Here is a 51,487-nt window from a genome sequence, read left to right as displayed (position 1 = left end):
GTAATTGCTCTTCCTGATGGGTGTCTTCCTTTTGTTATGTTACCAACTTGGGTTTAGATCTGGGTGCATACAGTTGAGTTTTTTCTTCTAGCTCAGCATTAGCTCTGCATGTTGGTCCACACCACCTCATCCCTACATTTTAGAGAGAAGACTGAACTGTCTTTCTCTGCTTTTTAAAACATTTGTTGATATTCTTGCTTCTGATTTATCTTTTCTCTCAAGTGTTTTGTATCTTCACTTAACCCTTTAAAGAAACAGAGTCTAACTGTGCAGGTTTAAATCATCCCTCTCAACCCTTTTCCTGAGGTAAGTTCTCCACAGAGTTGCCATGGGGCAGATGTGCACTAAGAAAGCTTTGCAAGGCTAATGAAATAGCTCTGGGCTTTTGCAAGTGTAACTTATTTCACCTCCACTCTCCTCCCCCTGCTTCCCTGAAAGAGAAGAAAATGCTCCTGCTGGGAGCAGGGTTTTCCCCGGTGTATTTGTACCTCCACTGCTGTCAGCCAGGGCCATGCCTGCCCTGCTCCCTTGCTCCTTCTGACACAGGGACTTGAGCCTGACACCACCACCTTCCCCTCTCAGCACCTCACTTTTTCATCTACTTGAATTGGTTTCTGGTTTGTCATCACCTCTGACCATGGCAGCACCTCTTGCCAACTTACCTTGCTGGGTGACGACTGTACAGAAGTAGAGGACTCGCCTGCTTCTATGCAATCTAAAGCTGGACAAGTGTCAACTTCTATATTTGCAACACAAAATAAAGACACACTCATGGTGGCTGTTTCCCTCTCTGCTAAGTGCTCTTTGCACACAGGTAAGGGGACACACTCTTGCTAGTACAGAGAGAGGGACTGCTGCTTCCCTGCTGCCACACCAAAACTGCCCCACAGCAGAGCAGAGCTCCCAGTCTGCCAAGTGCCTCTTGTTGTGATACACTGTGGGCTGGGAACTGAGTCAAAGGAGGCTGTCAGGCTCTAAAGCAAACGTACCTCATGGGGTTTGGAACAGAGCTCCACTGTTAGCTTCTAGGAGATACCTTCCAATGGTTTTGTCGTAGGAAGTAGATGCTATAAGGCTAAAAGCACAAGAAACATTGAAATAAATTGGTTTTGACCTTTCCCTAAGGCAATTACTGTAGAAAATATATCACTGGCCCGTGACCAAAGCACAGTGCATGTCTTTTTGTTCCTTCAGTCTCATTTATTTAGTAGCATAACACAATTCAGAGTAACAAACACTCAACCAATACAGTCAATGTCAAAAGTGACCATGGTCAGCATTGCATTGTAGTGTTCAGAACGGATGCATGTGGACAACACAGGCCATTTGATCTCAGTACCTTAAGAATAACAAATAATAACAGCAATAAAAAAAATCCCTCTATAGCAAGAGCCCTCAGAGATAGTTAAGGTTTGGTCCAACTCCCTTTGACATCTTTCCCTATAATAGGAACTGGATCAGATGCTCAGTGAATTTCCTCCCCTTTGTAAAATAAAGAGGGATTTCATTTTGACCACTTTGGTTACATTTCAGCCAAATTTCTACCCTTGCAGGGCCCCAACACCCATCATCTTTGAAGTTAGCTGATGTATCTCTTTGTGCATTCCTTTCCATATTGCACCTTCCTCCACAGAATCTCCCAGCATCTTGCAAGCAGTAATGGACAGCCTCACACCGTTCCTGTGAGGTAAGCAGGTACTACTCCCACCTGTAATCTGGGAACAAACCTGAGGCCTAGGATAGTTATCCAAGGCCAAAAACATCCAAGTCACCGACAAAGCTGAGGGAGAGGAGTCTTACTGCTAACAAACTCCCACAGGAATGCAGCAGCTGACATTGCTGCATGGAGCTAGTGAGACGAAAGAGCCAAGTCAGAGGTGAGCTGCTTGGCACCAGCACACCTTACTGTGCTGCTGGCTCCAGAGGCCCCCTCTCAGCAGAGGTGCTACAGAACCCCTGCCTGCACTCTTACCTCAACAAGTACCTTGGGTATCGTGCACCAGCTCTTCTGTGCAAAGGCATTGTGTTGATCCTCTGGTAAATATAAGCTTAGTCAAGGCAACTTACTCCATAGTGCGAGGTGGCTGTGCTGCTTCCTCACACAGGCAGGTGTGTGTACAGGGATGGGCACTCCAGGCCTTCTGACCTGAATCGAGGTCCCCAGCATACCCGGGGTAGTTGTTCATGAGCTCGTAGCCTCCAGCCCCTGAGAGCTGCAGTGCTCAGGTGCACTCCTACCCCTGCAGTTTGCTCAAGCTGCCTCTCCTCTCCTTTCCCACAACAGCAACAGACTGCAGCTGCTTCTCTTCCGATCCCTCTGCAAGGTCATTTCAAAACTAACTTGCTAGAACTATTTCTCATCCAGAATGAGTTTCCAGACCAGCATCTGCTAGAGCAGAGACATTTTCTGGTTTTCCCCTGCCCTTTTCAACTGCTGGAGCTGAACAGTTCCCTCTCCATGTTCTCCCCCACTCTGAGCCAGGCAGGTGCCAGCAGCACGTGGGCTTTTTTGAAGTTTCTTTCTACATCTCCTCTAGAACTGGACAGTTCTAAAAGTTTGTCTCAAATTCTCAGCTGACATTTGAGCATCAGTTTTTACCCTCTGAAGCACTTCTCTAAAGAAGTTACACCGGTGCAAGAGTCACAGATGGGGTGATGGAAGAGAGAAATGTAACTTTGAACATCAACTAGGCAAACCACTAATGAATTCTCTTACCTTAATGGTCTCATTTCTAACTTTTCTCTTCTTTTTCAATTATGGTAGGACTACTTGTCATTGCAGCCTTATAGCAGAGGTACTGTTATTACAATCCTCCCCTAGGAGAGCTAGTTGCTTCCTATTCTCCTTAGGCACTGCTAACCACTGGCTCACCTCTTGGCTGCAGGAAAGGAGGAAGACTTCTCTTTTATTTTGGAAGAAACTGTATGAAATTCACCACTGTCTATCTCATCAGCTCACAGCAGTTCAGAAGTCAGCAGGCATCTGGAATGATCTCACCTCTGCTCTTTGCTGAAGGCTCCCTGTCACTTTAAAAGAAGAAAAGAAGGTGTAAAGCCTCTGAACCATCTAAGTGGCAAACTCATGAACATGCTATCATGAAAATAGAACTGAGAGAGGCTCTGGGAGGCCACAGGAGGAGCCTGAATCTGCAGTGAACTGCAGAAAACTAATTAGCAATTTGAAATACCTTGTGTTTTAGGATGGAATGTTTCCATGTGTCATTCCTTCCCGCTCGGCATCCAACAGCTAGGTCACACCTGAGCTGGGATTTCTAACACTGCTGTTTTGTTTGGAGGTGATAAAGTCATTCAGTCTGACTGATCTCTCAGTACACTAGTGTGTTATCCAAAACAACTCCTTTTAGACATCACTTTATGCTCTCCAATGCTCTCACAAATGCATTAGATTTCATTCCAGATCTGGACTCTATAGTCCCTTTTGTTTTGGCTCAAGATCCTGACTGTTACTGAAGTAGCAGTTTCCCAAAGCATGCAGTCACCTTCATCTAGCCTAAAGTTCTCAGCATCTCTCCTGAGCACAGGACACCAGCAAAGGACAGCACTTTCTGATCACTGTGCATTACTAGCTTTGCATGTTCAAAGGGGATCAACAATCAAATAGCAATATAAATCCTGCCCTCTGTAGAAACTGCATCATCACATTAGTAACGTTAAAGCTGGAATGTGAGTGGACGTGTGAATACTGATGGTATTTATACTGCAAGGATTTAGAGAACTGTTCCAGAGGCAACCAAGAGAGAAGGTATGTGAAGCCATTACAAGAAATCCCTTCAGTCTTTCTTTTCAACTTAAACACTGTGATTGTGCTGGGCATGGGCCACAGCAAAAGAATGAGCCACAGCTGTCTCTGTGATTCCAGACGGGGACCAGGGGATGTGACACACTGACATTCCTTCCCCCAACCTGCCCTGAGTTAACAGCTGATCCCTTGGGGGAAGGCTGCCTGGGAATCCTCTCACCATTAGTGTGATGCTGTGAGTGCAGAAGCGTTACCTTCCCCCTGGCTGTGCCTGTCTGTGCACCAGCATCAAATTGGGGACAGGAATATGGCCAAGAAGTCACGTGCAGCAGCAGTCAAACCACGACCCGAGGCGATCACGTTGGTTGCTGCCTACTAGTGTGTGCGTGTATGTGCACGGGGACAGGGGCTTTACCTTTAGAAACAGGCCTTGCAAAAAGCCCTCAGCTCCCTGCTCTGTGTGCAAAGGAGTCCTTACTGATTTTCAGAACTGCAGTTCAGCTGCAAGAGGCCAAACTTGCCAAGCTAGGCACTTGTCTGACAGCCCACCCAGTCTGAAAGTCAAATGATTGTGGAGACAATAGACCACTATTCTCTCCCTAGAGTATCTGTCATCTCCTGAGAGGCTACATAAAAAGCCAAGGCTGTTCTTGGATAGAAGTGAATCGAGGCTGGGGGAGGGAAGAGGAGGAATGGTCAACAGCAGTCACTGCATCCAGCCACCTCAAACTGCCATGTCCCCATGCTCCAGGTTTCTTGTGACTATCGCCCATTTCCACCTCGTGCACATGTAACGTTGGTCCAGCCTGTAGCGTGCACAGGAGCAAGGAGACTTGGAATTAGGGGGAAAAAACCCCACTCTTGCTGGTTTCAAAACTCTGCAGTTCCCTGAAAAATCAATTGTTGTTCCTACCCTGAATCCACGAGCACTTGCTCTGGTTCACAGGGGTAACGCGGAGTCCCACGTGTTTGCCAGAAATCAGAATCATTCTGGTTTACCATACAGACCTCTTGACTCATGCTGGTGTGACTCCTGAGCACAGAGACCTTTGTTCTCTGAGGGCCAGCCTGAAGTTAGGCTGGTGCAACACACACCAGTCTGCAGTTATTTAGGTTCACAGAGGGCCGATGCACAGTCATTTTGATCAGTAACTGCTGGGTTCTGGATGCAGCTCCCTCTGCACTGATGACCTCAGGAGTCTGGAGAGAATGAAATGTTTCCTTCTAACTGAGTGATCCCAGTAGAGCAGAAAGTTACAGAGAAGGCCTGTGAGTTTTGTGCCATTCCCACCTCATCTTTCAGTGATGCTTTCCAAGATGCCAATCAAATTGTCCAACCCCAGCAAGTAGCCATCCTCCCTGTTGCCTTCTTGCCAGGGGATCCTGTGATCCAGTGTTTGCCCATCAGGGAGAAGGGTGGTCTTCCCAAAATCAATCAGCCACACGTTGGCATTCCCACTGCCATCATGTACAAACAGTAGTGAACTTCCAACGACCTGGAGGACAGATGGAGATGATGTGGTTAAAAACCCGCAGCTTTAGCTCTCCCCATCACTTAACACTTCCCACTAAGAAGATGTCCTTCTCAGCTGGGACCAGACAGACTTTTGGGCCACAAACACACATTCACCATTTGCACAACCATATCAATTAGTCATGTATCAATGGGGATGTAGGGGGGAAAAGCAATTCTCCACCTCACCTGAAAAGAAAGACCATGACCCACCAACAAAAATGCCTCTAGTGACAAGAGGAAATCAAGAAGATAAAAGTCTCATCTCAAAACCTCGAGGTGTAACAAGCAGAACTCATGCTGCTAATGCTGCCTTCTCCCCAGCAAGGTGTAAAAGGGAAACAGAACTCTGCAGCATTTCAATGTAAGTCCAGAATAACTCATAAAGACCTCATTGTCAAGCTGCAACTGAGTGCTACTGTACCAAATGCCAGCTTCCACATTCCCTTGCAAAGATTCCCACTGGAACACACCAAGATTAGAGAAACCACAGGCAAATGGCATTAATAACCTTCTCCCTGAGGCAGTCCAGAGCTCTGAGTGCTGGGATGTTACAGTGGGAGGATTTATTATTCCTCAACTGGTTTCATCTTCTGTATTGCCATCAAGGCTTTGTGCTCATATTTAACATCCATTAGTTTTTTCTACTACAAGCTCCCTTCTGCTAATACATTAGGTTATTCTGAAGCACATCTGAACAACCAAACAATGCAGCAATGCACCTCCACAGCAGCACACTCACTCAGTGCTCACCTCCACAGCAGCACACTCACTCAGTGCTCACCTCCACAGCAGCACACTCACTCAGTGCTCACCTCCACAGCAGCACACTCACTCAGTGCTCACCTCCACAGCAGCACACTCACTCAGTGCTCACCTCCACAGCAGCACACTCACTCAGTGCTCACCTCCACAGCAGCACACTCACTCAGTGCTCACCTCCACAGCAGCACACTCACTCAGTGCTCACCTCCACAGCAGCACACTCACTCAGTGCTCACCTCCACAGCAGCACACTCAGTGCTCACCTCCACAGCAGCACACTCACTCAGTGCTCACCTCCACAGCAGCACACTCACTCAGTGCTCACCTCCACAGCAGCACACTCACTCAGTGCTCACCTCCACAGCAGCACACTCACTCAGTGCTCACCTCCACAGCAGCACACTCACTCAGTGCTCACCTCCACAGCAGCACACTCACTCAGTGCTCACCTCCACAGCAGCACACTCACTCAGTGCTCACCTCCACAGCAGCACACTCACTCAGTGCTCACCTCCACAGCAGCACACTCACTCAGTGCTCACCTCCACAGCAGCACACTCACTCAGTGCTCACCTCCACAGCAGCACACTCACTCAGTGCTCACCTCATGTCGCTTGAAGAAGTCTGAGGATTCAAGGATGATATGAATCTCCTGCAGACGCTTGAGGTATTTTTTCTGGAGGAAGAAGAGGAGAAAAAAAACCCCTCAGTGCATAAACGTTAAATAAGAATGAAGATGCAGTTTACAACAGTCAATATAATGAAGAGATCATGTTAATTTTAGGCAAGAGATGCTTCCAAGCAACAGGTTCATCATTCAAAAGTCCATCTGAATCACAGAATCATTATGGTTGGAAAAGACCTTTACGATCATCCAGTCCAACCAGTCACCTCACACTGCCAAGCCCATCACTAAATCATATCCTTTAGCAACTCATCTTTTGAGTATCTCCAGGGATGGTGACTCCACCACCTCCCTGGGCAGCCTGTTCCAATGCTTGATAACTCTCTCATACTTCAACAGGCTTTCCCAGGGAGTAACCAGGTTGGCTCCTCTCCTGCATGCATTGCACTAAGCATCCTTATCTGTCTTGCTCTAGATGCAGAGAGGCTTTCTACCTTTCCCTCTCTGCTTTTATTTTCTTTTTAATAGAGAGAAAAATCTTTCAGCTCTCTGCAGTGAAAAGCAAATGAAGTTGTGTAGGGAGACAAGGAGCTGTGACTGTGGGGGGCAGCATTTGAAACAAAAAAGGTTTCACAAACAGAGGCCTAATGCATAAAGTTCTAGTGTACTTTTGTAATGCTGCCCTGATGCTACCAAGCATGCTTCATCCACCTTCAGAGTGGCTTCCACACTGCACCAAAGCACTAGACATCCTTTGAAATCCCAAAGATGAGATGTGTTATGCCATCTACCACATGCCTGCTGTGCTAGCCGTGAAGCAGAGTACAGCAATTGCTCTTTGAGGCGTCTCACACCTAGGAGCACAGCCGGCCCCCTGTCTCTCTTCCTGCCTCCATGCTCTGGTTTTATCCTCTCCAGACTGAATTCCCAAATCACCAGTTTTCCTGCCAACACAATCCTTGCTAAGACATCATCACCATCTCTCTGAGGCACCCAACACCCATGGTCGAAGCTGATGGTGAGCTGCTAAGTTGGATGTTTTGCCAGCATGAGGAACTTGGGGTGAATTAACAGCAAAAGCTGACAGAACTGGTCTCAGCCAAATACTTCTCCCAGTCCACCCAAGCCCCCAACTCTACCTGCTGAGAGGGACTGGAAGTCAAAACTGTTTTCTTCCCCAATTCATTCCCTTTTCCTGCAGCAGAGGAAGCATGGCCCTGAAGCAGGTTCACTGGCTCAGAGACCCCCATGAGCTCGGACTCACCAGAATAGTTGTGTTGCCCTCAATGAATTCCACGAAAACCTGTAGAACTTGCTCCTGTGTCTTTGTAGTTTTGAAGTTTGTGTTACATGTTCCATCAGCCTTCTGCACAGAAGCACACAAAGACAGAGACCATTTACACTCCCCTCATCATATCCTCTGAGCCATCAGAGGCTAACCAGATGAAAGGGAGGAGTTGAACAGGAAAGAGAGCACATAAACCAAGCAAGAAGTGGATACAAAAAGCTGATTGGGTAACTTTAAATGGCACTTCATTTCCTGTCAAACACAGCTAAAAAAAACCCAACTGACACTGTTAGCAGCTTCAAGAGGGTTTTCTCACACATCAGTACCAGTGGTGCAAAGTTCAATGGGGCAAACCACAGTGACCTCTTTTTGGTTGTCCTCTCATCTAGCTCAGTGTAGTCAAAGCCTGGCTGTGGGTGTAAGGGGATATTTTCAAACCCCATTTTTACCTGCCCTTCATGTTTGGTGGTTGTTTTTAACTGGGGGGAACATCAAAGCATTGTGGTTAGGACTCAGTTCCCAATACACCTTTTTGCACATGGATGTGCTCCAGAAGCCACAGAAGGGAAAGGGAGTTGCAGACAGGAACAGCAGCGACACAGCAGGTGCAGGAATCCTGGCAAAGGACAGCGTGGGCACACTCATATCCAGCTGGGCCCTGGAGAAACCCTGAGCACTTCTGTGCCAGTCACACAGGCTCAGTACACAAGCATCCTGCTACTGCACATACAAGTCTTTTTGTGTGCTGGTAGTGACCAGTTTGTGCTTCTGGAGCTACAGTAAGAGAGCGGTGCATGGATCAGAGATACCTGGCACCACAGACTAGATGAACATGCATTTCTCCAAGGCCATCCCTGTTGCTTCAAGAGATACAAATATAAGCTGCAGGACTATCAAGCTGTATTCCTCCCCACTGTACAAGTCCAATGAAATCCCTCATTTCCATTTTAAGGTTAAATCAACAGGTCAACAAAACGTGTTCCCTCCAACATGTTACAAGTCACTGCATCAAAACAGGGTACATTCAGCACCAGTCTCAGCAGGGGAAACACTACCTACTCCACAGCAGAACTCAGCTTCTAGTATATACCCAGAAAAAACCCAACACTGCTAAGTTTCCAGATTTCTCATGCAAGACAATGAAGCTCCTGAATGGCAAAGCCATGCAGAACAGTCTCCCACCTACCAGACTTTCTAGCAGGGGAATAAACACAACTTTATTCTAAGCTGTGGGCCAGATCCAAGTGTGGCATGTCAGCCTGATGAGATGTGCAAGTTATGCAAGAGAAGTTCAGCAGGTAGGCAGAGAAAGCTTGGAGCCATCTGAGCTGCTGCATGGGAATACTCAACAGCACACAGGGATCTGGAGCTCAGTCTCATGCCTTGGATCTCTTCATGGGAGTAAGATGGCTTTAAGAATAATTTGTCCCCATGCCCCACATCCCAGATTTCTCCCCATGCCCCACAATAGCTGCTTCCTGTTCCTGTTTTTTGCCTGGACAGACTAGTTGCTTGTCTCCCTGCTGTTCAGAAAGGCTTTTCTCATTCTGTTAGGTTGCAGTGGTTGGCAGGAAGCCTAACTGCTCTCTGCCTTTCCCTGCTGAAAACAACACCCCAGTTCTGAACTGCACCATTCCCCCTATTCTGTCCCAGGTCCTTGCAACAGCTCTGGAGGTACCTGATCCCAAAAGGTACTTGCTTGACAGTCACAGAATCACAGAATCTCAAGGGCTGGAAGGGACCTGGAAAGCTCATCCAGTGCAACCCCCCTGCCAGAGCAGCACCACCTAGAGCAGGGCACACAGGAACTCATCCAGCTGGGGTCTGAACGACCACATCTGGAATATTGTGTCCAGTTCTGGGCCCCTCAGTGTCAGGCACCAGCTGTAAGGAAACCCAAGGGCTTGAACTAGTTTTGGTAAGAAGAGTGACAAATCCCAGAAGCGATCCTGACTACTTCAGGGACATGGAAGCAAGACAAGGAAGAGAGGGATCAACCTAAGGAGAAAAGGTACCCCACTGATGAAGGAGGAGTACATATGCTGAACCAGATCCCATTTATCAGCAGCCACTTTACAGAAGGCATGCTATGAATCCATTTTCTTTGCTTCCACTTCTTACTCAAGCAGTCACAGGGCAGGAATATTTCTGAATGACCAAACCCAACATTCCTGCCCAGCTCAGTTACCAGGGCACTGAGGGAGAACAATCCCTTCTTCCCCATCAACCACTAGCTGGCACCACTGGTCCTCACAGGCTTTCCTCTCAAAATGGGGATCCCTACAACGTGGCTTTGCTTTTCTGCAAATATACAAGAGCTGGATGCACAGTTCAGCCACAGTGAAACAGCACAGACAGTGCTGACTAGCTGTGTTGCTTGAACAACTCACTTTCTGTCATCATTTCTCCACACAAAGAAAAGAGAGAATGATCCCTACATCCCTCCTAACGGCACAGGAGGCAGAGGGAAGATAATGGACTGCAGAACTCCAAAGCATTTCCTGTGCTTCATCAAGGATTAATTGTATTTGTGTCCTGTTTTGCACAGTTACAGCACTGTCTCAACAGAGGGAAACAGCACAGTCTGTGTGCTGCACTGCTCCTGCCCATCTCTGATTACCAACAGACCACAAAGAACAAGCCAGGAGGTGTTACTGGAGCTCCCTGTGCTCCCTTACCTCTGCTACCCTCCAAGACTCAACATAAACCTGTACCTCTTCTACACTGACCAACTATCTTCCCAACAACATATGTAAAAGGTCTCGAGATCATCTGGCTTTCCAGTTCCATTACACAGAGCATCCAAAGACCTAAGTGGTACTGGAGTAAAACAGGTATCTTGGTAACATCATTAGCTAAAGGGTAAGAAGGGAAGTGTCTTGGCTGGCCTGGATCCAGATCATCTACCACCCAGACAGTTGCTGCATGAGGATGCCTGTGTCTCACAGCCAGGAGTGGGTGGCACAGTGAACAAGGGGCCAGCACAGCATGAGCTGGAAGCCCTAGTTCCTGTATCACAGCAGAAGAATCTGTGAATGAGGAAGAGAGAAGACAACACAGGGAAGCAGAGAAGACAGGGGTGTTTAAGGAGCCTCTACTCATGAGCATCACCCTCTTTCATCCTACGTGCATCCTTCTTCCTACGTGCTGGAGCTCCAAAACAGAAGCAAAACTAATCCAGATTATAATTTAAAACGCCCTAACACACCTACATGAAAAGTATATGCTCTGAGAACATCCTGAAATCACAGAGGACAACCCATGTTAACTGCTTCCTAGCTGTCCTGTTATAGGCTTCAGGTAACAAGTACTTGCCCAGGGTGGGGGTGGGTCTGGGCAGCCCTCACCACACTCTGTGCCACTGCAGGTACACCAGCATCTACCCCAAGCCAACTGGTTTCAGGCTAGCTGTGAGAGGCCTCTGCAAGCAGCAAGCACACTCCTGGATTCCAGCAAGTGTTAACATTCAAGTAACTGAGTCAAGCAGTTGATACTCAGAGAAGGTCCTAACGGGCTTCTGGTTATGTCTCTGACATTGCCATGGGGCACAGCAAATGTAAAGTATCAATGGGTAGGAATGAAGTTGCCAAGGTTCTCCCGTGGCCGTAAGGCAGCACCCTAAGAACGGTGTAAAGGCACAAACTTCCCCATCAGGAACAGCAGATGGACTTTATTGCTTGAGAAATTTTCCTCTTGGTTGGTGTGGCTCTATTCCAGCTCCATCCACCCCAGATACTGTCACGTACTTCAACGGAAAAGGGGTTTCCCTGGTCCTAAGAATATCTAGGCTGATGTTTTTAACACGTCTTGCAAATAAACAGAACTGGAACAAAACCACTTCACTGTGATTCACTTGGAATAAACATGGATAGTTAGTTCCTGGATTAAAAAAGCAGTAATTGCATGGGGAGAGAATTCATTTCTGAATTCTGCCTTACCACAGTCTCCTTTTCATCTGTTGGCACTGTTATGCCTTCTCGAGTCCTTCCTGCAACGTGTCTGTGGTTGAACCAAGTATGGCTGACGTGTACTTGATGCTGAACTTCACTGCCACTACCTCTTTGTAATTACAACAGATGCTTTAAACCCACAATACATTGAACCCTCTGGTTTCAATTAGTGCATTTTCACACCATCCTTTGGAAAGGCTGGCTACTGATGTGCACCAGCTTTCTGATTAGTCAACAAAGCAAACAACGTTGAGTCTCCAAGAACAGGCAGAAGTGAAACCCTTACCTTAATCCCTTCGATCCTGAAGCCCAGGTTGGCACTAGAGCTGATTGTTTCCCTCCACTGCATGTAGCGGGGTTTGGTGACAGCGTGCTGGGCATTCTCTTCAGCTGTGGGAGCAAGAGGATCCACTTCAATCATTTTCTTGTACATGTCCTTACGCAGCTTTGGTTTCTCACGGGCCTTGGTCAACTCTTCCTCCAGGTATGTCCTGCAAAAAACACCACATGCTGACAAAACTGTAAGCAATCCCCAGACACTTCTTTTTACAGCTTAGAAACCAGCCTCACAAAGTGTCAGCCAGGAGAGTAAGTGTTATCATTACCCCAGCTGTGCACAGGGGGAACCGAAGAAAGCAGACTAATGACAGCGCAGGTTTATGTAGTGCAACAGCCGCAGGAACTGGGAACTGTGTCCTTCACTTGTTGTTGCAACTACACCTTTACTTGCTGTTACATGGTAGTGTTACATCCTGCTTACAGAACTGAGGAAATCTGAATGATCTGAGCAGTTCCAAACCAGAAGAGGCAGCTAAGGATGGGAAGGTGAAGGGTGACAAACCTTCCACATTTTGTGTTATCACTCAACCCATTCATCTGGTAGCCATCATAAAGTACCATCCATGTCCTCTGCATTCCACTGGACTCCTAAAGCATGCACTGTGTCAGGTGCCTGGGGCATGCTTAGAACCATAGAATGGTTTCAGCTAGAAGATCATCAAATCCAGCCTTTGTCCCAGCCCTATCAACCACCAGCCCATTTCCTTAAGTGCAACATCCACCCAGCTCTTAAACACCTCCAGGGATGGTGACTTCCTTCATCACACTATAATAAGCCAGGCTGGCATTTAGGAGATGCTGTCACTCATTACCCAGAATGTCACCTAACTTTGAATAAAACATGTACTGCTGCAACTCCTTCTCTTCTTTCTTCTGGGCATACCAGTGCTACACATTCCTACTCTGATTCACCTGACGATTCATTGCAGGTTTGAGGCTTGTCTGCACTCCTGTATATTGAGTAACTCATTTATGACAATGACTCCTGAGCATGAGCTGGCACCTGAAGATCATGACAGTTCATGCCTCTCTGTACTGTGACTACAGCCTCCCAACAGATTCTTTATCTATCTGCTGAGCTTAGATAACATTTGTGAGGTTTTCCTCTTAACCACAGGCAAGAAGAGGAAAAGAAAGTGGTAATATGGACAACAAAGGGATAGCATCATGGAGATATCAGAGCAGGAAAAAATACAGGTCAGTCCTGAGTAATGGGCAACTCTTTTCTTCACAGAAAAGACCAATACCAGTGGAGACTCATTCAAGCCCTGGAAATGGGCTTTCACACTGCTCTTCAGTCATTCACATTTGGAGATGGGAATTGTACTCTTTGTGAGGTGTTTCTGAATCACTGTGTACACAAAGACTAAATCAACTGACAGTGAATGAATCATGTCTATTTTTTCCTTATGTATTATCAGGCTGCTGCAGAGAAACTTTATCTTAAATCAGCCTGGAAAATTTCTTGATGTGGACAGTTTTTGAGGCTATGGATCAGGTAGTTTCCAGAATCCATGTACAATAGGTCAAGGGGCATTGGGTACAAGCTGGAACAGAAGAGGTTCCAAAGAAACACAAGGCAAAGCTTCTTCCCTGTTGAGGTGAGGGAGCACTGGCAGGGGCTGCCCAGATGGGCTGTGGAGTCTCCTTCTCTGGAGACATTCCAACCCAGCTGGATGAGTTCCTGTGTGCCCTGGCAGGGGGTTGCACTGGATGAGCTTTCCAGGTCCCTTCCAACCCTTGAGATTCTGTGATTCTGTGAATTAGGCAACAGCAGAACATACTCTTCTTGGGTTGTCCAAGGTGGCTGCCAAACCAAAACCAGGTCATCTGAGCTGAATCCCAAGGCTCCAAGAGCGTTACCAAACTCTTCCAGACACACCATGCCCACATGCCCTCCCTCCCTCCCTTCCTTCAAACACATTTGGGCAAGAAAGCGCTTTCTCTTTCATGTATCCCACCTGATCCCCATCTTGCAGTCCATCACAGAAGGCCCTTCAAAGTCAGTCAGCAGGTCATCCAGCTGGATGTAGCTCTCCCCATCTCTCTCCACCACGCCGTGGAAGCGAGGCACGCAGGAGCGCAGAGGGTCCTTCATCAGCCGCTCAAAACACTCCTTCTCGTTCTCTGAGAAGCGCTTGAGAATCCTCCCACTATCTGCTGCCTTGAAACTCCCTGAAACAGCCAACCAAAGGCACGGCTCAGCAGGCTGACCCACAGGAAAGAACACCACCTTCCCCCACCACTGCAGCTTCATCTACCGCGGCCTCGTGAGGCCAGTTAAAAGATTTCCCTGGAACAGAAGAGATAACAGGCTCGTCATAAAGAAAACACCCAAGACAAACACAGCTGTTGGCAGCAAAAGTCTGTTTGGATACAGTCCCATGTCAGAATTTATAGCTTTAAGGAGTGCAGCTGCCTCAGGCCATCGTTTGTTGGGGTTTTTTTCTTTGTTAGGACATTAAACACTACTCTACTTACTAAAACACATGGGAAGAAGCCACGAGCCAGAACTCATTAATCCCCTGACAGGCTATTTTAAAGCTGCACAACGCTGCCAGCATTGGCTTTGTCCTTAATCCCCACGCAGAACAAACCTGCTGAGTGTGTACAGACCCGGGCAGCACGGCCAGGCAGTGATGGTGAAACAGCCACCAACAGGCCAGAAGCCAAGCACTGCCCTTCCTACACACCCCTCCTGTGCCTGTGTGCACCTCCAGGTACAGCGTCCTCACCGGGGCCCTGCTAACCTGCAGGTACAGCCTGGCAGGAATTAGAGTCTCTTGTCCAGACCCTTTCTGCCCTGCAACCTGCCCACTGAGGAAAGGAGGTACTCTGTAATCTACATGACGTAAAACAGATGCCAAAGTAGGAGCCCCGATACTCCTGGTGCTAATGCTCAACTGTTATCAGAGCAGGATCCTTCAGCCATTGCAAACTGGTTCTCCTCTGACAAACCCTAGAAGTGGCAGTGCCTCAGCACAAGGGCAAGGGTGGTAACAGCCCAGGTTTTAAAAGTCGAGTAAGAACTTGTCACATCAGAGAAGAGCTGCAAAAGGGATGGACTAAAGGCAACCAGAGAAAGTTGTGTAAAGCAAACTGGAGCAATACCCTCCTGTTCCACTCTTCTACACAAGCCTCTGGAAGGGTTATAATTACAGTATGAGTGCATCACTTTGCTCAGATCACTCCAAGCCAGTACAGGCTGTGTAGAAGAGCTGCACTACAAGGCAGTCCCACCAACACCCCTGTGCCAAATGCAGCTGCTCCCTGGGGAGGACTAAAGAAATTCCTCTCTTATCGGTGCATTAGCATATAAAGAGGTGGTTGAGGTACTGCATGGAAGCACGATGCAGCGTAGGTGCCTGCCCACATGTGTACTAATAAACCCCACACTGGCACTTTAGGAACAAGGGTTGCATAGGAATTAAATGAAGCACAAGAGAAGCAAACCTAATGACTTTTCTTTTTTGTTTCTTTTTGCCTGCCAAGGAAACAAAGCCTCCCTCAGGAGCACACTTACCAACTTCCACAGCTACACAACTAGAGCCAGCCACTGAGCTGCTCCTTGCCATGACAGACTTGTAATGCCAACACCTGGCCAGTGAGTCAAGTTTCACCAGATCTGTTTTACAGCTAAGGGCTTACATTCAGATGAGAGGTTTGGGGTTGGTGTTAGAAACTGTCCTTGCCAGGGCTGAGGCACACCAGGCACAAACCGTATTCCTTCCCACTAGGGAACTAACATATCAGCTACTCAGTCAAGACAGACAATCCCTTACCACAACCAACAGTAACAGATGGACGAGGGTTTTAACTCCCCAGTTCCTCTTATTTCCTTCTAACAGGTATTTTACATAGATCCCCTCACAAGGATGCACAGGAGCCTGGCCCTTCCCCAGTGTTCATGACATCATTCAGGTACATCACTCCCCCTTCCCTATTCCCACAACTGAAAGATGCTCTAGCTGACAGATTTCTGTGATACTGCCTGCTTACTTTTTCCATGAAGGAAGCAAACAGGAGAAACAAACACATTGAAGACACTGTCCTACCTGTATGCCCAGCCAGCTGCACCCATGAGTAGCGTTTCTTGAAGGGGCTGATGACTGGTAGGTTAACCATGGTTTTAATGGTATGCCATGCTTTTTTCTGGAATACAAAGAAAAGAAATATCAAGTCAGGCAAAAGCTGAAACCCTGACACTGCCACAAGCCTGCCACGTGGCTCCATGCACACTGAGTTGCTCCTCATTCATTTGTAAGTGCTTAAAGGTAGAACCACAAAACAGACACTATGATCATCGTTGAAAACATATGCACATGAAACCAAGAACAGACAAGTACTTAAATAAAATGCCCTACCATCCACAAGAAAGCTGTGTGCAAGAAACCAATATAGAATGCCATCCTGCACGGCACAGTCCTGCTCAGGCACACCTGACCCCCTCTGTGTCTGAGTCACTCAGCCTGCCGACAGCCAGAGGCTGAGCACACACCGAGGCACGCTCGAGTTCCCACGAGATGAGAATGGAAGCTGTTTGCCACTGTCAGCAACACTTCCTTTCCCAGGGCACCTCAGCATCACCTCATCATGAATGGCTTTCTCTGAGTCAGCAGGTGAGCCTTGCTGTGCCAGATGCACAGAAACGCAGCTCTGTCTGCACACAGAGGTCCCCCAGCATCCACTGATGCTGTACTGTACAATGTACTCCAGGTCATGGATTTCCCTGCTCCCTCCCCTCTTTCCCAATCTCGTTACTTGTTAACAAAGCTGGCCACTGTAGGCAGGCAGGGAAACACACCAGCTGCTCACTAAGGGCAGCAGAGTGCTCTGCTGCAAAGGCGTAACGGGAAACAGAGTGGAAAGTGGAAAAGCGTTGTGCTCTGGAACTGAAACACCGGTGGGAGAGAACCACAGCCCACTGGCGTCCACGTTAGACTCCGAGAGATCCCAGAGTGCTTCCCAAACAAGGACAGCAGGCCCACTGCCTCTGGAGAGCAAAACAGCTGCACAACACTTGTGCACGATAATTCAGGGCTGAGGGGTTTTTGCTGAGTTCAGGTACAGGCAGGTACGAGGCTGCATTTACAGAAGTGCTTATCAATGGCCTAACTGGGAACTACCAAAACCAGTGGGAGGCATTGATCTCACTGAGAACCAGTTTAGGTCATTGCTCAACACCTGAATAAACCACCTTCAAAACAATCAGGTCTTCTCTGTCAGGGTCATTGATCTGGCAAGTTAGCTGCTTAGGACACCTGACTGTATTCTACACTAATCCTTTCAACTTTGTGTATTTTTCACTTCTGTGAAGCTGCAGGCAACCATACAAAGGCAAAGCACAGCCCTCCAGATCACACTCTGCCCTGGCCTCCCTTCCTCAAACTCGGTCACTTACACCACGCTCCTTGTAAGGTATCCTCTGGTAACATTGCTCACTGTGTGAGGGCAGAACCCTGCAGCTATCCTGGAGCATATCAAGAGGAGATGTGAGCTCACAGACACGAGTGATGTTTATTTTAAGGATTTGTCTTCAGAAGGAAGCTTTATGCTGCAAATTAGACTAATATTAACAATGGAATCACTATATGAGCATACTTAAATAAGACCCTTCTTCGTGCTCCACTTGCTTTGGTTTTGAACACAGCTCAGGCAGAAATGAAGCCACTGTAGCTCTGATGTAAGTGCCCATGCAGCACTATTACTTTTGAAAACATACTGTAAAAAAGCATCCAAGGAAACTCCCGGGTGTTTAAGAATCATGAAGACTCACTTGCATGTACTGCAACTCCACAGCTAAACTCCCAGTTTCATAAATACCTCCTGTAGGTTTAAATGACCCTTTCATTACTTGGATGTCATATTCTATACCATAATCTGCCTTAAGTTGTTCCAAACTGCAACCTCGCAGTGCTCAAGAGCAATCTGGCTCTATCACAGGCTAGTTGCTGTTTGAGGATGAGAGACTCATGCACCACTTACAAATGTCCATAGCCATAGGAAAGTGCAATGTAAATACTGTCATTCAAGTAACAAAGAGAAATTACTTTTGCATTGTCTGTTTGCCAGATTGAACTGACAGCAGAGGCCCTTTAGTCTACTCTGCTCCAGAGGAACACTGCTTCAAGTTGAAAGTAAACATCCTGATTTAAAATGAGCCCTTTGAATGTAACTCCTGCAAAGATCTGGTTTTTGAAGACTCCTGCCCAGCCTTCAGGGTAACACTGCTTCTTCCCCATCCCTCAGTCCGAAGGCAGCATTGCTCTGTCACTCTCCCATGAAGATCTGATGCTCGTCATGATGTCCCACTCCTGACAAGCCGCATCCTCCCGGTGACTTGTCACTCTGCTATTCCCACAAGTGATGAGAAGCACAAGTTTTCAAGGAATGCACATCAGCTGTCAATGCACAGCCACACTCCACCAGCTTCCCCACCTCCTCCCTCCCACCCAGCCCTAAGACTCTGCAGCTTTTATTTGTACTGTGGGTGTGAAGGAGAGAGGACAGGGCCAAACTCAGCCCAGCTCAAGCGGACTTTGGCCGCTTAGGTTACAGCTGCCCTGGGTGAGTATGTTTAAGCTGCTCATCCAATAAGCACATGCTGCCCATTTTAATTATTACGGTGTTTAATCTTAAATCATCTCTCCACAAACCTTTTCACCCCCTCAAGACAGGGAAAGCACAAGGCTCGGGCTGGGAGGGCAGGGATTGCTTCCAGGCCCATCCCGTGGGGCACGGTGCCAGTTGCACTTTGCTGCAACTCCCTGTCTCCCAACTCACTCAACCCAGGATGCGAATTGCCAGGATGCAAACAGGGCTGCGTGCTGTTGGAGCAGTGGTGTGAGTGGGAAGATGAAAACTTTGTGTGCCTGCTGTAGGAGGAATCTTTCTCACTTCTATTTCTAAAGCAAGAGCTCTTCCTCTTTGTTAGTAATGGTATTATGTGCTTTTCAAATCACTGCTTTATGCTGCCATGGCAGAGAGGACTGCTACCACTGCCCATCCCTATTTGTAGTCTGTTACCTTCCTCAGACCCTGTTTCTCCTACACTCCTGGTTTAGTCTTCCTTGAACTTTTGCTCTGTCTGGGTTTCTCCAAGCCTTTATTTCTTGTAGATTCCCAGCCAATGTATGCTAGCCACATACACTCAGGGAAAAGTCAGTTATCTCTCTATCAGGATTGCTTCAACTGGATGCCCTTGACATCACTGATGCTGCTTTATATATCTCTTGAGATCAACATACTCAAGAGTTTTCCAATAGGAAAAAGGAAACCATTCCAAAAGGGCCAAGAGGCAAACATGAGAAGTATTAACATCCTTAGATTCAGCATCTAAGTTACTCAACCTCGACCGTAACTGTCACGCTATATGTACATATTGGTCCTGTGAGCACCTTAAACACATGTGACTGCCCTCAGGGAAGCACTGCCAAACAGGTACATACACAGCAGTTTGCAGAATTGAGTCCTAAGCAAAGCAATTCCAATGACTGAAAACACTGAGCTCATCTAAACTACTAAGTACTGGGGGGAGTGGAGGAACAAGGGAAAGTCAGACTAAAAAAATCCAGCAGCTTTGCTAATCCTAGTGTGTTACTTGGACCTCTAGTGAGCTAAAGAACAAAAGTACACTGCAAGGCAACATAAATCAATAAGGCCCTTAAGAAAGTTCATTCTTCCATCAGCAGCAAGCAAAGGAGTAGTTTCTTGCCTGAGCTGGTACATTTTGATGTAAGTTCTGCTAGACTATAGAAAACAGTGACCCCTGAAGCCTTTATCCAGCAAAGTTTCAGCAGTTTCTTTACCCAAGATCCTGTTGTCTTTTCTTTGTGCACCAGCACAAAGCCTATGCAGCCTACAGAGAGCTATTATGACAGCAAGAAACAAAAGGATACTGAGAAATGTCTTTGTATTTTTTTTCCCCCCCTAAAAGGCTTTAAGAAAGAGTACTTAATTGTCAGTCATCATCATCTAGTGTTCTCTTAAAGCCTTGACATCATTTTTTGGCTAAATTCTGCCTCTCTGGGACATGGGGGCTGCAATCTGATCTGTAAGGCTGGTTGCCACTGCCTACTCGGTGTCTCACCAACTCCCAGAGGGAACAAGGTTCCTCCTCAGGCACTTACAGGGAGTACAGAAAACTATAATTATCAAAAAGTTACTCTGTGTGTTTCAAAATCTGTCAGAGCCACGTGCCCCAAAGGCAAATGCACTGAGCAACACGTTGCCTGGCAATCGCAGCCAACGCCGTGCAGGTGCTGAGGGGTGCTGGCCTCTGGGACACAGAAACCACAACAGCCACTGGGAAAGTAACCCGTGGGAACCCATCAGCCCGTGAGCTGGAAGTGCCTGCTAGAGAGGGCCCTAAGCTAACACTAAGCATTACTAAGCTGGGTATCAGGTATGACTTACCCATACACAGCATCAGTCATTCTCTACTGGCTCACCTGCCTGCTGTGGTATCTCCCCACCTTCTACTCCTTCCTGGGTCACACACCCATGTTACTGAGTGAGGTCCATCAGATTACTCACAGAGCTGTCACAAAGGTATGACTGTGAGCAGGTGGCAGGGACTGCTCTTGCAAACAGCTCTCTATTTGTTCCTTCTAAACTCTGTGTGTTTTATAGTTTTATTATTGTTCCAGGTTTACTTTTTACAGTGTATAACATTTACTTAACTCAATAAAGTGTTTTTAAAACCCTATTAGTTAATTAATCTACAAAATCCTTGACTGTCTTATTTACCTTAAGTCTATTAAACCTGAAGTGCATCAGCTCAAAGGCTAGTTTGTTTCCTTCAGTCTTTATGCCATTTTACTCAATTATGTAATTAAATTTGGAAGACTACCACATTAACATATCCAGATTTGTTCTCCATTTTCACTAGTATCACTTTATTTGGATTGGCTTTGACCTGACACATTGGATCTGCACAGGCAAAGAACTTCAATACAAGTCCAAAGCTACTAATCATATTATTGTAATGAACTAAGCCTACCTCAAGCAAAACTTAGCTTTTGTCTCTCTCAATGTAGTTTTTGGGCTGCCATCAGCCCAAAAAGCTTCCAGAAGAAATCATTTTGAGCAGACCATAGTAAGAGAATTACTAGCCTAACTTAATTACCCTGTAATTAGATACTCTTCTCTCTCTGTGACTGATCAATAACAACAGCACTATAATTATGATTTTAAACAACAAAAAGAGACAAACACTTTAACAAGGAATCTTCACTGCTTTGTCAAAATCACAATATTCTACCAAGACAAGTTGCCATCAGCATGATTTCCCCCAAACCAGTGAGTTTTCCAAGGGTGCAGCTTCCAAGGTTATTAGGGATTTCATTTTGAGATGGTTTCACCTTGAGGAGAGACGTGGGGATGTTCTATTAATTAAAAACTAATTGAAAGACAGTGAGAGTTGCTGAGCAACGTGGTATCTTTCTGGTTACAGTCACAGAATTTGCCTGCTGAGGGATTCTGGTTTTGACTTCTCTCAGACTGAGGCTTAGTGCCTTTGCAGGTCTGAAAGAGCTGACTCGGTCAGATCGAGACCCCATACAGCAGACATTTTTATGCACAATATAAGCAAATTATCATTCTCCTTATTTTTCCTTCTAATAACATATACATAGATGCATACACATACATGCACACTTTAAAAAAATATCTGAATCAGCCAGTAAAAGCTTGGCATTGCAGCTGATCAACATTCCATGACTACTTCTTTAAATTGCCCAGACTGTAACAACTCCCAGCCTCAGGATCACTTGGTATTTGAAGAAAGTCAGAAGACCTAACAAGTCATTGCACTGCACTGGAGAAAGTGAGGCATACATGACATTTTCCCCTTATTTGTTGGGAGAAATAAATATGCACAAATGCTCTGTGTAGGGAAGCAAGGTGCTCTGCCCATGAGTAAAACAAAGACTCCCCGAGCTTGTCATAGAACGCACTTACTTCATACATTCAGCAGGCAGTTTCTGTGCTTTTGCCCCTTATTAGAGGTTTCTGGAATCCTCAGACTGAGGAGATTCTTGCTGCCAAGTCTACTACCCACTTGGCTGAATCAGACATGAATCACAAATCGAGACAAAGATCTCAATGGGTGGGAAGGGAAAGAGCAAGTCAACAAGAAGAATGCTCCCCAAGCAAGCTCCAACAAGAGTATGTGAGCAAACACACAAACCTTTAGAACTAAGTTTCTGAGCACAACGCTCGATTCGGCTCCCAAGACAAGGTGAGACTCCTACAGCAACTGACTTAGCCCCGTTATTACTATGTTTGATCTTCTTGTCCCTAGGCCAGGTTCCCAATGCACACAAACACCAGTTTGCACAGTGGTGATTGTCCCATCGTTAGACAAAAAGGCATTTAGGGCCAGAACCAAAATGTTGCTCGGTATGACTTCCATCAGTGATGGCTCAGTGGACAGCCCAGCCCAGAGCCTGGAGATTTGAGCATCGGCTTTCAAGAGTCTGTGCCCTGACCCGATACGCAACAGCATCATTCTTCAGACTGCCAGAGGTGCTGTGCCACCCAACATCAACTGATAACTGCCAAATCACGGCAACTGGCCTTCTGCCAGAGCACCTGCGCGACTTCAAACGCTGTCAGCTCTCACTCAAGCAACACAAACAGTGTAACCGTGCCCCTGATCAAGGAAAGCACTGAGCAATCTCCACGTGCCCAACGCCTCGGGAGCCTCGACCATCCCGGCATGTGCTCCAGGCCCCCGGGAGCGAACACTGGCTGCCGTGCGACACGGCCGGTGCTGCTGCACTGGGCGAGCTGCAGGGCTGACCACCAACAGCGAGGGAGAAGGAACGGCAGTCAGCGTGGCACACCAGCACCTCAGCGGGCTGCCAGGCACCCTGGCACTGCACCTTCGTCTCTCCCTCCCTCTCTCTCACCATCCAGCCTCCAAGCCTTTGAGAAGAAACGGCGCTCAGCCCTTGACGCTCTCGGGTTTGCACTCGGCCGTGGGCCACAGCTGCCCGCCTGGCGCTTGGCAGGTGTATCCTCTGACTGCAGGGCTTTCGTTTCCTGTTTGCACCACACGACGATGGGCTGGGTTAAACCTTCAGAGTCATGAGAAAGCTGCAGGCAATAAGCAGAACTGTGAGGCAGAGGCCTCGGGGTTCCCGCACTTCCTCCGCTGTCACGTCTCACCGTGCAGTGAGGCGGCTTCACTCCCCTTTGGGATACTCAGGGAGCTTGCTGGGTATTTGCTGTGTCTGGACTAAAGGAAGAAGTGAAGGAAAGACAAATGGATGGTTGGTATCAGACTGAATTACTGGGAGTACAAATTCTCACGTCCTGCTCCATGGTTGGATTCTACTTGTAATTCCAGGAGCAGTCCCTCTCCAGATCAGAGGAAAATGAAGGGTGAAGAACGGAGGTTACTGCTTGCCTTTCTGCAAACAAGCATCCAGGGCCTCAGTCTGCTGACTATTCTGCACGAATCAGCTTTGGCATTTTGTTTCTGATCATTATCAAGTGAAATATCTGCAATCTGTATGTCACTTGGCTTTGAAGCTGCACTGTTACAAGGCTTTCCTACACTTTTCTTACAGAGGTGGTGTAAAAGCCAGAAGCATTGACCAAAAGATTTTATTTCAATAAGAATCAACCACTTCTGGGATACTGAAGTGTCTACTTTGAGAGGAGGCATTCAACATAGCCATTACCTCTGCCTTTGCAGCTTATGCTCTGCTCTCAAAGGCACTGGTTCTCCAATCAGACAGAGCTCTGTCACCTGTCCCTACTGCACACAGGGAATCTGACCAAAAAGGTTCTGCCAAAACATCAGTCTTGCTGGAAACTCAAACGTTATTATCCAAGAAGTGAATGGAAAGTTCCTGTCTACAGCAAAGTTGACTCACTTTCAGCACTCAGGCATTTGAGATGTATCCAGGCTGTCCATCACTCAGAACAATTTTTGTGGTAAATCAAACATCACTTTAGCAGATGGTGTGGCAGAAGGAAAGAAATCTTTCTTAACCCCCAAAACAACTGCAGCTTAAGTCTTCAGAAACTTCCTATGCCAGAACCTGGCAATTTCAGAATTCTTTGCCCATCCTCCCCTTCTCATGGGTCACTGATTGACATGTCCAGTCATGACAAAAGGACATCTAGAAAGGCAATATTCTCGAGATGAAAAAGCGAGCCTAACATCCTATTAGGTAGGACACAGAATTACGAGTTCCAGACAGGGTGGATATTGGAAGTGCTTAAAACCTAAACACATCCACACTTCTCTATATATAGACCAATAACCAGGTTCAGGCTAAAATACAAACACAATTTGCTAAGGCACAGGCATGTCATCCGTGAACTGTGCGTGACCTCAAACCCAAATGTGCCTCAACAAGTGCCAATCCGTTTAAATCAGGTGGAGTTTCTGTAGAACATCAGGAAAGACTCTGTTCTGGCTACAGTCCTGGAAAAAACTTCCAGAAGCTAATCTCCCCTGAGTGAACTCCAGCCACTCAGGAAGGAAGATGAGCATGGGCATCATCTTATTTGCTAAGGTGATGCAGCCTGTTACCCAGACACACAGCTCTGCCCTGCCTGTCCAACAGTTCAGGGCATCCTTCACCACCTCAGTGATCCAGTGGCCACAGGGGAATCTCTCCAGTCTGAACAGATAAAGAGAAATGAAGGAAATTTTTAAAGATCCTTCATTACACTTCCCCACAAACCACTACCAGCAGCCAGAAACTGCAAAATTGTCATCCAAATCTCCTCCAATTCCCATCCCTGGCAGCTTGGGCTAGTGAACACATGTTGAAAGCTTACCATGCTTTCAACATATCCTCGTGTAAGGGCCCCAGAAGCTGTATCCCATATAGAACTCTGAGATTCTGCCTGAAAGGAATGCAATACAGACAGTGGATGACTATTGTGTTTGAATTCCTTTTTTCCTGTGGGAAAGGACAGGAAGCACAAGGATGGAGTTAAGGTTGCTGTAAGAACCTGCTGGTTACCTGTGATGACCCTGCTCCACTTTGGTCACTATTCCACAAAAGTTTTGACAAACAGGGACAAATAACAAACATTGTATTGCTAAGGCTGAAAGAAATGTGCTTGTTTATCCTGAGAGGACCAAGAATGGCAACTGCCTTCTAATACACAACAAGTTCTCACAACTCTAAGAGCAGTCAACTGTTCTCCATGTCCACTGGGAAGGACAAGAATAAATGGCCGTAACTTGCACCAAAACCAAAACATTCCATTGAGAGATGAGAAAAGGGCTTTCCAGGGGCATCAGTGAGTTTTCAAACAGGCTTGACAAAACACCTGTACAATTTTGTCTAGCTCAGTCTCAGGAGACACCTGCCACCAAGACAGAACTGAGCTGTGGCAATCAGCAGTGTCAGCAAGTTGCAGTGCTTTGAAAAGAGTCACTAAATACTTATGTCCTGCAGGACAGTGAAGAAAATTATGTGATCCCTTTCTGGGCTTTTTTCCATTTCCTAAAAAGTATTAAAACATATGTTTAAAAGATAGAGTCCCTTACACCACCAGTGCCACTCAGGACTTGTGAAGTTACTGTAGGCATGCACACATACACACGTACATGTATGTGCATGTAAAGAGGTTACTGATGGGTATTTGCTTTTAAAGTGTACTTGCAGAACTTTTTGTCTTTCCTACCATGATAATTCAGCTTCCAAAATGTCAGACACTCATTTGCAGAAGACCTGAGCAAAGTCTGTGTGGGATCTAGGTCCAGACACAAGCCCTTTCTCTGTACCAGTTCCCACACTTGCAGGCTGTAATAACTCCCCTTCAGAACACTGACAAACAACTCAAGTAATTAACACTTGTAATCTAAATTAGAGGTTCTCATACACAGCATTCAAGTACTCAAGTAAGCAGCAATATAGCCTTAAGTGAAAAGGATTATTAGTCTAAAAATATGTCATGTGAAAAACACATCAGGCATACACTGATAACAGTTTGCCATCTGCTCGTCTAATTTATCACAAGACAAGGTCCAGTCTCTCCTCTCCTCTGTCTCCTCCAAGCTCAAAGCTCCATTTTCCTCTAAAGCAGCATAAGCAGTTACTGCTTCACCTACCAAGCATGCCACTGTTCAAACAGGGCCCACCCTCTGCAATGGAACGCAAGTGTCAACACAAGATAGGCACTGATATTTAGCAGGGTGTGGTATTTACCTAGGGGAAAGCCACATCCTTCAGCAACCACTTTAAAAACTCTCCAGCTTGAACATAATAACTGTGAGATTATTCCACACCACTGTGCTGAAAGGATTTAAAAAAAAAAAACACAAAGAGAGCAAAAAAAGGCCCCAAAAAACACCCCCAACCACCAACCAAACAACCACAGTCCTATTTGGGTTACATCAGAACAAGTGAGGCCAGCGTCCCACACAGGACAGCAGCCCATACATGGGGCATGGTGATGACAGAAACCTGGAGTTCTGTCCCCTTTCTCCACAGCAGTGAGAGGGCTTTCTGCGTTACAAGGTAGTTGTTTGGGTTTTGGAACAAACCTGAGATTAGAGAAACTATTCCTGCCTCAAGTCACCACTAGGAACTATGTAAGGAATCTGGAGGAAAGATCACTTCTCCCTTGAGCAAAACTGTAGGATCAAAAGGGAATTTCAGGAAAGGAGAGCTCAACTCCTCCTCCACAGCAGAAGCAGGTAGTCCCAGTAGACAAGGGATTACTTAAGACTTTAATTTCCATAATGTAGCCTTAAGAGAGAAAGTCAAATTCAAACCTTACATAAGCAGGAGTGACTCAACGAAAGACTGAAACTGAAACAAGGCATCTGCCTTCCTGAAGAGTTGTGGGTGTTTGAACAATAGTGAGTGTGTTGTACAGAGCATGCTTCCTCTACCCTGAAGGTAAACAAACGTGTTTACATTCATGCTGCTGGAGGTGCCACCTTTTTAGATGCATAAACATCAATTTACAATTATTAGGACGCTAACACCCCTAAAAATAATCCAAACAGGGCGTAGTTTATACATAGACCATTAATCTACCAAAACTTCTATCTCATAGTAAAAGAGACCAAAAAAACCCCACAAACATTTGACAGAATTTCATACTGTTGGCTCCTAGCAACAGAACTGCAAGCCACACTCCCAAATCTGCACAACCACCTACACCAGCCTCCTGAAATATGGAGCAAGCAGCGGCTTCTGTGACAGATTGGACACAGGTAGGACCCAAGAGTGCCCAACACCCAATACACCGGGGCCCAGCAGACAAAAAGGCAAGATAGACACTTGAAATGTCACTTGCAGGTGGTTTATGGCTCGTGCTGCAGGCAGAGAACGAGCCATGCAGAGAAGTTACTTCACAAGCCAAGGCTGATTTTGATGCCCTGTCTGCAATTTTTTCTTGAAGAACACAGTTTAAAAAGACAACAAGTGACTTGGCCACGTTCACCCTACAGGCAGCCCCGGTACCAGACAGGATAGCTGCCTATACAGTCTGAGGAGTGAGAAAGCAGACTGGCAGCAAGACATACAACTATGGCAAAGGCAGAAGACATCTTTCTGGAGACAATGCAGGAAATCCCAACAGATAACCAGGAATGGACACAAATAAAAATAGATCATTAGTTTTCTGTCACTTTAGGTTTAATATTGGAATAGGGAGCCATGCTCAACACATGAACCAGTCCTACTGCTGGAGAAAGACTTGCTGTAGTCATTAACCAGCACAGGGCTTCCTCCCTCCCTGGTTTTATTGCTGAAGGCAGTCAGTCACATATTCTCTTTGGTCTTGCCATCACTTTTGGGAAAACAAATGATGAAGCTGTTACAGGAGCCTGATTGGCACCCAGACCCGTGCAGACCATTAGGCCAGAGACTCACTTCTTCCTAACGTACTTAAAATATGGCTTCACGTTTTTTTCTGCTGAGTGTCTTTGATGTCATGAGCAGCCAATACACAAAAGCACCTGGAAGTCAGAAATCTCCACTTTAAAATCCTCTCACAGGATTGTCACCAGGATCTGTCCTGAAGCGAGCCCTTTGGGATTTAATTGCCTACACCGCCTGGGTTGGCACAAAGGCAGCACCAAAAGGAACGTGACACAAACCGTGTCTGATTATCAGCCCCAAATTCTGACAGCCAGCATTTTGCACTATGAAAAGGGAAAGCTGGAGCATAGGAAGGTTCCCTAGTTCCTTGAGATGACATTCTCCTCTGAACAAAGCCGACCCTTTGCAGCACAGCCCGTGCACGGGTGGGAACGGCTGAGGAGGGAGCCCACAGCTCATCGCGATTAGAACATTCAGGTCAAGTGCACTCAGCCAACAGCCCACTCAAACCCCGCAACAGATACACAGCCAATCTGCAGGCAGGAACACTGCTCACAGATTTTTATCCTCTCTATCACTGTATCACATAAGCATACAGCAATGGAGACAAATACAGAGGTCAGGGTCTCAAACTCCAGATTTCATACGCAGCCGCTAAAGCATCAATGCACGAGAAGTCTGTCTCTGTGCCATTCTCCTCAAAGTTGCTCCAAGTTACTCACCTCAAAGAAGGGCAAAACTTGTTTGCTTCCAACTGAACAATTCCAACAGAACTTCAGCCATTTCCAAGACCAGAGATAGACACATGATGATCCCATGAAGCGACTGATAAATCCTCTGCAAAGCTCTTTGACCTTGAATTTGGAGGAAAACGCCTGAAGTTTGGCAAGCGGAGAGTTTTCAAAGCAGGAGCAGGTCACAGGGAAAGCACAAGTCAAGATGCCCAAAGCTAGCACCTGTCCACCTGTAGTAGATGCTTGTTAGTCTTTAGAAGTTACCTTGTGTGGAGATTGCTGGGCACAGCACACACAGGGATTGATGGAGCTCAGCTGTGAAGGGTGTGTTCAGCCATCCCATTCCTCAAACGCAGGAGGCGAGGCTGAGGAGGTTCAGCTGTGCATCAGGCAGCTGCCACCTGGGTCTGCCCCATACAAAAGGGCCATCTCTCCCAGGCTCCCAAGAGCCTCTCCAAATGCAGCACCCCTGTAGCATGGGCATGTTAAACTGCCCGGCCAGCTCTGGCTCGCTCTGCAGCTCTGCTTTGGAAAGGAAGGTAAGATGAACCACCATTGACATATGTCAGCACCTTCCAGTACTGGAATGTGTTCAGATGCAGAGTTATGATTGGAAACTTGCCTTAAATGCAGAACTGAGTACTCCAAAGTTAGAAGTGTTCAGAACTGAAGTTATCCCCTTTATGATAAGGCTCACCCTTTTCTGCAGAGCTTCTGGTAGAGTCTTTAATTATATAATAACATATTGTAGCTCCTATTTATTCAGGGTAAATAAACAATTTCTGACTTTACAAAAAGCAGAGGGGGGTTTATTCTGTACCATTTTTGCTTCACTTGCTGGAAACCTACTGTAAACACAGTTCCTGAGTGGTGTGTGGTGGCTTGAAGAGCCATTGCTGCAGCAGCAGAGTGCTTTCCAAATTTGTTTCCACTATCTCTGTGACACAAACTGTTTTATTCATATCTTACAGGGAAAACACTGAAGGTATTCATATGAAAAGTACCCACTAATTTTGAAAGCTCCAGCTGAGGTGTCAATTTTTGCTTTTCCTCATACTCGGTGTTACACAACACTGTAGAACAGGGTTGTGGGGCAGCTCTCGTTAACTTTGGTCACAGGCACCAATGTCTAGCACTGCTGCTACTAATACCCATACTCTCAAGTCATTAGGAGAATGGGGAAAATACAATTAGTGACCATGGTGAAAGTCAGCATAACTAACTTGCCTAGACTCTCCCAGGGACACTGGAGGGCAAGCAGTTCTCCACACCAGCAGTGTGAAATGGGGAAGCCAGTGTTTCTCTTCCTGGGATCTGCCTGACCTGCTGCATCCCTGTCTATGAAGGAACAGAGGTCCTGCAAGACACAGCATCAGTCACTGTGGAACTGCAACTTATCCTTTGAGTCTATTAGAAACATAAAGCAGCTGCTTATTAGTTGAGAGTGATGCAATTCTGTGCATCAAGCACTCTGCCTGCTCATAACTAAAGGTTATTAATATACCAGCACTGCAGTCACTTTAATTCTTTTGTTTCATAGCTTTTCAATGCTTGACTGAATGATGATTTCTTAGTACAGTTGTCTCGTGCTCACCTGATGGTTTGGGGGCTCTTTTGGGAATGTATTTTCCTTGTTCTGTAAAGCAATAGTCTGCTTGCCCATTAAGTTTTGATTTTCTCTCTAGCCTTCCCCTTTGTATTTCCAGTGACACTCTGAACCCATCCCATCACTCCTCTCCTGTTTGCCTGTACATATACTGTAGCTGTCACAACCCCCTAACCTCCCTCATCTCCAAAGCTTTGCTCTTGCCTGGCCCCCACTAGAATCACACAGCTTCCCAGTGCAATGTGTGTGCCTGCAAGACTGGTCATCTGAAAGTCTGAGAGAATCCCACTACCTGTGCCACGTGCTCAGGGGATCTTCAGAGATTTTCAGCACAGATGGTGATTTCAGAGCATCTGAACAGGTTGCAGAAGACACAGGCAACAGTCCATCCTCCCTTCATTTCCAAAGTGGGTGCTGTGGAGTGAGCTGCCTCCTCAAGCTCACCTCTGTCAGAAGAATGGGATGGCTGAGCACACCCTTTACAGCTGAGCTCCAGCAAGCCCCTGGGTGCACTACACACAGACTTGACATGAGCACCAGCACCTCAAAGGTGAGAAGTAGAAACCTACATTTGATTCAGCGCTCCACCACAGGAAGCAAAGAAAGCAGAGCACAGAAATGACAGGCTGTCCACAGTGAGAACATCACTGAGAAGAACCACTGCAGTGTTCTCTACCACATGGAGCTGCCTGATAAAATGCTAGGACACAAAGCAAGCTGTGTTCTCTGTAGCAGCTCAGAGTAGTGAAGGCAGCTACAGCTAAGACTGCATCATTTTATATCAGGATGTGGCAGAGACCAATGGATAGAATCAGTTATACTGACATGAATGAAGATTTCCTACCATCCCTGGTAGCCATTCCCTCTATGTAGAGGTCAAGGTAGTTCACCAAGAGATATTATCCTTATCATATGAAGGTTGTATGAAGACTACAGCAGTTTGCACTCTCTTCTGATCCATCACAAAGGAACTGTGCCATTGCCACAAGCTTTCTGACACAGTTCTGCAACATCCCAGCTGCCTGTTAAACAAGTAATCACTTGGCAGATGGATGAATTGGACACATTTCAGCACCAAGTACATGCAGATAGAACATGTGTCTCTACCTTTTCTTTGTGACCTGTAACCACACCTCTGCTATCAACATGGCTCCAGTATGGATGAGGTCAGAAGGCCGATGAAGAATGGCAGGGCAGTGATATTGGTGGGCTGGGGTAAACAGTTTAAAGAGTTTGTGTTCACTGCACCACCCTACTTGGGTATTTCAGCCTGTAGATAAGGAGTGTTCCTGGATTCTGGGTTAATGCCAAGCTCCCACAAAGCAGTGTCTGTGTTGTACTTGCCGTAGTCACCAACTGGTTCAGAGAGTCTGTCCCAAGCCTTAAACCTGGATCATGTCAGGAATGAGCTGCCAGTTGGTCTCTGGCTAACTTCTTCCTGAGCTTGCCAAGGAATAGAAGGTTTGGTAACAGGCAACAACAGCCAGGCCCAGTGGTTCTGGAGCATCAGTCTCACAATGCCATGTTTTAGAATGCAAGGGAACACTACACCCCTTGTAGCTTTCCAAATGCTGCTGGCTGTGTTACCCCAGCAAGCACTCTCTGCTACTGACAGCAATGATCAGTTGAGCACTGGAAATATGTGCCAGTGTGTTTGCTGGTCTGCCACTGGATGAACAGGCAGCCTCTCCTCCTTCCCTGTGCTTTTGCTCAGAATGAGCTGATGGAGACTAACACCTGCTTTTTTTCTTTCTTTTTTTCCCCTAATGATAGTTTTCCCCAGGTGTGGTGTGCTGCACTACACAGAAAACACCATCTTGCCCAACCTGGGAGCTGCTTTATGTAGGAAGTTCTGTTGGTAGAGAAGGCTGAGAAGAGCATTTCACTCAATCTGAACCTACGCTATGCAAGATGGAAATTAACATGGACTGACAAGCCAGTTCTCTCTGCCTCAGCTCCCTCTCTCTGCAAAAACTGCACTGACAGAGATGGCAGATGACAGACAGTGACTCTGCTCCTGCTCTGTGCAAGACAATATCCCTTTTTCCTTCCAAGATATGCAAGGATAATATTACCTTCTCTGCCATCACATTTTATAGATAATCACTGCAAAATGCTGTCTGATGATGATGATCCTTAGTTCATGTTTAGTGGTTGATAGGTCTGGGACAAAGGCTGGACTCAATGATTATCTTAAAGGTGTCTTCCAGCTGGAATGATTCTATTCTATGATTCTTCCCTCAGTCACTGCTCAGCAGAACAGCTCTCTACTGCAGAAGTATAATGTGCATTCTCAGCTTCCAGAAGTGCTACCTGTATTAAACTGCATCCCTGTGTAAGCATTTAAACAGATTCACTTTAACACATTTCATTTATAATAGTCCTCAGATGTGAGCTGAGAGGTTATTTTTGTCTGTTAACTACCACATGTTCAATTAAATAAATGTTCACCCTCGTCAAAGCAGCCTAATAGGGTAAGAGTGTCAGAACCCAAAGATATAGCCATGCAGAACTGCCAAACTGCTGCTCCAGCCACTGCCCTTATTCCTTTTGAGACTGGCATGGGTTTACACAAATAAATCTACAGCTCTACTGAGCTGACTGGTAGCTCAAGAAAAAATTAGCTTAGCTTATGCCCTCTTTAAACATGAATGCATCACCTCATGAGGGGTCCCTGTGACTTTCTTTCCCTCTTTGCAGATGTAGCAAGAATTGTAAGGAGGTTTGAACTACAGAGGTGCACATCACAGGAACTTCTACCACATACCTAACAAGTCCAGAAGCAAACAATTATCGTTCAATTTTAAGCTGCACACCCAAAGCAACATGTCCTTCTGTGTATGAAAAGTGAAAACGATCAGGGGGAAATGGCTTCAAATGAGAAGAGTCTTGTTACCTCTAAGTCACCATTTCAGATAGATCCAGGATCAGAAACTTTAATCTGGTAAGATATTCAAGGCAGACCTCGCTCTCTACAACTACCTGAAAGGGAGCTGTAGCGAGGCCAGGGGCAGACTGTTCTCCTCAGTGACAAGTAATAGAACGGCCTTGAGTTGTGCCAGGGGAGGTTCAGACTGTTCACCTTGGATCTGTCCAGCATATGACAGATTTTAGTATACAGGACTACCATTAGAAATCAGATCATTTTTTTTCAGAACCATGAAATGTTTTCCACTGAAAGCAGTTGATCCCTGAGCAGAAAACTAATGAAGCCTGGTTTCTACTCAACTGGTATCTACTGTCCTGCACTCTTATTGCTGTAACTACAGCTTGTCACTGTCCTATAAAAGCTAGTGCCCAAAACCTCTCCCATCTCTCTCATGTCCACATCCCCCCACTATTTGCTCACTTTTCTCCCCTGTCCTTCAACTAGTGTCTCCCAGGTTCCCTAACCACCCAAGCCCACAGCACTCTGTGCTCCCTCCCATACTTTCTCCTAACTACCCTCAGGAGAGGACACTGCCTGCTGTGGCTGGCTGAGCACATAGCACTGATGGAATAGCCAGCATGCAATTGCTGATTTGCTAGTTAACAAGCAAAACAGAAGCAACTGTTGAACTCATCTTGTACCTTCTGCCCCTGAGAAGAAAAGATAAGCACTTGTTCTGCTTTCCCCTCTTCCACCCAGAGGCTGATCTTTGTGGAAATTGGAAGAGCTTTTGAAGAAACTTTGAGATGTCTATGCCACTGCCAAATTTGTCAGGAATCTACTGAAGCTGTTAACATGGAATTGATAGAGCGATTACACAAGCTTTCTTTCCTTTTCAAAGTAGGCTAAAAACCCATTAACAGGCTTTCTTATGTCATCCCTTCATTCCCATTCTTCATTTAAAAATAACAATTCTATTCTGCTGCATTAGCTTATGTAACCCACCCCTGAGCCAAAGTAGCTGAAACTTTCAGTCCCTGTTCATTGAGTGTGTGTGCCTTTCTCTGTGCTTGTCCATTTTAAGGTGCTTGGTATCATGAAAACTAATGGCGAGGAGATGGGTGAAACCAAATAAGCTTCCCTAACAGCTCTCCCCCCAAAGCCTCTCACTGCAGGCAAGAACTGAACTGCTTTTTCTCTAGAGAGCTGTCAGCTGTTCTCATGGTTACAGATGGAAGCATTGGGAATGACAGGTCACTGTTATGAGAATGAATACATTTATTTGTATGTTTCTACCTAGTAAATAACCTTCTCCTGTAACGAGGACAAGAGGCTGCTGTACGCTATCACGACGTTTAGGCTCTGTGAAAACCACTTGTCAAAGTCTCTGTCTCAGCCAAGGTGCTAACCAGACTTCTGTACTTCTTCAAATTGCTCACTCACAGAATGAAGACAAAAATATGTAACTCTTACACTCTCCCCATTACTATAAATGGACCACGGGTGCTTTCGCTGCAAGATTCAACTGTGTGTACACGCTTGCCAGACGGCTCCAAGCACGGCTGGAAGGCAGGAGCACTAACTGTTGTCCTTAAGGGAAAATCTATCCTGTCAATGGGCTATTTAGAAAATAACTGCCAACATTTGTGAAACTCCAGCTGTGGCATTATACACATCCCAGAGGCAGTGCACCCCAGAGGCAGTGCACCCCAGAGGCAGTGCACCCCAGAGGCAGTGCACCCCAGAGGCAGTGCTCTGTGCCATTGCTTTTCACAGAACCTCGAGTCCAGCCAACAGGACAGCAGCTGAACAGGCTTCTCTCACACTTCCAACTTCTCACTGCTGGAAGGGGTCTTCCTCCAGGAAAGTCAGGCCAGTCCAGTTTCCCAAGTCTCTGCTAATGGCTGCAAAATGGAACGTGGAACTTGTGCTGAGGAACTGCAACACCAACCCCCTGAGCTTCTCTCAAAGCTGGGCTTGCCTAGATGCCAACAGCTGAGCCAGGCTGGGACTGGACTGTAATTGTCAGTCATCAGCTCCCAGGTATTCAGTCTCTCCAAGAGGAGCCCTGACAGTCCAGGGACATGCCCACAAACCGTGCTCCACAAGAACCAAGCACTGACCAGTGTTGTGATGTGCCGATTCATCCAACCCAGAGCGCTCTGTGAAATACTCAACCCAATCACTCGCCCTCTTGGTGAGCTCTCTCTTTGCCTAGAGACCTGCCAGGGACAACCATCCTCCAAGGGGCACAGTCAGGGACAGCACTCCCAGGCTTCCCATGCCAGGACTGATAACTCCAGGGCAGCAAGCCCTGTATGCAGAGAAAGGGCTCCAGAGTTTCCTGGCTCTCAATCAGGCCTGCACAGGTAGCTTGAGAGCCCACAACACTTCAAAGAGCCAGGTCCACAGCACAGAAACCCCCACTGAGAGGGCCTTCTTCAGCTTAGGTCTCAAATTCTTGGGTCTGCAGATGGAAGCCTTGAAGCCCTGATAAAAGGAATATTATCAGCACTTTTGCTCCTGCAGTTAGAAGACCTGGGCAACTTCCCAAGGTCCTTGCTAGGCACTGGGGAGTCTGTTAGGCTTGATAGTCCAGCAGTCCTCAGAGCACTGCTATGAGCTCAGTCAGAAGATGCCAGGCTCCAAATTAGCTTATAACACTTCCAGAGAAAAGTCTGAGGAGATTCCAATACAAGGGAAACTTTAAACTGTCACTATTTCCTATCAATTAGGAAAAAGCAAGTTTGGCCCACCTCTGATTTTAGCTTCCTTCAAAGTCTCTATCCCTTGTGTTCCACTCTGAGAATGAGTCTTCACCTATTAAAATACGTACACTAAAACCAAGAAATATCAACACAAGGTGCCAATCTGCCTCTAAAGAGAAAACCATTCCTCAGCTCATCCTAAAATTCCTACTGATTTTCACATGTACATGCCTGCCTTGAATCCAGAGGCCACCATTCTACAGCATGATTATTCATCCTGTCTCAAGATTAATTAGCAGAAAGGACACATCCTGTACAGTTGAACCCACAGCGGCTCAAAGCAGAGGCTCCTGTTTTAGATGTACTTTCCTTGATCCTACTTGGAGGTAGTTCTGGATGTGTGTTTCCATGTAGGCGTTACAGGAACAGTGTGGGGATTGCCAATATCACAGCATTGTCCAGTCCCAAAAGACACCAAACACAAGAACGAACCCATCCTGGTCACCTCCAACTACCAGCAAACACAGAGTGCATCCACACAAGATGAAACTCAGCCTGTCTGACCATAGGGGGACAAAAAACCCCAGTGGCTTCCAGGGACTTGAGCTCTCAGTGGGTAAGGCAGCAAGAGATGGAGGGATGAACTCCATGAGCACGCATTAAGCAGGTGAAGGATTTGGCCTGTGTAATGCATGAGGCAATGTCATGAAGTTGGTGACAGTTAGTTCTGCTGTTTTAAAGCCCCAGGCACCAGCCCCAGCTCTGCTTTGCCAGCTTGCCACAGAAGCCATGATGAGATCAAGAACGTCAGTCAGGGGGCAGGTTCTTGGTGGGCAGTTGGCCCCATCTTCCCCTACGCTGCAGCTATGGAAAAGGAACTCAGAAAGGTGTTTTCCCAGGTGAGTACTTACGATGTAAATGAGATTAAAAAATCCTGCAGCTGCACCAAACTTGGGAAACATGAAAGAACTTTTTCAGTACCAGTATTACTGCGAATTCAGTTGAAGTTCTGGATTTCCCATGCACCTGACAGGAAAGGACATGCTCTCGGAGTGTAAATCATTGACAATGCTGCTATCTTTAGTTTCCCTACAAATTACTGTTAAACATCTTTTTTGTTACTTTAAAGTTTTTCTCCCCTTGTAATGAGAAGGCAACCAAAGCCTCTTCTAATTTAACAGTGCCTTTAAACTTTATGCAATTTAAAAGCAAGTAAAACCGCTCATTCATTCATTGTGTATGCTCTAGATACACACCTGGACACGTTTCTGTGTGACCTGGTCTAGGTGGACACGCTTTAGCAGGGGGTTTGGACTGGATGAGCTCTAAAGGTCCCTTCCAACCTCCACCACTCTGTGGTTCTATGTCTAATACATGCATACATACACACAGTTGTAATGAGTGACTTACAACTCAATATTGCATACAGTAACAATGACTTCAGAGACGCAGAAGCAAAACCTTAAGGGTAGCAGGGCTCCTCGCTGAAGAATCAGTTTTGCTTCAGCCTCTATTCGCCGATAAGTTCACCAGATGCCACCTCAGAGTCCCCCGTACCGCTGAATTCGTGTTCCCTGTTAACCACGCAGACTGCCCACGGCAACAGCAGGGGGATGGAGCCAAGCAACCCCATATAAGCCCTTTCACATCTTTAATTTCAAGTCTTCTGCTACTTTCACAAAACCCCCAGGGCATGCATTTTAGAAAAGAACACAGATCAATAGAATGTGGCACTTGGGGAAACAATTACTGCCTCAGGCTCGAAAGTACATATTAAGTAGTATTATTATCAGTTCCTTGATATGCAATACCAAAGTACAAATTCCTTTCTTCCCCCCTCCTCCCTCCCAAAACCAAGCCACAAGTTGATGCAAACAAAACCGATATTGCGCACAGCCTTTCAGCTCCTGTACTATGTGTCCTCTAAAGCTGCAAACCCACAATTACCATGAGAAAAGTCCAGCTGGAGGTATCACCTACCCGTTGCCTTACTTCTTGCTTAGACGTTTTGTTGTTTCAAAACACATGTTCTGCTTGAAAACAATTCAGTGCCAGGGAGCTGGCAGCAGAACAACGATTGCAAGTTGTGGTCTCAATAAAGGTAGGAGGGGGAATTTGCTAAAGCAACATATTTCGGTTACAAAAGCCCAAGACACGCGCTATAAGGAGCCAGGCAAACGTATATTAAAGATCATGAAAAGGCAACTAACCGCATGCCTTTCAAAGCACACTCAATGGATGAAAGCTGCCAAATTACAGAGTGGATTTACTGAGAAGAATGTGCTACTGCCAGAATGGACAAAAGCATGCATTCTACACATTCCAAGCTCCTCCCCATCTCCTGTCATGCTCACAGCAAGAAGCAGCTCTAAAATTGACAACCACAGACTCCAGAACTGGAAGACACAAAAAAAATACCTGCTGGCAAATGCCTGGAAAAATTTTTTTTTGAAGATCTGATAAAGGAGACTGAGGAAGGAAGGGGAAAAAAACATCGAAATCAAAAAACAGCTCACTGCTGATCAAAAAGGCCCCGTCCCGCTTCCACCTCCCCCCTCCCCCTTTCTTGGGACATCAAGCACAATCTCGCAGCAGAAAGGAAACCGCGCACACCTGGGCGGCTTTCGGCAGAGCCTGCTTCCAACGGGCGCAGCAGCCTGCGTGCCGTGCCGCCGCTGCCCCACGGGCCGGAGTTTCCCCGAGTTCGCGAGGAGTTGGGTCACGGAAACCTCACTCCAAACGGGAGCGGTTGGCAGGCCCGCTCCCTTGGCCCCCCTACCTGGTTGGTGTCCTCGCCGTGCTCCAGGTGCACGATGCCCTGGCTCCTGCCCTCCGTGTCGCTCAGCACGTCGTCCTCCGAGTCCTCCAGGAGGGACGAGGAGCCGGTGGAGGAGAGCGAGGAGGTGGAAAGCCGCCGGGACTGCAGGTGCAGCGAGCTGTCCGTCCTCAGCCAGCCGCTCTCCGGGTGCGGCGGCTGCGCCTGGGAGCTGCCCTGCGCCTCCTCGCTCTCCTCGGCGGTGACGGTCAGCCGGGGGATGACGGGCGGCAGCACCCCGTTGGGGGGCCGGCAGCCCCTCTTCGCCGGGTCGGGCAGCTGCCGGGCGGCGGCGGCGGCAACGGCGGCGCAGCGAGCCTCGAAGAGGGAGCGGAGCTCCCCGACGCTCAGCCGCTTGCCCCGGCAGAGGTCCGGGCTGTCGTGCAGCCCCGCGCGGGGCTCCATGGCGCGGTCGGCGCCGGGCGCCTGCCGGGCAGCGGCCCAGGGCCGGCGGCCGGGGGCGTGCATGAGGGAGCGCCGCGCCGCCGCCGGGGAAACTTCTCTGTGGCTCAGTCCGCGGCCGCTGCTCGGAGCCCGGCGGCGAGGCTCATGTCCGGCCCGCTCTCCCTGGGCAGCTCCGACTCGCCCGCGGCGACGGCCGGAGGCAGCTACCGTGCCCGCTGACCCGGCGCCAGGGCCATGGGCGCGCCGAGCCCGCTCGCCCGCCGCTGCCGCCCCGCTCCGCCTCGGCGCCGAAGGGAGGAGCGAGCCGAGCCGCGGGGAGCCCCCGCCCCGCCCCTTCCCCCTCCTCCAACCTTTTGGTTTCGGTTTCCGTGCGTTGGCCCCCGGGGAGCGGCGGCAGCCCCGGCGTGTGCCGGCCGGGCGCCTCCCAACCGCCACCGGCCAACGGCCGCGCCGCGCGCCAGCCCCCTCAGCGCTGCGCGCGCGGTTCCGCCCTCCTCGGGCCGCTCCGCGGGGGACGCGCCTGGGCGCACGGCACGGCCCCCGCGGCATCCCCGGGGCCGGCTCAGCTGCCGCCGCGGCGTCGCCGGGCCGCCCGGGGCAGCGGTGGCCGCGCTCCCGGCCCGGCGCCACGGGAAGTCCCCCCGCGCCTCAGGCGGCTGCGCGGGCGGCGGCGAGGCAGAGGCGAGCTGCTCTGGAGCCTGCGCTTGCCCTCAGTCAGCGCGTTACCTGCTCAGCTGCCCTGAATGAGGTCGCCCTAAGCCCCGCGTCGCTGAGATAACGCCGGGTCCTTTCCTGGATGAATTTCGGCACATAACACCCCCTGCCTCGGTGCTTTGTGCCTGCTTTAACTCCCACCCTTCACCCAAAACATAACCCCTGCTGCACCTACTGCTGGTGACTGCAGCCACTCAGACCTTTGGGATAGGAAAGGCTTCCTACCCTGGCGTTACGGCAGCCAAGGTGGTTAGTAAAATTAGTAACTGTGGAACCAAACGCCAAAGTCTTCAACTTAGTTTCTTGCTCATTTATGTCATTGTTTCCCTGAACTCTCCCATCTGTCTCTCACCATCTGTTGTCTCTTGCCTGGTACTTGAGCTCCCTGCAAAAGGGGCTGTGCTCGCTCAGCACGCCGTGCAGCACAGCCCGGGCCGTCCTCGGCCCTGGGATGGAGTGATTTGTTAACCTGTCTGGTTTCACTCCCATTATTCACTCGCAGTCGGGCACAAAAAGTCTGTTTCAGAAGGCACGGCTGACATCGCATCTCCCGAGGCAGCTGCCGTGCCTCTCACAAAGCCACAGCTCCCGAGTGCCCAAGGCACGCAGGAGCTTCATAAACAAAACTCCAGCCGCCCTCCTCCTCCTAGCCCGGAATTTTGGACGGTTTGAATGTCCAGCTCGAACGTCCCAGGCTCGTGGGGGATTTAGTTCTTTGTGTGGAAGCAGCTGAGGGCGACAGCTACCGCCAGAGCGTGGCAAACACTGGCAGTGCAGCTTTCCATCAGGAGACAGAGAGAAAAACCCAAGTGCCTGTAGACCACGACGGGCTCAAGTTCTTTCTGAAGGAGATAGGGAGTCACTGCTTCTGTCAGTACACTTGTTTCCAGAGTGCAGAAAGGCAGCCACAAAACGTGGAAGACTGATTAATGCATAACCCAAAGGCAGAGCCATTTAACCAAAAGCATGATTTGATAGCTGGTGGTTCTAGAAGACCGATATGGTGATAACTTCATGGACAGAGCAGAAAAGGCAGAGCTTTGAACAGGGATCCTGCGTTAGAGAGGCACAGGCTGGAGCCACAAACCCTCTGCACAAGGTTTCCCTATTGAAGAAATCCTGCCCTTAGCAACATTGTGAGCCCACCGTCTGCCTCCACGCAGGGCTGAGGCAGTAGCTCGGGTGTGAAACGTCAGTGAAAAGGTTTTACTCGTAACTGATCAAGACAGGAACAGAGAGGAGATCCGTGTGGTACATTTCACTTCAGGAAACTAACACATGCATGGAAATGGAAACGTGCTGTTAATAATACTGGTTCGTTGTGATTGGCTGGATAAGATTAGATGGGTTTCATTGACTGCTGCTCAACAGCTTTACAGAGCTACTGAGCTCTGAAGTTTGTCTAAGACTTAACTCAAAATCTTTCAACAGCACCAGAGAATAAAGAGATTCTTCAGGCAGGCAGCTTGGAAGCACACAAGTGTTTAAACAAAAGGAGTGGTGCTGGCATCCTGGGGAGGTGGCAGTGGCTTGTGAAATCCTGGCAGCAAAGGGCTGTCAGCATCCACGGATGGCACTTGGCAGGAGCTCATCAGATACGTGTGTCCCTGTTTCACAGACAGGTAAACTGAGGTACAGACAGGACGTGAGCTGACTGCAGGCATGCAGTGAGTCAGGAGCAGGAACAGGCGCTTCAGAGTCACTCTGCTACTGCAAGCACCAGATCCTGTTCCCACCTCCAGGGTAAAGGGGTTTGTTTGTCACAGCCATTCTGATTCATATGGGTATTGCTTCCCACTCGTGGGGTTTCACATTTCACACACTCCTGACACAAAAAGTTCTGCCTTTATTTATACTGGGAAAAAAAAAGGAGAGACTATTTCATTCCCATGAAATCCCTTTCTAAACATTGCCATCATTTATATCAGCTGGGAGCTGCCTCACAGTCACAATCCTGGGTCCTCATGGTTGATGGTAAACTGACCATGAGCCAGCAACGTGCCCTCGTGGGCAAGAAGCCAATGGCAGCCTGGGGGCATCCAGAAGAGTGTGGGCAGCAGGGCCAGGGAGGTTCTGCTCCCGCTCTGCTTTGCCCTGCTGAGGCCTCAGCTGGAGTCCTGTGTCCAGTGCTGGGCTGCCCAGCTCCAGAGGGACAGGGAAGTGCTGGAGAGAGGCCAGTACAGGGACACCAAGATGATCAGGGCACTGGAGCATCTTCCTTGTGAGGAAAGGCTGTGGGACCTGGGGCTGTTTAGTCTGGAGAAGAGGAGACTGAGGGGGGAGCTCATTTATACTTACAAGTGCTTAAAACGTGTGTGTCAAGAGGACGGAGCAACACTTTTTTTTGTAGTGTCCAGTGACAGGACAAGGGGTGATGGACAAAAGCTGGAACACATAAAGTTGCTCTTAAGGAAAAAACTTCTTTACTGTTTGAGTGAGGGAGCCCTGGCCCAGGCTGCCCAGGGAGGCTGTGGAGGCTCCTGCTCTGGAGGGCTTCAAACCCCACCTGGACACATTCCTGTGTGACCTGATCTAGGTGGAGCTGCTTTGGCAGGGGAGTTGGACTGGCTGATCTCTAGAGGTCCCTTCCAACCCCCACCATGCTGTGCTTCTATGATTTATATATTGCTTATTTTTACTTCCCTTTAGTTTGCATTCCCAAAGAGTGCCTAAGCCTTGACAAGAGAGGGGCAAAGACGCTCTGCACACTCCTAGGGGATTTGGAAGCTTTCATGTAGACAACAGTTTAAATAAGATCCATGGGGGAGCCTTGGGCTCAGCTTGGCCTGCTTAGCACAAGTGAAATACTCCACGAGACTTCTCAGAGGGCCTGATAGCTGAGACACACCGTGCCCTTCAGTTCCCACCTGAGCATAACCTAAGTGACTGAGAGCTGTGATTCTCCCTTGGATGCAGCAGACACAAGCAAGATACAAGCAATATAAGTAGTCATAAGCTCTTTTAGGATATAACTAGAGGAGGGAAAAAAAACCCAAGATGGGTATGTTTTCGTACTGGAAGGTGCTTTTTCAGAACTCGAAGAAAGGTACAGAGAGGCCCGAAAGCTGCCGAGGACTGAGGGAAGGTGCCCCCTCGCCCACAGGCCTGTTATGACCGAGGCAAGGGCTCCCCCCTGTGGCTGGCGCGGAGATGACAGCTCCGCCTGGAAAGGGAAAAGGAAAAGGGAGGGTTGGACTGACTCCCCGTCACTTTATTCCCCAGCCCTGCTGTCAGCTCGGCTGCTGGTACCCCAGAGTATTACTGCTGAGCAACCTAGAGGCTAGGGAGAGTTGGTGGCCTAAGAGGAGAATCCGAAGCTGCTGGGCAAACAGAGGGAAGATGTTGTTGGGGTTAAGCAGCTGAATAAAGTTGGATGCATATCCCAAGGATAGGAATGTTGACTTAGCAGGGGATACTGGGATTTGAGCAGACCCTCAGCTAGGAAGACCTGTACTGGTGAGAGTGAGCATGGTTGTCTAGATCTCGGTGCATGGATCAGAGATCAATCTGCAGGTGACAATAAACTGTGCCCCCTCGTGGCTGGAATTAAAATGACACTTCCAAGTCCTATTCCTGAACAGAAGTACCTCACATGATGCCAGACGGTGAGCAAGTGGGGAAGAAAACGGACCTCAAGCACAGCTGGGTGCCACCGTGCCCCGGGGAAAGGGGCTGCAAGTGTCTGAGATCACAACAACCGTGACAGTGAGAAAAGGCAGGAGGATAAGGCCAGGGGAAGGGAGGAGTGTACACAGCAACCCTGCCTCCAGAATGACTCCAAAGTGGGACAGAGCACAGGGTTAACCTATGGCAAAGGGTAGGGAGGTACTGTGGGGAGCACGAGGCATGAGAGTCTTGAGATAGAGAGAAGGCTTGAGAAGAAAGAATTGAAGCACACCAACCAAGTTGAAGCGGTCCTCGCTGGCCGGCGGCCTGCACACAGCACCCGCAGGTGGCGCCAGATGCACTTGGATGAACACTAGCTCCATCATCGAGGATCCGCGGCGCTGAAATCTCGTTTCTGAAGGTGCTGGCTGCCTAAAGAAGCAAAAAACACACATTCAAAAGGCTGGCTGTGTGAGGCTGGAGGGACTGAACAGCTCCAGATTCTAAAGGTGGGTTAGAAACCACGTCTGGTGCCTCGGGGTACAGGGAAAAGATACAGGAAAGCAAAGAGGAATGGCAATTCATACAGTTCAGATAGTCAGTGGTTAAAACAGCTCTTTCTAAGCTGTTTTTTAGTGTATATTGTTACCATTTTAGAGAGATTGAATATTCTCATTGACTCCTAAACCTGCAGCTGGCAGAATGTGGGGACAAGTCTCTTTCAGATGCAAGCAAAACCCTAAAACCTGAGTGGAGTGAAAAGCCTTGGCAGAGGCTGCAAGAAATGCCTAACACAGTCAGCTGCCAGCAGTGAGAGTCACACCAGACTTCAGAGACTTACCCTAAAGCCCTACCCTCACTTGCTATCTTAAAAGCATGGCTTTCACTGAAATTGCAAGGAGTTAGAAGTGCTCAGAAGTGCCAGCACTCGCTTCTCTCTTGTGCAGACACCTGGAGACCTTAGAAATCAGCCTGAGACTGAGGGAGCTCGCTCACCAGCCTGGCAATGAGCAGGGAGTGACTTCAGGGCGGCTTTAGCAAGGCCAGTGTCCAGAGGTGAGATAATTGCTTCACTTCTTCGTTTCTAAGACTCCAAACTGAGTCTCACAGAGTTTCTCTGACGACTTCTACGGTAACTGGAGGTAACTCCCGAGAGTCCCACGGCATGGGAACTGCAGCAGCGGGAACTCAGGGGACAAATGCAGCTTGTGTCAGGGTGTACAGCCCAGTCAGTGCCTGGCTCTGCACAGCAACAAAGACTACTACTACAGATAAAAGTATCAGTGTGGCTCTTTGTGCCAAGTTACAAAACCTGAGGGGCCAGACCTTACCTTCCTTACCTGTGCTGTCCTTCTGCAAAGGAAGGACCCATAGTCGATTGCTTCACGTTCAGATGTCAGGTGGATTCTCTCCCACCGTACTTTTCCATGCCTACCAGAAGCTGGAAATCTCAAGGGGCTCTTTGTAGGGATCCCTGGCACAAGTCTGAATACATTTCCAGGGGTAAATGAAATTTAAAGAGAGGGTTTCCTGTCTCTTTTGGTTTGTGCTTCACAGGGGACTTGATACTTGCTGCTGCTGATCTGAAAATGACCTTTCTCCCTTATCCACTGAATATATCTGAATGGAAGAGGAGTTTATTTGTAGGGGGGAAATGCCATCCAAACATCCTTCAACTCATATTCCCACATCACCTGGCAGTCATATCCCTTTCGTGGAGTGGGTGCTTGAAGAGTTTTGTCACACAAAAAGCCTTCCTACAACAGTTGCACTACATCCAGCAACGGGCACCTGGCCACAACCTCTGCCTGAACGTGGGCAATGCAATCAAGTGAGGTGAGAGTCAGGATATTGGTCACACATTTGTGGGCTGAAAGTTTTCCCCACACTAAGCCATAGAAATAACCTGGAGTGTGGGTACCTCACGCTGGGGACTTGTGCTAAGTTCTGCTCTGAGCCCCAGGGATGCCTGAGCCGATGAACCTTCGGTGGGACACCACGAATGATGCAGAGTCTCATTAACAATGTGGGTTTTGAGAAAGCTCTTTTCATCTTGTCAAGCTTTGGTGCATCTACAGAAGCAGCTTCGGGGATCCTGGGGGTGTAACAAAAGCATTTCCTTAGCTGTGAGCAATGGGTAGAGCTGAAACTGGTGTTGAGCTGGTTCCTTTCCACAGACCCGACCCTGTGACGCTTCCAAGAGGAACTTCTGGCAATGTCAGGTTCTGCCTGGTTTGATTTTATTTGGTTTACAGTCATTTCTGTAAGACATATCATTTAATACACTTTTGCTTGATGGTAGAGCACAACCAAGGATGTAAATGTGCAGGGCACTGAGCCAACAAGTGCTGTGACAGGGAGAAATCCCACCAGCCCTACACCACAAGCGTACAGCATTAGTGTCTATTTCTTGTCCTGTTTCCTCTGTCCTTTCCTTGTTCCACTTCCATGACAGACAAGCCCAGGAAACTGGAGACTGTAGAGCTAAAAGCTTTTGACATGCAACAGGAATCACAGTCTAGCTGTGAGCTGTGAGGGCTGCAGTTTGTTTAACACACAATGACCTGCACAGGTGGCGTTTCCTCTTCGTCCCTGCGGTCAGAGAACAGCTCTGGGGAGCAGCAAACACTCCAAGTTTCATTGCTCACATCTTTTACTCCGTTCACAGCCATCCTGCTTTGGGAATCTCTGAGCAAGAAATCACTAAGGACAAGTTAAGACTCGTTTACAAAGCCACGTGGAAAAACAGGACTGTTTTACAGGCAGAATCATCACTTGTAAGCAGAGGAAATAATCTGCTTCAAGGAGCTGATCAACTATCATCACATCTGCTGTAGTCTCATGAAGAAAGTGTGATGCCAGGTTTGTGGCTGCCTAACTGTGTGTGTGTGGATAGCCATGAGAACAGGAAAACCCTCTCTTGTCCCCTCAGTGCTGACGGACAGACAGACACGAGGAAGGCGCCAGCTCAACCTTGCAAGGTTTGTTTCTCTTCCTTTTGCCACTTTGCTCCATCTTTTCTCCAGACTGGAACGCTCATTAATTGATATTTGCCAATTCTGTCACTAATTTACAGTTCCCACGAGACAGGTTTCCATGAATGCACCAAATGGCTCTGTATTTATTGCTAATAGCCTGTGGCCTGTGTTACCATCGGATGGAACAGCTCCCAGTGCCTTCATTTACAAACAGATGTTACTGAGAAGGATGAACAAATAGCTTCATGTGTTAACTCACTACAGTTTATTACAGTAATTAAAACACAGCAATGGTCATATCACAGGCACATAACAATAAATCAGAAGATCAATTCTGGCAGCCTGAGGCCTGAGTCATGCCATGCCACCTCCACCCCTGCTCCCAACCGTGAGCACCCGCTTTCCTCCCAGGAGAACTCACCCAGAGTTAGCTCCCCAAGGACAGAAGCTCCTCTGGGAGTTCTTCTCTAGGCAAAGGCAGGAGGGAGGGCAGCTCAGCTTAGAGACTTTGTTCTAAACAGTTCACTTGCAGGGAAGATGGGACAGGAAATCTCTCTCCCAAGCCCTGAGGTCATCATTCCCATCACAAAGTTTACAGGTGTCTTGCAGTTCCTGGAGGCTGACCAGGACAAAGTCCAGAGCCTTTGTCATTCCTCATTACATCATCAGGAATGAAATGACAGCAGGCCCTTTCATCATCAAACTTACACTACAGTCTGCTGGAACAAGCTTCGGGCTTCACCTGGGCAATGACCAAGGTGGCCCAGCCCACACAGCTCTGGGCAATGGGCAGATAGGAACTACTACAGATAAGCTATAAGCTAAGCACCTTGCCATTTTCTCCTGCAGGCTCGTTTGCTGAGCTCAGCCCGGACTTGCACACCCACCCTCTCAAGCTGTGAGAGCTTTTTACCACACACAGCAGGTTGCCATTGTTTCCATTCATTCTGAAACTCCCTGCAGAGCTCCTGTGTGCTCCTGCACCATTGCACAGCAGCTCTGGGCTGGGGGAGGGCTGGAAGGAACTATTCTCAAGCTCACAGAAATGGAAATGCAGTAAATTGCACCGAGCACTAAACGATACCTGCAGGGGAACTTACAAGAGCCTTTATAAGGTAATGTCTGGCTTTTCCATTTTGTTAGCACTGGCAATGCACAACTTAGACCTTTCTTGTATGGCACTGCTTCCTAAAACTTGTTTTTATGTGTGCACAAATGCACAGGCACGTCCTCTGCAGTTTTTGCTGAGAGCCAGCAGTGCAGCAGCCAGAGGTCCCAGGCAATGTGCTGCTCACAGTTTCCTGTAGGCAAAGACCAGATCTGAACGTCCACTGTGAGCACTTGCAGAGATTGTCCTGCACTAATACAGAGCCCTCTGTCACCGACTGGTGCTTGTGATGAACAAATTAGCCTTCAGTTTTCTGTCACCACAGTAGGAAGAATACGTGAGCCTGTGTGAAGGAGGAAGCAATAGAAATCCACTCACACCTAACAGCAGAAACCAGAGGGGAGTGTTGATGCTGGAGTGCTGATAGCAGACACCTACCGAGCTCTGCTGGTATCATTTCCTCAGGGTTTTCCTAGGCTGGCTGGTGAGGCCAGAAAGTTAAAGTATCTTCACTGAAGCTTATAGCTCTGGGTGCATCTATCATGTAGGAGCAAGTTATGAAACAAATCTTACTCCCTTCTTCCTCTGCGTGATCTGGCAAAGAAAGTAGGAGAAGCACGTAGCTGGAGATGGCTCCAGTTCAGGAAACAGAGAGAGACTGCATTGCTCTGCATGGACTGAACTTTGATGGGAGTCGTTGCCAGCTTCCTTTGCCTCAGCACAATTAAAAAGTGGGAAAATAAAGGAAAATCCACAGGAAGCACAGTGTTGGCTGGGTGGCAGGAGCTGCCCAGAGTGGTGGGGACACCAAGCTCGGTGGTGGGGAGGGGAAGAGCCATGAGTCACTGCATCAAATCACAAGCTATTTTAAAATCAAATTGGTTTGCTGTTCTTGCTTGTTCTTCTCACTTTGTATCTCTCTCTGTGCCAAAGCTGCCCCATCTATGGAACAGGCAGCCATGCAAGAGCTGCCAGATGTACTGAACAGTAGTCCTGGCTTTGTGTACCATCTGCTGCCAAGGAGGGAAGAGGACAGCTTCTTCCTTTGCCTCCTGTCACCACAGTCTCAGTGTCTCCAGCTGATGCCCAAGATATCACTGCATCTTCCCTCTGGGGTAGACCACCCCTGCATCCCACCCTGTGCCCTGGGAGCTCTCCTCACAACCTTCATGACTCCAATCCCGTCGCATCCATTTCTCCCAGTCTCATTTCCCTCTTCCTTGGCACCGCTGCTGGCAGCAGTGGCCACGCAGATTGGTGGCTGCTGCGTTATTATTTGTCCCTGTCCTTTTCTGTGGAATGAGAAGCTGTGAGCCAGCTCTGGATCCAAGAGAAGCCTACCAGCCTTTGTGCCTTTGCAGATGTAGCTGAAAGGAACTCGGTGCATTTGAGAGATTTTCAAGTTAGCTCCTGAGAGACTGGGCTGTGGTGACAGCACTGCTAGAGGCAAATAGCATCAGGCATTAAGTTCTGTGCAACACAGCTTCAAGCATCTGAAGTTATTTGCTCCTTTCCTGCAGGATTCCCCACTGAGGCTGTTGCAGGCCGAGTGCTTTGACTCTAAAGCAGGTTATTTATTGCTTCCTATGTCTTTTGCTAATAAACAATTAATTAATCGTTTTTAAATGGTGTTCTAAAAATATGAATTGTGAAAAACAACAGTCTGCATCCTTCCCCTGCCTCTGAGCAACAGAGCAACATCTATCACCTATAAACAGCCTCGGCAAAACAAACACGTGCCGTTAATGATCGACAGGAAGGCGACAACTCCAAGTAGGCAAAGTACTGTACAGTGCAACAGATGGTGGCAGGGGCTCGTTGTAAGTGCTCAGGATGATAAACCCCGTCTCCAAACACCAGTAAAATCTCAGCAGCAGTCAGTCACCAGCCCACCCTACCAAGCACCTCCGAGGACAAGTCCAGTTTGTACCAAAGAAACCCGTTCTCTCCCCAACCTACCCTAGTCACGCGGGGAAAAGTAATCCTCGTAGTTCATAGTGTAGTTGAACAAGACAAAATCCATCTGATACAGCTTTTTGATCCTCTCAATTTGTTCTGTGTTCAGTTGCCTGAGATACTCCAAGGTGATGTCCCCGTCAGTTCGTTTCTCTGAGCCGTACCTCTTCACGCTGGGGTAGTGCAGCCCCGCGGGGGCCCCAATGACCTCCAGAACGTGCTGGGAGTCTAAGCCCAGAGTCTCGTACTTACCCAGAACATCGTAGCGAACGTTGCAGGGGTCACAGAGCAGAAACATTGGTTTCCAGTGAATGTCGAGACTACTGGGTGGCTTGGATAGAATGAAGTTGACAAACTCCTGGAAACTCACTTTCCCCGTGGAGTTTCTGTTCTTCCTGAACATCGCCCTGATCTCGTTAGCGACAGTGATGCTGTAGAACGGCTCGAAGTGCAGCAGTTTGTCTCTGTAAGCCGAAACCAGCCGTTCCAAGGGATGCCTGGTGAACATCACTTTGGTGTAATTGCTCAGGACTTCGTTTTGTGTGGCAGGAGGGTAGGACACCAGCTTCCTGATCAGCGTGGTTTGGTGGATGTGGTCGTGCTCAATTTCAGAAGCTTCAGTGTTCAGGTTTCCTTGGAGAATAAAAATCGTTCTCTTCCAGTTGGAGCAGCCTACCTTGGGCACCTCACAGTAGACAAATTTATGTCTGTGCTCCACAAAGAGCTGGCTTGCAACATTAGAATCCAATTCACTTCTCGATCTGAGAAGGTTGTTCTTCAGGCAGACAGAAGCCAGCGTGCTCTTGCGATCGTTTTGAGTCGCCAGCCAGTCCTCGGCGGGATCAGGGAAATCACCTGCAGCCAGGGGGGAAAGGGAAAACACTCCTGTGAAGCAGACATATCACAGCTTCTTTCTTTGTGACAATCACAGCTCTCAAGCTGCATCCTTGCACACAAAAAGCAGCGAAGATGCTAACACCAATTCTGTGTTTACTGCCACCAGACTCCACTCTGGTTGCAGTACATTCTCCTGCCTAGTGAAAAGCTTGTTAAAGTTAACACATCAGCAACATTACTCGAAGCATGACTGATGTTCTAACACTTCCAACATCAACTGGTTTTTGCAGGCTCTTCCTCTCATACTTTGCCAAGTCAGCTATCACAGGGGCAGGGCCTTGGGTGTTTCACAGTGACCTTCACCACTTAGGCTCCGTCGTTACTTTCTAACACGCCTGTGAAAGCTGGGTCTGCTTAGAAAACACAAAGTCCAGTAAATCATTCACTCACGTGTCAGAGGCTTTTGTCTCTTGCAGAAAAACCCAAAAAGGAATATCCCAAAAATACAATTTGGGAGAAGGAAAAGTAACACCTTCTGGTTCATATTATCTTCACAGGAAGGAGGATGGTGTGGTTCCTGAAGTGCAAATCTGCCTTGCTGTCAACAAGGAAAGACAACACAAGTTAGATTTTGCATGGCTGATGCAACACAGACTATCTGGTGCTCTCTAACAGAACTTAGGGTAACAGGAAAACCTTTCAAGCTCTATGAAAACAGGCTTTGCCCCTGAATAAAAAATCTCCTATAGAAAAGACTCACCACAATTATACTCTTAAACCAAACAGACCAATGATATGACCATGACTACAACAAAATCCCCTCCTTTCCCCAGAACAATAAGCTGTGAGCGAGCAAATAATCTTCCCTTCTCACTTACAGCTGGTGTTCCTGCCAAGCAAACCTTCTTATCTCCTCACATTGTGTATCAAGAACCTCATTTAGGATTAGAGAGATGTGGGGTTTTAAAATAACCTTCATGTTGGAGTCTGGGAGTACAATGTTTTCTGGAGCCCCCAGCAGGCCTATCCACAAGCCCACGATGCACTGAAGGATGAGATTCTTCCTATCTCTTGCCCTGAAGCTTTCAACTTTGTACAGAAA

At 47.9% G+C, this 51,487-nt stretch overlaps 2 protein-coding genes across 3 annotated transcripts; both read right to left on the bottom strand.

Annotated features, from left to right (window-relative positions):
- Positions 1-1,179: 1,179 nt before the first annotated feature.
- Positions 1,180-39,462, bottom strand: ITPKA (inositol-trisphosphate 3-kinase A). 2 transcript variants are annotated; one of them, XM_061998873.1, is made up of 8 exons: positions 38,746-39,462; positions 16,296-16,392; positions 14,202-14,415; positions 12,188-12,392; positions 7,928-8,029; positions 6,643-6,714; positions 5,052-5,256; positions 1,180-4,960 (listed from the first exon to the last, which is right to left on the bottom strand). In XM_061998873.1, the coding sequence occupies exons 1-7, from the start codon at positions 39,247-39,249 to the stop codon at positions 5,053-5,055; spliced, it is 1,398 nt and encodes a 465-aa protein (XP_061854857.1). In that variant the 5' UTR covers positions 39,250-39,462; the 3' UTR covers positions 1,180-4,960; position 5,052. The 2 variants fall into 2 exon arrangements, with proteins under 2 accessions (XP_061854857.1, XP_061854858.1); XM_061998874.1 differs by having other exon boundaries at positions 1,180-3,027.
- A 10,090-nt stretch (positions 39,463-49,552) lies between these two features.
- Positions 49,553-50,929, bottom strand: LOC104554039 (carbohydrate sulfotransferase 9-like). The gene is made up of 2 exons (XM_061997735.1): positions 50,836-50,929; positions 49,553-50,403 (listed from the first exon to the last, which is right to left on the bottom strand). The coding sequence occupies exons 1-2, from the start codon at positions 50,927-50,929 to the stop codon at positions 49,553-49,555; spliced, it is 945 nt and encodes a 314-aa protein (XP_061853719.1).
- Between the last annotated feature and the right edge of the window lie 558 nt (positions 50,930-51,487).

This window comes from Colius striatus, chromosome 6, assembly GCF_028858725.1.
Source record: "Colius striatus isolate bColStr4 chromosome 6, bColStr4.1.hap1, whole genome shotgun sequence".
In the NCBI taxonomy this organism is placed as follows: domain Eukaryota; kingdom Metazoa; phylum Chordata; class Aves; order Coliiformes; family Coliidae; genus Colius; species Colius striatus.
This window is presented reverse-complemented; position numbering and strand designations above follow the sequence as displayed.

Coding starts and splice junctions, on each gene's coding strand:
- ITPKA (XM_061998873.1), bottom strand. CDS start 39,249: ATGCACGCCCCCGGCCGCCGGCCCTGGGCCGCTGCCCGGCAGGCGCCC. Junction 14,416..16,295: donor GCAGCTGGCTGGGCATACAG/GTAGGACAGTGT, acceptor TGGCTGTTTCAG/GGAGTTTCAAGGCAGCAGAT. Junction 8,030..12,187: donor TCAGGATCGAAGGGATTAAG/GTAAGGGTTTCA, acceptor GCTTCTGTGCAG/AAGGCTGATGGAACATGTAA.
- LOC104554039 (XM_061997735.1), bottom strand. CDS start 50,929: ATGAACCAGAAGGTGTTACTTTTCCTTCTCCCAAATTGTATTTTTGGG. Junction 50,404..50,835: donor GAGACAAAAGCCTCTGACAC/GTGAGTGAATGA, acceptor CCCTGGCTGCAG/GTGATTTCCCTGATCCCGCC.